This window comes from Vicia villosa, unplaced genomic scaffold, assembly GCF_029867415.1.
Source record: "Vicia villosa cultivar HV-30 ecotype Madison, WI unplaced genomic scaffold, Vvil1.0 ctg.000470F_1_1, whole genome shotgun sequence".
Lineage (NCBI taxonomy): Eukaryota > Viridiplantae > Streptophyta > Magnoliopsida > Fabales > Fabaceae > Vicia > Vicia villosa.
In genome coordinates, this window is record NW_026705227.1 from 713,976 (window position 1) to 779,017 (window position 65,042).

General features: G+C 33.5%; 3 protein-coding genes across 4 annotated transcripts; 2 read left to right on the forward strand and 1 right to left on the reverse strand.

The window, feature by feature from the left end:
* Window positions 1–17,372: 17,372 nt before the first annotated feature.
* LOC131628703 (polygalacturonase QRT3-like) lies at window positions 17,373–25,066 on the forward strand. The gene is made up of 4 exons (XM_058899531.1): window positions 17,373–17,681; window positions 17,856–18,092; window positions 18,559–19,045; window positions 24,502–25,066. Exons 1-4 carry the CDS (start codon window positions 17,439–17,441, stop codon window positions 25,020–25,022), a joined length of 1,488 nt encoding a protein of 495 aa, XP_058755514.1. The 5' UTR covers window positions 17,373–17,438; the 3' UTR covers window positions 25,023–25,066.
* A 16,173-nt stretch (window positions 25,067–41,239) lies between these two features.
* On the forward strand, window positions 41,240–44,238 carry LOC131628704 (receptor-like protein kinase FERONIA). The gene is made up of 2 exons (XM_058899532.1): window positions 41,240–42,056; window positions 42,317–44,238. Exons 1-2 carry the CDS (start codon window positions 41,369–41,371, stop codon window positions 44,158–44,160), a joined length of 2,532 nt encoding a protein of 843 aa, XP_058755515.1. The 5' UTR covers window positions 41,240–41,368; the 3' UTR covers window positions 44,161–44,238.
* A 1,304-nt stretch (window positions 44,239–45,542) lies between these two features.
* On the reverse strand, window positions 45,543–49,953 carry LOC131628710 (disease resistance protein RPV1-like). Of its 2 annotated transcripts, none has more exons than XM_058899543.1 (5): window positions 49,705–49,953; window positions 49,105–49,609; window positions 47,886–48,975; window positions 47,326–47,595; window positions 45,543–46,535 (listed from the first exon to the last, which is right to left on the reverse strand). In XM_058899543.1, the coding sequence occupies exons 1-5, from the start codon at window positions 49,766–49,768 to the stop codon at window positions 46,074–46,076; spliced, it is 2,391 nt and encodes a 796-aa protein (XP_058755526.1). In that variant the 5' UTR covers window positions 49,769–49,953; the 3' UTR covers window positions 45,543–46,073. The 2 variants fall into 2 exon arrangements, with proteins under 2 accessions (XP_058755526.1, XP_058755525.1); XM_058899542.1 differs by having other exon boundaries at window positions 45,547–46,535; window positions 47,868–48,975.
* Between the last annotated feature and the right edge of the window lie 15,089 nt (window positions 49,954–65,042).

The window sequence follows — 65,042 nt, forward strand, 5'->3', positions numbered from 1 at the left end:
AGTCAACCATCACATGCTCATGTTACCTCTAGTCCGATTGAAAAGCGTCAACTTATGGGACACATGTATCTCCTACTTCTTCTTCCTCTTCCTGTAGGAGACGAGTGTCTCCTCCTCATGCATCCTTGCCTCCATCTTCCCGTAGGCGACATAGTTCACTTATTCATGCACCCGAGGCAGCAGAGGTACCCAAGTCACCGGAGATACCTCAGACACAAGAGGCACCTAGTCCTAGGAGGCAGCCGAGACAGCAGAGGCACTCCAAGCCCAAGAGGCACCGCATGGGTTTGAAGGAGGCCTATCAGACTTGTCACTGTTGCCTCTTTACCCGAACGATACCAGACATGTCTGGGACATAGAGGTAAAATTTAGTTGGATTCATTTTTTTAAATTATATTTGTTATAGCATTAAAAGTTTCTCACAATGATTTATTTTTTGCAGGGCCGTGATCTGCTAAAATTCACCAACCATGGGCGGAAGATTACTGGTCAACATCAGCCTAATGAGTAGTGATTTTAGGATGTTTTGCTGCTATCTGGGATGCGAGACTTATGTAAGACCAGTTAAGATGTATGCTTAATGGGTTTGTAGAGAGATGACACATAGAGACGTCATCATTTCTCCTACCATGGCGAGATGTCTATCACACTGGATAATGTCTCGTGTTTGATGCATCTTTTAATTAGGGGAAAATTTTAGATCATAGGAAGATTGACAGATATGAGGCACTGGAGTTGATGGTAGACTATCTGGGAGTTGACCCATAGGCTTCCATTGTAGAGTTTGAAGCCACTTAAGGGTCTCATGCTAGGTTTCGATTTTTGTATAAAGTGTATATACATGAGATACTTAGAGCACAACAAGTTATTGGTGATGACGAGCAAGAAAAGCAGCATAAAGCGTATTCTATGAGAGCATACCTGTTGTATTTGATTGGCACTGCCATTTTTGTGAACAAGAGTGCCAATTATGTGGATGTCATCTATCGACGGTACTTCGATGACTTTGAGAGGATCTATGAGTACAACTAGGGGTTTTCTTGTTTGGTCTACTTGTACTTAAAGTTATATGAAAGTTGTATGTGAAAGACGAAACATGTGACAGGTATCATCACACTATTGACGATAATATTTCTAGGTCTTTTAATTAGCCTTTGTTTACGAGTTTGGAGGGAAGGGGAAGGTTCTAAAAACGAATTTTTTAAAAATATAGAAAGGTATTTGACATTTAAATTTTTTTTTATAGAATGATAAAAGAGTGCTTAATATTACTCTATTTTTAATTTTGCAGAATACTATAACAACATAAAAGATATTTGGAGATTTTATGTAAGCCCTCCAAAACCCTCTTTCAATACAAATTTTGAGTTCTCTCAAATTAGGGGTTTTTTGGTGTTATGAATAAAAGCAAACCCTCTAAAACCCTTCCAACAAAAATCCTTCAATTCTTTCCACTCAATCATTCCCTTTTTCAAAGCCCTCTCTTCCCCTTTCCCTCCAAACTCCTAAGCACACCCTTAGTGTTTGTTGTCATTTTCATTACACCATTGCAACGCCATTACTAACAAATGATCTATGTGTTCCATAACTTTTCAGGCTTGGATCCTCTAGCACTTCCCATGCATCCCGACTAGTGACTTCTATTTAGGATATGCCACGTGCTTTTGAATTCTCCCAACTCAAAGCGAATCACGAACCATGTAACATAGTTGTTTAGAGTGTATCTTGACCGCTTGGTAGTAGAGGATATACACTTCCATTCTTACATTGATCACTGTGAGACTCGTCCCTTTGACAACATAGTATTATGCTCGGGATGGTTGGCATGGGATTCACATCTGATGTTTCCTCATCTTCCTGAGTACGTCATGTGTTAGTTCGACTACACATAGTACATTTCCAAAGACCCTTTTGTGCCATCTCATCCCACTATGACACGCAGAGATATGGATGTTACATTTGATGATCATCTTAATCATCTGGTACCGAATGTGGCACGAATTACCAATGCGGAAAGCGACTAGAGTTACATACACGGTTACATCTGGGGGTTATTTAGGGTGTCACATCCTTATATGGCACAAGATGCTCCGGGGGATCCATCGAGGCCAACTCATTAGGAAATTCTAGAGGAGGAGCAGGCTAGGGAAAATCATGTTGTTGATGTTTTGCCAAGATGTCGTTGTATCATGGATATTGGATAAACATGTATTGACAGAGGACTCTTTCTGGATGGCTCTCAGGTGAGGAACATTGTAGATGCCATGATGGGAGAGGAACGAGAGGCACTGCAGTACATGAGCCCCCCGAGTTCGAGTACACCATACACAGTAGTTTATAGTATACGTACTCTAGATTTTTCTCAATTGTATTTTGTTTTAACTTCAACTCCTTTGTGTAGTATTGATTTATTACTTTATACATATCATTTTCTGCATATCGTTTGTATTTATAATTTATCATAGTATACATTCAATATATTGTCAATTTCATTTGAGCATCACTAATATGGAGTGAATATGGAGATGCATCTGCAGATCAATCTATGGTAAAAGGGGGCATTTTAGAGAGTGATGAATGGGGTATATATTGAATCATTTCAGAGATGCGTCTCCAAAATAAATTTTAAAAAATCTATTGGTGTGTCTCATTTTCATGTTTTGGGTGAAGAAAAAGATGAGTCCATAAATGTATCTCTAGAATTTGAGAGCCAATTTTTTATTTTCCTAGGGTGCTTTTCAATTAGATAGGGTGTATTAAGAAACTCCTAAGAAAAATCTAAAATAATTTTCAGAGCTCCAAGTAAATAACTTTGTATTTGTTGAGTATAACTAAATTGAAAATTGATTGTTAACTCAGTTCAGTTAATTGAAAAGAAGCAGTAGAAAAACAATGTAATGATATATTTGTAAAGACCCCCACTCACCTATTCAAAGTAGTAGGCTTCCCAAAATGGGCCATTAGGTTGCCTTAACATTCGTAAAAGGCCGCCTTATTTGATTTTATCCATCTAAACTAACTCCCTAGAATCCAATCACCTAGAGGATGTTGGAGATGACGTGTCCTCACCATAAATTACTAGAACAGGTGGTAACCACCATTTCCATGATTTAAGGAGGGATAACTCCTTTCTCTCTATGTTTCTAATAATGGAAATGAGGAAAACTATCTTAGGCCCAAGCTTAAGAGACATATATATATATATAAATAGCTTAACCGTAGTGCTGAAATAAGGATCAATCTCATATTCATAGAGAAACACTTGAAAAGTAGAGCTTCTCATCCTCGTGAGCTTGCTCAAACCCACAGAGATACTAAAGCATACGATTACCTTTACCAGGTAAGTATCCCTATGCATATTTCACTTCTTAAGGTGATATATGAATATTGGAATTCCCATGAAGATCGCTTCCACCTTTTAAGGAAATAAAAGTATGCTGAAATTCAATTAGAAAGATCCTTCCCGCCTTTTAAGGCAATACAAATATGTTGGACTTCCATAGAAAAATCCTTTCCGACTCTTATAGTAATACAATATGTCAGACTTTCACAAAAAATCCTTGTCGCCTAGTAAGGCAATACATAAGTACACTTGACTTCCACAGGAAGATCCTTGTTGCCACTCAAGGTAATATATGACGGGTGAGCTTTCACAGGAATTTCTTTTCCGCCTTCCTGGGCAATATGAATAGGCTATATGTAGAGGATTACCTTATATAGACACCTCTTCTAAGGGACTCGACTAAGGGTCTCATCAAACAAGCTCATCTAAATTCTTTACCTGAAGGACTCAATTAAGAGTCTCATCAAACATACTCATATAAATGCCTCGCATGAGAGACTAAAAATATCATCAGGAAGTCTCATCTAAATGCCTCGCCTGATGGTCTCAACTAAGTGTCTCATCAGACAAGCTCATCTTAATACCTCGCTTAATGGACTCAATTAATTGTATCATTATACAGGATCATCTAAGCGCTTCGTTTGAGGGACTCGACTAAGAGTATCACAATTTAGACTCATCTAAACACTTCACTTGGGGGATTAAAAGTCTCAACAGACAGGCTCAACTAAACACTTTGATTAAGGGTTCCGACTAAGAGTATCTTTAAATAGGCTCATATAAACGACTTGTCTGGAAGACTAAGAGTCTCATCATATAAGCTCATCAAAAGTCTTGCTTGAGGGACTTAATTATGAGTCTCATCAGACAGGCTCATTTAGAAGCCTCACCAGAGGGACTCATCTCAGAGCCTTATTATACAAGCTCACCTAGACGCCTAACCTAGGGGTATAAGAATCTCATTAGGAAGGCTCAACAAAATGCCTCATCTAAGGGACTTGACAGAGAGTCTCACCAAAAAGTATCATCTAAATGCCTCGCTTGAGGGACTAATAGTCTCACAAGACAAATTCATCTAAATGGCTCGCCCGAGGGAATCAAACGAGAGTCTCATAAGATAATATCATCTAAATGCCTCCCATAAGAGACTCGATTAAGAATCTCATTAGATGAACTCATCTAATCGCCTCGCTAGACAAACTAAGAGTCTCATCAAATGGGCTCATCTAAACGCCTCACTTGAGAGACTCAATTAAAAGTATCATCTAAGAGTCTCACCTGGAAGACTACCAAAATTCTTCGCCTGAGGGACTCGAATAAAATTCTCATTAGACAGACCCGTCTAAACACCTCACTTGAGGGGCTAAAAGTCTCACTAGACAGGCTCGTCGAAATGCATCTCCTAAAAGACTCGCATGCGAGTCTCGTTAGACATACTCATCTAAACGCCTCTCCTGAAGGACACGATTTTTGGTAGACAAATTCTTCTGACTGCATTGCATATAAGCCTAAGCGCCACTGATGCAAAGTAACTTAAAAACTTATCCCTTCACTAAGTTCTCATGTTTGAGATATTGTTAATGGTATATTTGTAAAGACATGCTTGAGGGACTGATCTAAATTTATTGGGCCTTGAGAAGGGATAATCCCTGAAGAAGGAATGAAGGCTAGGAATACTACGAGGGGCGAGGTACCCCATGATGCGAGAAGCCGCCCAAAAGAGCCATAAGATCGTTTACATCCTAGTAATAAACTACAAGTTTTTACTATCTTATTTTTTAGGAGCATTACAAAAGAAAAAATAAAAAATGTAAGTCACCTCAGTTGGTAGCTGAACAAGGACTTTTGACATAAAGTCGCAGGTTCAAATCCTATTGTTTTTCGTTTTATAAATATGCATTACTTTAATTATGGTTTTTTATTGTTTATCCATTTTTTATCTTAAAATAATAAAACATTACAAAAATAAGCTCTACGTTTCTTCTCTCCCTAGATTCTTTGTTTCGATTGGTTTGATTCGTCGTTTTGATTCATGTTTTAATTTTTCGTTTTGATTCGATTCTTCTCAAGGTTTGTTTTTTGGGTTAACACCACTTTACCCCCAAAAGTTTGGATTTTCCCCTTGAAATGTGAAAGTTCTATGTCTTTTACCCCCCTTAAGGGCACAATTTACCCAATGTAATTTTTTAAAATTAATTTATCCCCCAAATTTAGTGTAAAAATTATACGCTTAGGATGGAATTAAAAAAAAATTACAGGGGAGAAATCAACAATTAATTTTTTATAGGTGATATAATTTATTTTTTTAAATAATACGCTTAGGATGGAATTAAAAAAATTAAATTACAGGGGAGAAATAAAAAATTAATTTTTTATAGGGGGAATTAAAATTAATTTTTTTAAATAATACATTTCATTTAATTTATGTTATGCTTTATTTTTTCAAACAAATTACAAGTTGCTCTTAATTCATATGAAACTGTGAAATTATTCTCATTCCATTATAAATTAAGTTCACTATCAAATTCAAAAGTTAAAACTTGATATCAGAATGTTGGAAATGAGTTTAAAAGCTTAACAAATAGAACACAATAAAAAACATATCAATTAACATGTTTCACACCTAATCCCCAAGGTTTGGCCTAGTGGTAGAGACTTGGGTCTTGAGATTGTGTTCCTCTCAAGGTTCTGAGTTCAAATCCAGGTAGGTGCTAATAACTCTTGTTGGACCAGTCTAGTCAGAGCTTTGCGTATTAGCGTAAACCAAAGTGTAACACCCTTCTAAACCCCGCGGAAATTTTAACAAAAACAGAGTAAAACATGAAGAAGGGTATTACAACTCCAACAAAATAAACAAAGATTCATGTCATGCCATAAAGGAACGATAAACCAAAAATTATTCAGATATCATGTTAACACAGCGAAATATTCTTAACAACTGAATAATTAAACATCCAGAGTCGGAGACTCATGATCCAACCATAAACCATAAACAAAACAAGGATTTATCAACCAATCCTAAAATAACGTTCCCAGTGTTACACGACCAGAGCATGACACAGACCCAACTGACTCTAACGAATAACTTAACGAGCTAATCCTCACCAAGTACACAAGCTACTCCTCAATCTGAAAAAAATAATAACAGTAAGGGTGAGTTTCATTCGCATTAACAAATGTTATAGGAATATAAACAATACAACTTCATTCATACATTATTCACCCAAATTCAATTATATTCAGATAGTGTAGCAACATTCATCAGATACAATCATCCATACCAAATACACACAAATTATAACATTGGACTACTTCTATTCATGTTACAATCATACACAACAACCTAATGCAATGCAACTAAATGCATGTGGTACCAACATGGGATAACCCATCTCACCGATCCACCACCATAAAGATTCGGCTACTTCTCTCACCAATTCCACACAATGGGAATTAGCTACCGCTGTCCCACCACCATAAGGGATACAACCCACAACATGATTATGAAATGCATGCATCACATACTGCATGCTAATCATCAATACCAAACAACTGAACAATCATAATCATCAACCGATGCAATAACAATATCCACACAATAGTTATGCTATTTTTTTCCAACCATCTCAAATATACATTTTACATCAGCAACACATGTATATTAATCATCAATCACAACTAAGACGAGTTAATAGTCAAAACATTCATCAGTGCATTTGTACGCATAAACCACCACAGCCAATTAAATCAAGTGTTTTAAAATAAAATCGAGTCACAACTCAAACACTATTTTATTGCATAAATCGCTTAATTAGCTTCATTGTGCTCAAAACGGCACATCAAACGGACTAACAGTTAAAAAGTTATGCATCGTTAAACTTTTAAAAAAGTCCCAAACATTAACAGCACGCGGCGCCAACTTGGTTCGCGGCGCCAACTGAGCGTTCCAAAAATCCGAGGCTCTCTGCCAAGCTATTCGCGGCGCAAACACCTGTAAGCGACGCGAAACGAGAAAAAGTTACGCCTTCGCGGCGCCAACACAGGTACGCGGCACGACCTGTGCGTATCACAACATCCTGGCATTCTGCCCACCTGTTCGCGGCGCCAACCCTGTGCACGCGGCGCGATCCGGCGATTTCAGAAACCCCAACCTGCAGAAAACAGCATTCTATACATCCAAAATTCCCTCAAAATCATACCAGTACGAATTTCAGAAAATAAACCACACATACAACATAATTTGCACATTTACACATACTTCTAATCAAGCTTAACATCATTATTCAACACCAATCATCATTAACAACATAAATTGAACCAAAGTTCTATAAACCCCAATACCCCAAACCCGACATACAATCCAATTCAGAATCCTAACATACAAACTCTATTGAATCATTCATACAACCCATAATAGAGATTAATGAGAAGAATCCCCCCTTACCTCAATGTCGAATTCTTGGATGCCCTTGCTCTTCACTCTTGCTCTTCCCCCAATTTCATGTTCAGCTCTTTTCTTCTCCCTTTTGGTTCTCTTTTCACAAATCCTCCTCTTTTCTATTTTATGAAAATATAACCTTATTTTAGTAAAAGGCTTTGCAACTGACACACCCCCCAATTGCTACTTGCGACACTGGCCCATTAGCTTCATCAATCCATATTTCTCAAATAATTCAATTAATTCTAATATTTAATTAAAAAATTAATTAAATTAAATAAAGAAATTTATGGGGTGTTACAACCCTCCTCCACTAGAAAAGTTTTCGTCCCCGAAAACATACCTTAGGCAAAGAGTTCCGGGTAGGAGTCCTTCATCTGGCTCCCCAATTCCCATGTAACATTTCCACCGGCTGGTCCTCCCCAAGCTACTCTGACCAATGCTATCTCCTTGCCACGCAATTGTTTCCACTTCCGATCTTCAATCCTCATAGGCAAAGCTTCAACTGTCAGATTATCCTTTACCTGTACATCATCCACTTGGATCACATGCGACGGATCAGCAATGTATTTCCTCAACTGCGACACATGGAATACATCATGCAGATTTGCAAGCGTCGGTGGCAACGCAATGCGATACGCCACATCTCCTACTCTTTCTGAAATCTGAAACGGACCAATAAAACGCGGAGTCAACTTCCTTGACTTTAGAGCTCGCCCGATACCAGTCATAGGAGTAACTCTCATAAACACGTGATCTCCTTCTTGAAATTCAAGTGTTCTCCGCCTCTTGTCATGATAACTCTTCTGACGACTTTGAGAAGCCTTCATCTTCTCCTGAATCATCTTAATCTTTTCCGTCGTTTCTTGAACAATCTCTGGCCCAATCACCGCACTTTCGCCAGATTCATACCAACATAAAGACGTCCTACACCTCCGACCATACAAAGCTTCAAACGGAGCCATACCAATACTCGAGTGAAAGCTATTATTGTAGGTAAATTCGATCAAGGGTAGATAACTATCCCAAGTACCACCTTTTTCTAACACACAAGCACGCAACAAATCTTCTAGCGATTGAATAGTTCTTTCTGTCTGTCCATCCGTCTGCGGATGATAAGCAGAACTCAATCTCAGCTTAGTACCCAAAGCCTTCTGCAAACCTTCCCAAAATTTGGATGTAAACCTTGGATCTCTATCTGACACGATACTCGAAGGAATACCATGTAAACTCACTATCTTCTCAATATACAATTGAGCCAGCTTCTCCATCGGGTAATCCATTCTCATTGGTATAAAATGAGCAGACTTTGTCAACCTATCCACAATAACCCAAATGGCTTCATAGTTCTTCACCGTCTTCGGCAAACCAGAAACAAAATCCATAGATATACTATCCCACTTCCATTCTGGAATAAATAACGGTTGCATAGCTCCATACGGTTTCTGATGCTCAATCTTCGACTTCTGGCAAGTCAAACAAGCATAGACAAACTCAGCTATTTCCTTTTTCATTCCAGGCCACCAAAACAGCTTCTTTAAATCATGATACATCTTGGTAGCACCAGGATGAATACTCAATCCACTACGATGTCCTTCTTCGAGAATACTCTTCCTCGATTCGGAAACATTAGGAACACAAACACGATTACCAAACCTTATAATACCATTCTCGTCGATTCTGAATTCACCTCCCTTGCCTTGGTTAATCAGAGTCAACTTATCCACCAACTCTACATCAGCTTTCTGACCCTCTCGAATCTCTTCCAGAATACCACTAGTCAGTTTAAGTATACTCAACTTAATACTGACAGGAGTGTCTTCGCATACTAAACTCAAATCTCTGAATTGTTCAATTAAATCCAATTCTCTTACCATCAGCATAGACATATGCAAGGACTTCCTACTCAAAGCATCGGTAACCACGTTTGCTTTACCCGGATGGTAATTCAGTCCAAAATCATAATCCTTGAGGAACTCTAACCACCTTCTTTGCCTCATATTCAGCTCTTTTTGATCAAAGAGATACTTCAGGCTCTTGTGATCACTAAACACTTCAAACCTCGAACCATACAGATAATGTCTCCACAATTTCAACACAAATACCACTGCTGCCAACTCTAAGTCATGAGTCGGATAGTTTCTCTCATGCACTTTGAGTTGTCTCGACGCATAAGCGACTACCTGTTGATTCTGCATTAGTACACCTCCTAATCCCAACAACGAAGCATCACAATATACAACAAAAGATTCCGCCGGATTCGGCAAAATTAAGATCGACGCACTAGTCAACTTCTTCTTCAACTCTTGGAATCCTTCTTCACATTTCGAATCCCAGATGAATGCTTGACCCTTCCTAGTAAACTTAGTTAACGGCAACACTAACTTTGAAAAACCTTTAATGAACTTTCTATAGTAACCCGCAAGACCAAGGAAACTACGGATTTCGGAAACTGACTTCGGAGCTTCCCATTGAGACACTGATTCTACTTTCATTGGGTCAACGGCAATACCATCTTTAGAAATTACATGCCCAAGAAAGCTTACTTCACTTAGCCAAAACTCACACTTTGACAGTTTCGCATAAAGTTTCTTTTCCTTCAGTAGTTCTAATACCACCCTTAGATGCTCTGCATGTTCTTCTTCACTCTTAGAATATATTAGAATATCATCGATAAATACCACCACGAACCGATCCAGGTAAGGATGAAAAATCCTATTCATATACTCCATGAAAACACCTGGCGCATTAGTTACTCCAAATGGCATCACTGTATACTCGTAATGACCATACCTTGTTCTAAATGCCGTTTTCTGAATATCGTCCGTCTTCACCCGAATCTGATGATATCCCGACCTCAAGTCAATTTTGCTGAACACACTCGCACCAACCAATTGATCCATCAAATCATCAATCCTCCGTAATGGATACCGATTCTTGATAGTAACTTTATTCAGCTGTCTATAATCCACACACAATCTCATAGAGCCTTCTTTCTTCTTTACTAACAACACCGGCGCACCCCACGGCGACACACTAGGACGAATGAATTCTTTTTCCAGTAATTCTTCTAGCTGATTCTTCAGCTCTGCTAACTCAGATGCCGACATACGATACGGCGCCATCGACACAGGACTAGTTCCAGGAACTAACTCAATAGCAAATTATACCTCCCTCTCTGGCGGTAACTCTCTTACATCTTCTGGAAAGACTTCTGGAAATTCACATACTACCGGTAAGTCACTACTCACCACTTTCTTCTTCACTTCCATGGATGCAATCAACATAAACACGGCAGCCCCGTCCTTCATGGCTTCTCCCACTTGTCTAGCCGTCATTGCTAGGCTCTCAACACCGACATCTTCAGGAAAAATAACTGTCTTCGTGAAACAGTTGATATGAACCCGATTAAATTGCAACCAATTCATACCCAGGATGACATCAAGTTGTTCCAACAGAAGGCACACTAAGTCCATTCTGAACTCTCTACCAAAAATATCAATTGGACAGTTCAAACAGGCAAACGAAGTAGTCACTGAACCCGACGCAGGAGTGTCAATGATCATACTTCCATGAATATCAGATATTTCCAAGTTCAGACGTTTAGCACAATCCAACAAAATAAACGAGTGATTTGCTCCAGTATCTATTATTGCGATTAAAGGAGTGCCATGGATGAAACACGTACCTTTAATCAATCGATCCTCTAGAGTAGTCTCTGAACCTGATAAAGCGAAAATTTTATCCCCAGCTTGATTCTTCTTTGGCTTAGGACACTGTGGACTAATATGGCCCTCTTCACCACAGTTATAACAAGTCACAGTCCTTCCCTTGCAGTCAACAGCAATGTGGCCTGCTTTACCACACCTGTAGCACTTCTTCTCTTTGCTTTTGCACTCGTGAACATGATGTTCCGGTTCCCCACACTTCAAGCACTTAACAGGAGCACTAGAGTCTCCCCCACTAGGCTTCTTCCAATTTCCAGGTTTTTAATTACCTCTACCATATGGTTTACCACGGTCCATAGGCTTCTTCCCTTTCTTGTCAACTAACTCGCGGGAGTGAGATGACTTCAGATTGAGGTTATCCTCTTCATAGATTCTACTACAATCTACTAAATCAGTAAACCGACGAATCCTTTGATACCTGATTCCCTGCTTAATTTCATCACGGAGACCATTCTCGAACTTAACACATTTCGAAAATTCGCCCGCTTCATCATTGTTATAGTGGACATAGTACTTGGCCAGCTCAACAAACTTTGAAGCATATTCCGGTACCGTCATGTTACCTTGTGTCAGCTCCAAAAACTCAACTTCTTTCTTGCCCCGAATATCCTCAAGAAAGTACCTCCTCAGGAATTCTCGCCTGAATACAGCCCAAGTAATCGCTACACCTGCAGATTCAAGCTCATCCCTACTAGCCATCCACCAATCATCAGCTTCTTCAGACAGCATGTGAGTTCCATACCTCACTTTCAGGTTTTCAGCTCAATCGATCACTCTGAAGATCCTTTCAATTTCCTTCAGCCACCTCTGGGCGCCTTCGGGATCGTGCGTGCCTTTGAACAACGGAGGATTGTTCCTTTGAAAACTGTTCAGCTGCCTGTCAGCACCAATACCAGCTCCATTGGCATTCCCTCATAATACACCAACAATCATGCCCAGAGCCTCAGCAATCGCGTCGTCATTTCTTCCTCCTCTTCCGGCCATTGTTCTGTTAATATCAGACAATATTCATTAGAACAAGAAGTATCGACAGTGTCAACCTTACACTAATCATATACGAAGGATTAGCCGACACTAAGACTCTGACTCAAACGACCGACTATGCTCTGATACCACTATTGTAACACCCTTCTAAACCCCGCGGAAAATTTAACAAAAATCAGAGTAAAACATGAAGAAGGGTATTACAACTCCAACAAAATAAACAAAGATTCATGTCATGCCATAAAGGAACGATAAACCAAAAATTATTCAGATATCATGTTAACACAGCGGAATATTCTTAACAACTGAATAATTAAACATCCAGAGTCGGAGACTCATGATCCAACCATAAACCATAAACAAAACAAGGATTTATCAACCAATCCTAAAATAACGTTCCCAGTGTTACACGACCAGAGCATGACACAGACCCAACTGACTCTAACGAATTACTTGACGAGCTAATCCTCACCAAGTACACAAGCTACTCCTCAATCTGAAAAAAATAACAACAGTAAGGGTGAATTTCATCCGCATTAACAAATTTTATAGGAATATAAACAATACAACTTCATTCATACATTATTCACCCAAATTCAATTATATTCAGATAGTATAGCAACATTCATCAGATACAATCATCCATACCAAATACATACACACAAATTATAACATTGGACTACTTCCATTCATGTTACAATCATACACAACAACCTAATGCAATGCAATTAAATACATGTGGTACCAACATGGGATAACCCATCTCACCGATCCACCACCATAAAGATTCGGCTACTTCTCTCACCAATTCCACACAATGGGAATTAGCTACTGTAACGACCGTTTTTCTTTAATTATTTATTTATGTGAATTAATTGTGCATTATGTGTTAATTATATGTTTAATGGATTTTATGTTGTTTTATTTGGGAATTGTTAGTGAATAATATAAGTTAATAAATTAGGAGAGTTATTGGGCTTAAGGTAGTATTAGTAAGTGAGGGGTGTTAGTTAGAGCCCATTAGTAATTTAAGATAGTAAGGGTTTAACTAAAACAAGGGTTTTAGAGGAAATAGAAATTAGAAGTTCATTTTGGGGTTTTTGGTGAAAGAAGAAGAGAGTAGAGTGAAGAGAAAGAGGGGAATCTCAAGGTTGAAGCTAGAGTTGTCTTCAATCCAAACCTAAGGTAAGGGTGGGATTCTTTCATGCTAAAGGGATGTATGATGATGATTTGGGTGGGATTTAATTGTATGTTGCATCCATGGAAGTTGTGTAGAAATTGAATAGAGATTGTTAGGGTTTATGAACAATTGCTTGATTTGATGATTTGAAATGTGTTTAAATTGATGTTATGATGTTATAAGACCCATAATATGTGTTGTATTGGTGTTTATACCATGTATTCTGTGATTGTTCGTGATGTTTGATGTTTTACAACTTGATTGGGTTGAGTTTAGGGGTTTTGGGATGGGTTTCGTATGTTGTTTTCTGTGTTTGGGGTTTTCTGAAAATCGCCAGTTCGCGCCGCGAACCCTTGTGCGCGCCGCGAACCCTTGGCAGAAACATTAGAAATTCTGGATCTGCTCAGTTCGCGCCGAGACCCCTTGTTGGCGCCGCGAACTGCTTCGCAGAAAGTTGGGAATTTTTGGATTCGCTCAGTTCGCGCCGCGAACCCTGTTGGCGCCGCGAACCCTGTTTTGCAGAATTTTTCCTAAACTTTGAAATGATGTATCTTTTGAACCGTAACTCCTTTTTAAGTGCCGTTTGAACCTACGTGAAGCCCTAATTGATGTCTTTCCATTGAATATGCTTAGTGTAACTTTGAATACTCTTGGAATCTTCTTGCATTGGATTTTGTTGACATTGGATATCCGGAATTGATTATGTCGTTTAAGTTGATCATGTCGTTTACGTGGATTGTGTTGTTCGAGTCGATTATGTCATTAAGTGTGATTGTGAATGTGCATCATTGAGTCACATTCATTGCATTATTTGAGACGGCCCTAGTGGCAAATGTTTGAGACGGCCCTTGTGGCGAATGTTTGAGACGGCCCCATGGCAATTGTTTGAGACGGGAGTTTTACTCCAATGGTACCACATGCATTTGCATTGTTCGAGTTGCATAAGTGAAGTCGTGTGATGAGTCGTATTTGAATATTTGTGTGTGCATAACATGAATGTTATCTTGTGTCGATTTGATGGTTGTTTCGTTGAGCATATGTGATAAATGCCTATGTATGCCTTAATTGAGATTGATATTATTGTTGTTGGTAAGATGTTGAATGATGTGAATAGTAGTAAGTGATATATGTTGAGAAGTGGTGACCGATGTATGATTATTTCTCCGCTTTGAATATTATCATACGCTTCTTTATAATGAATGATATCTCACCCCTTCTGTTTGAATGTTGCCATCCGTTGGTAACGTGCAGGTAATGACCCGGAGTAGTCGTGTACCTATAGCTCGAGTCGGTGTGTGTCAATGCTCTGATACGTAGCACTCGGGGAACGTTGGATTACTTGTTTACGTCTTGTTTCTTGTGTTTATCCTTGTTGAACTTTGTCCTTATGTTATGCTAAGACTTGTTAGATGTATTGAGCCGTGTTTGGCCTTGACATTATGAGTTGTATTGTTGTTGACTTATGATTTTCCGCTGCGACGCAAGTACTTGATTGGCTGACAATGATTAATGATTCCGATATTGTTCTCCTACATGTGTGTTATGTATCTAAGTGATTGAGCATGATATACGTATGCGATGTTTGTTGTTTAAATGTGACGCTCCGAATCGTTATGTTCTAATTGTTTGGAATTTTGTACTCTGATATTCCTCTTTAATTGCGGGGTAGATTTGGGGTGTTATAGCTACCGCTGTCCCACCACCATAAGGGATACAGCCCACAACATGATTATGAAATGCATGCATCACATACCGCATGCTAATCATCAATACCAAACAACTGAACAATCATAATCATCAACCGATGCAATAACAATAGCCACACAATAGTTATGCTATTTTTTTCCAACCATCTCAAATATACATTTTACATCAGCAACACATGTATATTAATCATCAATCACAACCAAGACGAGTTAATAGTCAAAACATTCACCAGTGCATTTGTACGCATAAACCACCACAGCCAATTAAATCAAGTGTTTTAAAATAAAATCGAGTCACAACTCAAACACTATTTTATTGCATAAATCGCTTAATTAGCTTCACCGTGCTCGAAACGGCACATCAAACGGACTAACAGTTAAAAAGTTATGCATCGTTAAACTTTTAAAAAAGTCCCAAACATCAACAGCACGCGGCGCCAACTTGGTTCGCGGCGCCAACTGAGCGTTCCAAAAATCCTTGGCTCTCTGCCAAGCTATTCGCGACGTAATCACCTGTACGCGACGCGAAACGAGAAAAAGTTACGCCTTCGCGGCGCCAACACAGGTATGCGGCGCGACCTGTGCGTATCACAACATCCTGGCATTCTGCCCACCTGTTCGCGGCGCCAACCCTGTGCACGCGGCGCGAACCGGCGATTTCAGAAACCCCAACCTGCAGAAAACAGCATTCTATACATCCCAAATGCCCTCAAAATCATACCAGTACGAATTTCAGAAAATAAACCACACATACAACATAATTTGCACATTTACACATACTTCTAATCAAGCTTAACATCATTATTCAACACCAATCATCATTCACAACATAAATTGAACCAAAGTTCTATAAACCCCAAAACCCCAAACCCGACATACAATCCAATTCAGAATCCTAACATACAAACTCTATTGAATCATTCATACAACCCATAATAGAGGTTAATGAGAAGAATCCCCCCTTACCTCGATGTCGAATTCTTGGATGCCCTTGCTCTTCTCCCAATTTCACGTTCAGCTCTTTTCTTCTCCCTTTTGGTTCTCTTTTCACAAAATCCTCCTCTTTTCTATTTTATGAAAATATAACCTTATTTTAGTAAAAGGCTTTGCAACTGACACACCCCCCAATTGCTACTTGCGACACTGGCCCATTAGCTTCATCAATCCATATTTCTCAAATAATTCAATTAATTCTAATATTTAATTAAAAAAATTAATTAAATTAAATAAAGAAATTTATGAGGTGTTACACAAAGGGCCATGGTTTAGTGTCGCTTTAAAGTTTTTAAATTCGACGCTACCCATAACGTCGGTTGTACGCTACTGTTAACTTCTAGCTTTAGAGAGTCAGCCCCGACAACGACACTAAGCCAACGCTAAATCCTATTAGCATCGATTTTGTATCTATTAGCGAGGATTTTAGACCGACGCTAAATCAATGTTTTCTTATAGTGTAACTTATCAACCAACTTCTATTTTTACCTAACAGAGCCTTACAATAATAACTCATAAGTTCTAAGGTGAGAATGTCCCTCATTATCAATAATGAATCTGAAATCACTTGAAAAAAAGGAAATAAATAATGAATGTGAAATATTAACCCCTAAAAATTTTCTAATTTTCTTCTACCAAACAACCAAACCAATTGTCTTATAGTCTAGTATGACATAAATGGTGGACCCCTGTTCAATTAATTCCATCATAGATTTATAGTTCAACAAAAGTGCCGGTTTCCAAAACTTCTTTTCCACCGCGTCAAACTTGTACACATCACATGCTTACATTTCTACCAGGTGAAGGGGCAATTTTTTTACATAAATCAAAAGAGAAACCATCAAAATAATCACTAGAATCATAGTCCAAATGATGTTAGTGTGTATATGAATCAATAATAAAATATCACAAATATTTTTCAAATCAAATCTTAGTTAACTTTTTTCTATATATGTTCCATTCCATCTTCTCTTTCATTTTTAACTTTTTTTCATATGCTCTCACAACAAAAGTCCTTTTCAAAACTGATTATTGTATACTCTGATTTTCTCAAACAGATTCACCAATGAAAACCACAATGGCTAGAGTAAGTCCATTGTGGTTCATGCTTCTGATCATGCCTTGTTTCTTTGCAACTCATGCTTATAAGGGTAAATTACCTTTGTGGACTATTTCTAGTGGCACTCATCATAATGAAGCAATGCTTCAATTGAATGCATTCAAAGCCTCTTTCACTAAACATGATTCCATTGCTTCACAACCATCTTCCTTTTCACCTTCTCCTAGCCCTTCTCCTACACAATCACAGGTAATAATTTATCAATCATGCATGTTTTTACCTTTTAATTCAATTCATCTATGCCATTAGTTAAGCATGGTTTTAAATTGCGGCCGCAGTTTCTGTTAGGACACAATTTATGATCGGGTTTTAAATTACGGGGACGGTCAAAATTCTGGTTTTAGAATTTTATTGTTATTACAGGATCTCAAGAAACCACATGAGTACCTTGTAACATCTTATGGTGCTGATCCAACAGGAAACTCAGATAGCACCAAGGCTCTTCTTGCAGCCATGGCAGATGCTGCAAAAGGTCCAAGTAAAGGGTTTTTGATGAATGGCATAATTGACCTTGGAGGTGCTCAGATTAATCTTCAAGGTGGAGATTACTTGATCAGCAAGCCTTTGCAGTTTCCAATGGCTGGTGTTGGAAATCTCATGGTATATTTCTAAAAAATCATTTTGATAATTTTAAATTTTTTTTCATTCAATAAGTATTTTCACTTTTTAAATAAAACTAATAATATACTCTCTAAGTAAATTATTACTCAAATGATTAGAAAATCAAATGAAAAAATCTTTATTTAAAGTTTGCACATAATATGGAATATGCGCGTACGCAGATAGTCACATTTAGATTCTTTAGTAAAATTAGAATATTCTGATTTCAAGTTTGATATTTTAAATATACAAAATCTCGGAATTTTTGTTAAAATTTAGACTATCCAATCAAAGATCAATCAATTTAAACGTGGTTGATCATAGTGACTTAATCGAAATCATAGCATGTCAAAGCAAAATACATCTTTTTTTGTCTTTTTCTTTTTTCTTTCTTTAGTCCAACATATAAGTCTTCCAAAAGACATCAAATTTGACATCTAACTTTGATTTTATTTGATGTTAACAGATACATGGAGGAACAATAAAAGCCTCCAACAATTTTCCATCAAACAAAAATCTAATTGATTTATCAAACATTGGTTCCACTTCATCCTCCTACAACTATGAATACATAACTCTCAGAGATCTCTTTCTAGACTCGAATTTCAGAGGTGGAGGAATTTCAATCACAAACTCACTTAGAATCAACATAGACAATTGTTACATCACTCATTTCACTACAAATGGAATTTTAGTCAAAAGTGGCCATGAAACATATATTAGAAACTCTTTTATTGGACAACATATAACTGCAGGAGGTGACAAAAATGAAAGAATATTTTCAGGAATTGGAATTAACCTTCAAGGGAATGATAATGCAATCACTGATGTTGTGATTTTCTCTGCTGCTATTGGAATTATGATTAGTGGTCAAGCTAACACAATTTCTGGTGTACATTGTTATAATAAAGCTAGTGCATTTGGTGGTACAGGAATTTATTTGAAACTACCAGGTATGGTTATACTTTTATTAATTATTCTGAAGTTATTGTTTAAACCAAGAAACACACCAAGTTTTCCGGATAGTCGGTGGTCCTATCACCGTATATCGAACTTCCATAAAAAAAATTATGAAACACCGATATAGACACATATAACGGTTGGGTAACTTGTATTTTAAGTTATTTGTAAATCGAGGAATTTTAGAGAAAATTAAAGAGAATTGTTAGAGAGATGTTATTAGAATGAGAGGAGGCCTTTTTAAATGGTTGGTAAAGGCTAAAATCAACTACAAACTTAAGTGTGAAGTTGTGACAGTTTGCTTTTGTTCCAAGTTACAAGTGCAACACTTTCAAACTATCACTAATATCCTTCCTAATTCAGATTCTCTAAGCTCTTCCTTCTCATTAACCCTTTAAGGCCTTCAAATGTTCTCTTTCTATTATCTTGATCACTGCTCCAGTCTAAATCAGATAGCCATAAACCTTGGATTTCATTCTTGTGTTTTGATGATTTGGCAAAAGAATTCCATGGTATTTTATACATCTAATGATATTAGAATCCTCTTTTCTGCAAGTAGTCATGGTTCCTCCATAAATATGCTAACCAATCTCACACTATGACAAATGTCTGGTCTTGTGTTTGCAGGGTTGCAATGATTTGTTTGTATAATGTGCTATCCTCCAGTTCATCTTCAATCTCCTTCTTTAATTTGATTTTTGTATCTATAGGTGTGATTGCATAGTTGCAATTGCTCATCTTGAACTTCTTCAAGATGTCTTCTGCATATTTATTCTGATGCAAGAAAACTCCATGTTTTGTGTTCATAATTTTTATTTCTATGAAGTATTCCAAATTTCCTAAGTCTGACATTTCAAAATCATTCTCCATGCTTCCCTTGAACTTTTCCAATTCATCATCATTAGTACTATGACTTATAAATAATCTACATAGAGACATATGATGACTTGGTCTTACTCACTTGAGTCTTTCACACATAGTCCATGTTTTGATATGCATTTGTTGAAACCTATCTTGATCAAGAAGCTATCAATTCTCGTGTTCCATGCTCTAGGTGTTTGCTTCAATCCATAAAATGCTTTGATCGCCTTGTACACCATCTCTTTGACCTTTTACCTCAAAACCTAGTGGCTGATTCACATAAACATCTTCATCTAGTGGCTGATTCACATAAACATCTTCATCTAGAGGTTCAATAAGGAAGGTTGGTTTCACCCCAAGGCAGCGCATATTTCAACCTCTATACGTTACAATGGATACAACTAATCTTATAGTTTCAAGTATAGTCACAGGTGCATAGACTTCATTAAAATCAATTCCAGACTTTTTAGAAAACCTTTGCCACCAATCTTACTTTATACTTGGAAATTTCACCATTTCGATTCAACTTTAGCTTATAAACCCACAAGAAATCCATTTATTTTTAACCTGAGTAATTGTTTAGTTTCCAGGTTTTGTTATTTTCAATAGACTTGAGCTCTTCATTTATTACATATTGTTAGTTCTCATCTTTCTTGGCTTGAACATGATCAATTGGTTATGATTTAGCCATCATGCCTTTTTTAATTAGGTAATCGTTTTCTATGATAGCTTGATCATGAACCCTCTCATAATCATTCAATCTTATTGATTTAGTTTTAGATCTTGTTGATATCCTCACTTCCCGAGCTTTTCCATACTCAACCTCTACTTCTTGGTCATCATCTTAAAGAGTGGTTTATAGGTGGATTGAGCCTTCATCTTCTTGCATTGGATTACTTCGAATTGTAAGCCAATTTCACCCTTTATTATCCTAAAATTCCACATATCTACTAATCACCTCCTTGTTCTCATTTGGCGAGAAAAACTTGTAGGAACGTGTGGAATTGTACCCAACCAAGATCATGAATAGACCTCTATCGTCAAGCTTCTTTCAGTGTTTCCAAGGTACATGTATGTAACATAATGAACCAAAAATATTGAAGTGTCCAACACTTGGTTTTATGCTTGAACAAGTTTCATAAGATGTCATTTTGTTAATCTTATTTTTTAGATATCTATTGATGAGGTTGACAGCAATGGAAGTAGCCTCACCTCAAAAATGATTTGGAATTTTCTTTTTCTTAAGTATGTTTCTTGCCATGTTCAAAATGCTTTTTTTTATTTATCTCACAAATTCTATTATGATGAAGTGTTTAAGGTGCTATGATTTCCCGCTCAATTCCTTCTTATTCAAAAAATGGGAAAATCCAGTTGAGGTGTACTCACTACCACCCTCAATTATTAACCTTTTAATGACACATTTAGCCTGATTTTCAACTAGGAGCTTGAACCCTTTGAAGTTAGTGAACACTTCACTTTTCTTCTCCAACAAGTAAATCTACATGTATCTAGAGAATTCATCTATGATGGTTAAGAAGTATAAATTACCTCCTAGTGACTTCACTTCAAAAGGGCTACACACATTTAAGTACAGAATCCCCACCATCTACGATGATTTCATTGGCAAGTAATGTTTGAATGATTATTATGCCTACTTGGCAATGAAGCACTATTCACATAACTGTTTTGGCATTGTGATTTTGTAAAGTCCATATACCATATTTTTTATGTGCATTAGGCCGAGACTCCTAAAATTGAGATTGTCATTCCTCTGATGCCATATCCAATTTTGATCTCTAATTATGGTTGATGTAAAACATTAGTGGTCTAGAATATTGATCATAATCTTGAATGTCATGTTGGTTTATAAGGGTGCTTTCAAGATTAGCTAAGAACTTACATCAAACACCTTGAGAACTTTATCTTCTAGCCTCATTGTGTTGTTTTTGTCAAGCAATTGACCCAAGATGATCAAATTATTTACCATATAAGGAACATACATATGATTACTTATTGTACATCGTTTTTCTTCACAAGAATGTTTCTTATTCCTTCTTGTGTGACCATGTTATTATTTTAAAATTTAGTGGATTTCCTCATTGATTCATCAAGCTTAATGAACTTAATTTTATTGTCAATCATGTGATTGCTGCACCATGTGTCAAGGTACCAAACATCAGTTTTGTTTGAGCCAAATGTATACCAGCCATCAAAATGACTTATTATGAGTCAATATTTTCAACATTAGAAAATTGTGCCACATCCTTGTTGTTTCCATTCGATTATTTGTTGAAGTAACATTAGTATCCAAACTTTTGGCAACAATATCATTGGACTTCCTTCATTTCCACCTTCCTTTAAAAAAAAATTATTGTGAGGAGCACCACTCTTACTTGTCCCGCCCTAACTTCTTGAGTTCTTGTCTGCATTATCACTTTCATTCCACATCTTCTTCCATCTTTCGTTGACTTCATCGTTCTTTGAGGAATCTTCTTTTATTTTCTTGAAGAATTTGGCGAGCAAGGCTTGTTCAAACATGTTCTCTAAATTTCTATGCTTCAGCCTCAACTTATGAGCTTCAAGAGATACTTGTTATTCTTCAAGCTTCATTTTATATAAATCTTTAGACTCTTCAATGGCCACAACAATGTGATTAAACTTGGAAGATAGAGCTCTTAGAAATTTTTCCTCTTTATGTGATTCAGATATCTTCTCTCCACACGATTTCATTTAATTGGTCAAAACATTCAATCTTGAGAAGAACTAAAAAATAACTTCACCATCATTCATCTGCATATTCTCATACTATTTCCTCAAGGATTTCAATTTGATTTTCTTTAATTTATCATGTATTCCATACAACTTTTTGAGAGTATCACACGCATCCGTAGTCGTTTCTTACTCAATTATCTTCTTAAAGAAATTCAAATCCACACACCAATGGTCAATAACAAGCCTTTTCATTTTTCTTGCTCATTTCAAGATGAGTAGTTCTTTGTGCCTCAATAGCATTTGCGTCGAATGTCAATAAGCCATTGTTCTCGGTTTCTTGCTCAAATATATTTTCAAAGACATCAAATCCACACACTAATGGATCAATAACAAGGCGTTTCCATTTTTCTTGCTCATTTCATGAGGAGTAGTTCTTTCTGCCTCAGTAGCATTTACCTCTAATATCAAGAAACGAATGTTCCCGATTTCAAGCACATCTTCAAATTTGAATATGACTTTCATCTATGCAAACATCTATCATAATGTTCTCCCTTGAACACTGGTAGATTGACAGAGAATTTATTGGAGGTTGTACTTCCATTTTCCATAGATCGAGGTTGAGGATCGAATTCAAACCAGTGCTCTAAATACATATTTGTTGGATAAATTGTGTGTTTCGAGTTAGTTTCAAATTGAAGAATTTTAGAGACAATGAAAGACAATTGAGAGAGATATGTTATTATAATGAAATTGAATACAAGTACAATGAGAAGAGACCATATTAAATGGTTGTTAAAGTCTAAAATCAACTAACAAACTTAATTGTCAACTTGTGACAGTTTACTTGTATTGCAAGTTACAAGTGTAACACATTCAAACTATCACCGATAGTCATATTTAGAAATTAAATAATATTCTAATAATAACCAACACAACTCTTACATATCAACTTTGATCATAATTTCAGAAAAGTAATTTATTGAATATAATGTTGATAATCAAACACGTTTGATATCAGAAATTTCAATAATTCAAAAAATTTAAATATATTTTTGTTCTATATTAATATATTATTTTATTTTTAGTTCCTACAAATTTATTTATTTGTTTTTATTCCTTACAATACTTCTATTTATTTGGTCTACAAAATATTCATTTTTAAAACTTGAATATAATTACTTTATATTGGAAGAAATATTAATAAAATATTTTAAAAATATTTAATTTTAATCTATCAAAATAAAAAATAAAGACTAAAATAGGTATTATAAAATCCAAATTCAAAGTGATCAACCTTTATAGTGACTAAAACAAAACATTAAGATCGGGCTTCGGCCCTCTTTGTTACCAAAAAAAAACAAAACATTAAGAACAGATAAAAAAATATTAAGAACAAAAAGAATCTAAAAGTAAAATTAAAAAAATTATGGATACTGAAGAGTAAAACATTGTATATATACCTGTACTAAAAAATATTTGAATTTAAATTATTTTTTAAAACTTTTTCTATTATTTAAAGGATTGAGTGCGTGTGTGGTCTAGCGGTGAAACATTTAGGTTCTGAGAGTGTGCTCCTCTCAAGGTCTCAGATTTGAAACCAAATTATAGTCTGTTACTAAAGGTTCGAGATTCGAGAGTGTTTTCCTCTCAAATCGTATGTTCGAATTACTTTAAATGCAAACAATTTTAGTATTAGTTCAGTCCTTACAAGATCTTGTACTGACTTTAAATAAGCACCCGCTAATAGACAATAGAATTAGTACCTTTGGATAAGTCAATCTCATAGTTGAATAAGGAGATTTTTTTTTAGGAACGAGGATTATTATTTAATATTAATTGAAACTATTACATGAATTTATTCCATGTCTTCCAACAGGTTTAACACAAACAAGGATTGTAAATTCTTACATGGATTACACAAACATTATAGCTGAAGATCCTGTTCAACTTCACATCTCAAGTACTTTCTTCTTAGGTGATGCAAACATTGTACTAAAATCAATCAAAGGTATTGTTAATGGTGTCAACATTGTTGACAACATGTTCTCTGGAAAAAATCATGGTGTTGAAATTGTGAAGTTAGACACATCAATTACTCCTTTTAATCAAATTAAACAAGTCTTTGTTGAAAGAAATGTTGTGAATGGTATGAATTTAAAAGCTACTTCAGCAATGATATCTTTGCATGGAAATGGAACTTCATGGATTGCTGATTTTAACAAAGTTTTGATTTTTCCTAACCTTATTAGAAATGTTCAATACTCTTTAAGTGCTAGTGGTAACATGTTTCCAAATCATGTTATTAGAAATGTGTCTAAGAATTGTGTTTTTATTGAAACAAATGAGGTTGTCACTGCAAATGTTTTTGTCAAGGTGGATCAATGTGTTACAATTTGAAGAAATTTTGATGGTTATGACAAGAAAATTGGATCATCAAGTTTTGACAGAAGAAAGAATTTTGCATATCTTGGTTGGGAATTTTCCCCCCTTTTTAGATAATATTACATATTACATATTATGATACTAAAGATATTTTTGGATTTTATGATTCAATGTTGTTACATTCCAATTAAGTGTGACAACACTAATATAATTAGTCTTAGTCTTACGAAAATCCATTATTACATTCTCTCACAAAGAAAATTAAGATTCGACATCATTTTTTACGAGATTATGTGAAAAATGTGATGTTGTTTTCGAATGTATGAACACTAAAAATTAACTGGCCAATATTTTTACAACATCGTTGTTTACTAAACCGTACCATAAGATTCATGGAGAATTGAGTACCCTAGGGCCTTTTTCTTTGAATAAGTGCAACAATAGAATAGTAATTAATTAAAGGAGAATGGAAACAAATTTTAAATATCATGATAACAATAAAAATGACAAAAAATAGTATAATTAAAAAATTACAAATTTAATAATGTAAATAATTTATAAAAATAACATATTATCTAAAGGAATATTTATTTATTATGTCAAATTAATTCAATTGATAAATATTCGGCTCAAATTTCACATGAATTTGAGTTTAAATCTTGTAGTTTTTTATATAATAACTTTTTTTTTATAACTGTCAAAATGGACTAGTCATGATTTGAAAAGTTCGGAAAAATAATTTTTTTTAATCAGGTAAAATATAAGATTTGGTTCTTAAAACTAGACCACCGATTTTATTAGAGGTTTTTTTAGTTAGATATTAAAAAGTCGGTTGTCCATTAGGAATGATATGTATCGATCATGATTAACCCGTTTGGTTCTATAATTATAAAGTCTAAAAATTTAACTAATATTTATATTTTTATTCAAAAATCACAAATTTGAATTGACACATTTAACTAAATTTTATCTCTTATGTTATATATATATTTTCTATTTTCAATATTATATATTAATATAATCAAATTAATATTTAATTATTTAATGTTCCTTATCCTTTTTAAATCGTTCTCAAATGCTATTAATTTGTACTATGTACTAATTATTGATGTACTTTATTTAAACAATTTTAAATTTATATTATATTTTAAAAAATGTCAGATTATTTTTAGAAAATAATATAGTACATAAAAATAATTATATTTAAATTAATATATTTTATATAATAAATATTATAAATTAATAAATAAATAATCTTTTTATAATCACATTATCAAAATTCAAACGTATTTAAAACAATATTATAATAAAACTTTTTGACACGTTATAAAAAGTGTGTGGGTCGCGTGACCCGTTTAAAATTAAGTAGCCATTTTATTTCTTTGTATATTGATAAATATACTTGTCATTATTGTCTATTATTGTCTAACCCAACTCGCTTAAAATTTTAACCACATATACAAAAAATATTCATATATTATTTTATTATAAATACAATATATGTTGGGGTTATTCAAGTGAACTAACTACACAAGTCTTTTTTTCTTAGTGCGTGAAGAAAAAATTGCGTTATAAAGAAGAAAAGAAGAAAGAAAATGAACAAGTGTACTCTTTCGCTATTGTTCCTTATCTTATTAACCCAATTACATGTACACAAAACAACTTCATTGAAGGTAAATGGTTGTTCATCAGAGGAATATTGTCTCATTAACAATAATTTGGAATCAGAATTCTCTATGAATTCTCATGCAGCAAGAGTGCTTTTGGATTTGGGTCAACCTCAAACTGGCGGAGCAGCAGGTCATGCTGCTGTTAATTGTCCAATTGTTCAAGGCTATCGTACTTGCTTGCCCTCTCAAAATGGTGGTGGACCTAACAATAGATGCGGTACTTATAATAGAGTTTGTTAAGAATATTCAATCTTGATTTTTCTTTTCATGATATTTTGTTAAATTGTAATAATCTTGACAATCTCTCATCTCATTTTGTGGGATTTTTTACGCACCATGTATATTTCCAAAAATATTTCATATTTTTATGGGTGTATGAAAACATTTTTTTTATTTGACGTTGATTTGTTCCGTAGGTGTATTTACGAAATCTTTATTTAAACGGTTTCGTAAATGTACCTATAGAACAATTCAAATTTAAATAAAAAAAATGTTTCCGTAAATACATCGCCGAAAATGAGGGCGAAAATAAAATTTCGCTGTGGAGTGAATTAAGATATTGTGATAATCTTTGACAGTTTGAGTTTATGATCTACATTATGTGATTGTGTTGGGATTTTAATGTGAAGATGTAATAGTTATTATATTTATATCATTATGTGAACGTGTGTTGTCGATAAATAGATTGTTCTTGAGCAATTGGATGTCAGAGCATAGTTCATACCTGTTTTATTTGTTTTTTATTTATTTTTACTTTCACTGTTACAAGATAAATTTTAGATTGGATACAACTTCACATTGTTAGAAATTGTTTCTAGTTAAATGGATAAGACTATAATCATACATATGACTTATTTTCTAATAGGAAAAAAAATGTTAATATAGTTATATCTTTTGATTTTAACTGAGTAAAGAGAACACAAAATCTAATAAAAAATTTATATAGCAAAGCTTTAAACATGTTATTTCTTGTGATTGGATCGGTGTTACTTTAAACACATTATTTAATGGTTCTTCACCAACATTTTAAGCTGTTAAAATGAGTTAACACATATGGATCAGACTACTAGGCACGAAAAATCATAGGGCTTAGGCTTTAAAATTATAAACTATATTTTTCAAGATTTTTTTAATCCCATCCTAAAAAGCTCACAACCCATTAGGGCTAGTCTATATGGGTTGTGGGCAACCATTTAGGTCTGCATAGTTATATATCTTAAAAAAACATTAATATTTATATTGTCTTACTCTAAAATAATACATTAATTTTTCTCACCTCATTAAATTTTATCTCTATTCTATTCAATCTTTCTCTTTTAAATATTATAATTTAATATAATCAACATTCTTTCAATATATTCTATTAGTTTTTCTCTATGTCAAATATCCAAGTATCATTTTATTAAATTTAGACATTTATTGTATTTAAAAAGATATTATAGTATTTATAAAATATAATATAGTACTAAAAATCGTATTATATTTAAAATAATATATTTTTTAATTTTATTTATAATAAATATAATGGAGTTTTTATTTTAATTTTTTCAAATAAAAAAGCTCGTTTTTGGCCGGGTAGTCCGAAGCCCATATAGGGTCGGGCTCGGATAGTAATTCTCGAGCCCATATTACAACATGATTTTTTGCCCCAACCCTAAAAAGCCAGACCCGTTAGATCCAACCCGTTTAGGACCGGATAGCCCATTTTGACAGCTATACATCTCTCGCCTATCACTATTTATGTCCATGTGCTTTTCCTGTCTCGTAAATTTATCGTGAGACAAACTCTAACTCTCACATTGAGACAACTCCATATCGAAATTCACATAGGTGAAGTTCATATTATATCTACTTTACTTTAGATACATATTCTCAACTTTGAACATCATTAGGAGCTTGAAAAAAGTACCCTCCAAATGGAATAGTCAATATTATTACATAATGTTGCACAGACATCCAAATCAATGGTTTGATGTTACCCATTGAATCTAAGGTTAATGTTTTCTCAACATTAGATTTGATTGCTACCATTATTAGAACTCTTACTTAAGGAGTTTCAATCTCATTTCTCTTGAGACAGTCTTTACTATATATATGGCCAGTGAAATGGATCAGCTAAATTATATATAGCTTGAACATATATATGTAAGGGAAATGATTTCATCCTTAATCAAATTTTTCACGAGAGAGTGTCTAAGAACTATGTGCCTAGATTTTCCAGTATACACTTCACGGTATGCTCTAGTTAAAGTGGCTTGACTATCGCAATGTATCATCACCTTTGAAACATTGGCTTTAGCCAATGGAACTTCCAATAGAAGGTCCCTCAACCTTTAAGATTTTTGACAAGATAAAGCAAAAGACACAAACTCTAATTACATGATTGAGGGAGTGATACACGTTTGTTTGTTTCTCTTCTAAAAAATCACACCCTAACTAGTGTCAATATCCACCTTGTTGTAGGTTTATGATCTCCAATACCCGATATCCAACTCGCATCGGTATATCCTTCTAATATGACAGGAACCCTGTTGTAATGAAGGCCAAGAATTTGGTTTTCAAAAGATAATCGAAAATCTTTGTGATGGCCTTCCAATGCTCACCACTTGGATTGCTAATAAATCTACTCATTTTATTAACTGCAAATGTTATGTTGGACCTAGTAAATTGCATCAAATACATTATACAACCAATTGCACTTGCATATTTCAATTGATCCACAACTCTTTCATCATTCCTTTGAAGCCGGATGCTAGGATCAAATGAAGTATTCACTTCTTTGAAAGGTATGTGTTTGAACTTATCAAACACTTTCTTAACATAGTGTGTTTGACCAAGTTCATAATCCCCACTGTTTCGCTTTACTTTAATCCCTAAAATAGTGTCAATTAATCCAAGATATTTTATCTTGAATGTGGAAGTTAAAAACCTCTTTATTTCTCAAATTATATTCATCTCGTTACTAATGAATAGCATGTCATCTAGATAGAGACAAAGGAATATCACAGTATTCTCAACCACCTTTGTGTACAAACACTTGTTACAAATTAGGAACAAATCCATTTCAAACTATGATTGTCAAACTTTTGATTCCATTATTTTGGTGCTTATTTTAACCCATACAAGGATTTGATAAGCTTGCACACTTTTTGTTCATTACTAAGAACCACATAACCTTCTATTTGCTCCATATAAATCTCCTCATCGAGATCTCCATTTAGGAATGCCGTATTGAAATCCTTTTGATGAACTATAAATTCATGCAAAGAAGCTAATGCAAACAATACTCTAATTGTCTTCGTCTTTCCTAGTGGTGCATATCTGTCAAAATAATCAACACCTTCCTTTTGTCTAAAACTCTTAGTTACTAATCTAGCCTTGTAGGTGTTTAACATACCATCACTATGATGCTTCCTTCTAAACACCCACGTGCATCCAATGAATTTTAATCCTTTAGGTAGATTGACAAGTTCTCAAGTGTGGTTTGAAATTATTGAGTCCATTTCTTCTTGGATAGCATCCTTCAAAAATGAGGAGTCCATTGAAGCTATTATGTCCTTATAAGTCTTAGGATCATCTTCCACTTAAAGAATAATATGAATCTTACGGAATTTTTTCCCACTATTTCTTTGTATTAGATAAAAAAGTTTAAAATCGATTTTGTTCGGTCCTATATCCTTAGCCTTTCGAACTCTCTTACTTATCCTAAGCTCAGGTTTTGTTTCAACAATCCACAGAGAACCTTCCTCATGAGGTTCTTCATATGCAAGAATCTCACATTCCTTATCCTTCGTGATAAGGTTCTCAAAGAATTCAATATATCGGGATTCAATCATTACATTAGACTTAAAATTGAAAAGTCTATATGTTTTACTGTTATGTGCATAGCCTATAAAAACAAATATGATCCCTCAAGGATCCATGTTCTTATAATAAGATACACACCCCCACATTTTAAAATAACCGACATTTAGTACTTTGTCTTTCCATACCTCATATGGAGAAATACTAATTTTATTCGAAGAAATTCTATTCATTATATGACAAGTAGATAGAAAAGTTTCACCCTATAAATGTATTAACATGACATTTATTTTTTTCTTGATATATCTTATTCTTTCTTTTGGATAGATCGTTTTGTTGTAGTGTACAAAGTGTGGATCTTTCATGTATACTACCATATTCTCCACAATATGCATTAAATTAAGTAGAAAAATATTCACCTCCCCTATCACTTCCAAGGACTTTAATACTTCTACTTAATTGATTTTTACTTATGCTTTAAAAAATTCTAATGCATTAAAACTATAATATTTATGTTTTAAAAGATATACATATGTCAATCTATAGAAATCATCAATAAACCTAATGAAATACTTATTTCTCCATGAGTTAAAATGCCATTAAATTCTCATAAATCTAAATGTTCAAGATCAAGCAAGCTGGTATTTCTCTCTAAAATATGGAAAGATTTCTTAATCATTTTCGATTTAACACATATTTCATATTTTTCGAAATTATTAATGTTACATGAAATTAAACTAGATATAATTAATTTTTTCATTGTGCTAATACCAATATGAGATAATCTAATACGCCATAAACAAACGGATTCCATCATATAAGCAAAAATAGAGACTTTATTAATAATGTTGATAGTAGTACAAAGCTTAACCATTTCCTTAGCAGAATAACCCTTTCCCACAAATAAACCATTATGGGTCAAGATTAACTTGTCAGAGTCATGCACAAATTTAATACCTGGTTTTCCCAAAAGATCCCCACTAACAAGGTTCATATTCATGCCAGGAACATGAAGTACATGAGTAAGCGTAACTTTATTTCCATAATTGAAGTAGAGTTCCATGATTCTCATTCCAACGACCCCCAAACGTCCTTCATTTTCCGTCTCAAACACTTGTCCATTAGGGACTTTAGAATAGTTTTTAATGTTTTTTACCATAGGAAACATGTACAGTAGCACAAGTATCATATCATTATCCTTGTACCTAACCTTTGATCGCCATTTTTTGCTCACAATAGCAATTATCTTATCATCGGTTTGAACAACATTTTCCTCGTTTTGGGACTTCTTGTACTTACAATCTCGAGCATAATGGTTGTGTTTCCCACACACACAATAATTTTTATTAGGGCCCTTTGATCCTTTAAAATTATTTAACTTATTTTCATCCTTATTAAGACCAAGATGGTTCTTTTTCCATCTTGTTTCTTCTTGCCTTTTGTGCACATCGCACTAGCCTTAGAATATCCAGCAGCCTTGGATTTCTTTCTATCTATTTTTTCCTCCTAGATTCAAAGATGTTTCTCAATTTACTCCAATGAGAAGTTTGTGGAACATTTTTTTTGAAGGGATATGCTTTTAACAAGGATATTAACTTTTGATGATGTCAACTAATGTCTTATGACAAGTCAAGCATAAACGGTTAAGCACATAAGGATGTAAACTTAAGTATTAGGGTTTGATGAACTATACTATCCAAAGATGGCAATCAAATAGAATATAATTAAAGCCTCATCTCAAGCTACTCAAGAAAGTATTAAGGACCCTCCTAAACTAGTAGTGAGTGAACTAGTTGTAAAACATAAGGGCTTTATCATGAAAGTGCATGGCTAAAGCATACACAGACACTAAAATATTTTTTCAGACTGTTTTTACCAAAGAAAATATCTTCAAAAACATCTTGAAATTGTGCTAGATTAATTGGGAGATGTTAAAATAGCTATGGGAATATTTATGACTTATCTAATTGATTAGAACTTTTGTCTAATCGATTGCCTCAGTTCAAAATTGAGTCTCAAATGATGTGCAATAGATAGATATCTTTTCCTTTCTTTTTGAACTTACAATCGATTATATTTCAAACCTCTAATCAATCAGGAACACATGTCAATTGATTAGATTGTCATAAAATTCATTTATTTGAAATTCCTTTTGAGCCAACCTCTAGCCTATAAATAGAGCTCTCTTCCCTCTTTATAACCTTTAACATGAAGGTCACTAGTCCTGAATCTCTCTGAACTTTTGACTTTTGAGATCTAGGTTCTGATATCTTCTGAATCCTTGATTGCTTATTTATGACAACTGACTTCTCCAGAGCCCTTAACCTTGAAGTTTCAGGTCTAGATTCATTTAGATATTTTAACTCATTAATTTTAGGTTCTGATTAGGTCAAATCATTACCCTTATCAACAACAGACATAAAATAAGATTTTAGCACTATTTGAGCATTGCTAGAAGAAGAAGGATCTGTGGGTTTCTTCAGAAGCTGGATATTGAAGCATTCTCCATTATAACCCAAAACTCCTCCTTTGCTCTTACTTACTCCATAGATGATGGAAATTAGTTATTTCAAGACATGTTGTGATAAATCTTAGAAGAGCTACCTAATGCTTATATAGAGTTTTATCAAAAGCTTTATCTAAGAGATTCTTATGATCTTTTTTAAGAGATTCAAATTTGTCATGTGACATTTTTAATTCTTCTTTAAAAAGATCATGATCTCTCTTTAATGTTTTCATGTGCCTTGATCTGTCTTTGCAACGAATCATGAGGTCTTGAATGAAGGAAATAAGATCAAAACGAGATACATTAGAAAATACCTCATTTTCTTTGTCTGACTCTGAACCAGAGAAAGATTCAAATTATGCATCAGATGATGTAAGATCCATCAACACCGAATTTACTTCTCTTTCATCTTTGTTAGAACTTCCTTCATTATCAAGTTCATCCCATGTTTCCATAAGACTCTTGAATTTGTTTCTGAAATTTTCATTCTGGAAGCTTCCATTCTTTGACTTGTAGATCAAGACAATCAGTTGTGAAGTGACCAGGTTTGTTGCATTTTTAGGAGATTCTTGATCATTTTGTTTGTCTCTGGAACTCGAGCGTCTGAAGCCAATGCTTCTACCAGAGAATCTCTTGTTCCTTTTGGCCAGATGTTGAAATCTTTTAATGATAAATTCCATTTCCTTATCAATTGAGTTATCATTAGAAACTTCTTCATCAAAAGCTTCTTCTGATTTTTTGACTCTTGAGGATCTTGAAACTTTACCACTAGATTTATCAGCAGTAGATTTTTGAGTCATTTTAGACAACCTTACAGGCTCGTCTCCATTCAATTCCCGAATAACTCTAACTCTAGGTCTGAATCTTACAGGAAAACACCTCAGAATCTTCTTACACATGATCTGCAAAAGTATAAATCTTGTTCAAAATCTGAAGGTTTGATACAAGAACTTGAAATCTAGAGAACATGGTTTCAATGTCTTCATCATCCTTCATTTTGAAGAGTTCATATTGAACCAGAAGATTAGCGTTAACTTCTTTCACCTACTGATTACCTTTATAGGTATCACATAATGATTCAACGATAGTCTGGGCAGTTAACTTATCTATGATCTTTGTATATTCAGAGTGAGGTAGAGTATCAACAATAATACCTCTTACTCTATGGTGTTTTTTGTACACTTTCTTTTGAGTTGGTGTGAGAACTTTTCTATCAGCAACCATTTTCATACCATTTACTTGAGTATCAATGCCAACCTTAAGGATGTCTCATAATTCATCATCAAGCCCAATGATATGTGTATATTTTACTCTTCCACCATTCAAAGTGAGTTGAATCACCACCGAATGCAGGTGGTTTAGCATAATAGTGACTTTTTTCATAAGCACTATAATCATGTGGAATACTAATGCTAGTAACATGAATATCACCAATATCTTCCATCTAGTATAAATTTTCTCTTCATGATCTTTTTCTGTACCACTGTTAAGTGTTAAGCACATATCTGTTAGAATAAGATTTGGTTCTGCAATATGTCTCTGAGTTTTGATGATAAAAATGAGTATGTTTGTATGAACAATTTTGTTATACTAACGTTTGTTCTATTGAGTACTTAACAAATAGGTTTTGATTCTGATGAGAAGGCATCGCCAAAACATCAGAAGCCACTAAGTTATGTTTCCGCGCTACACAAGTTCTGATAAACAGTAGCAAAGCTTCAGAAACATCTAGAGTAATTACTCTGATATGAATTCTGAAGAAATCATTCTGAATACCAAGTGGTGAAGACTCTGAAGAGTTGAAGCTCTAAAGATCCAAAGCTTATTTTCTTTTCTTCTAACTCATGCTGTGAGCCTTTGAAGTTCAAGAAGAATAGAAGATAACATTATGTAGTACAAGGTACAAGATACAAACAAATGTTTCGTTCCACTACCAAGAAAGGATGGACTTTACGTACTATCTTGTCTTCCACTATGATCATGCCGTTGGAAATCAAAAGGACCTTCCTGCCCTCCAACGTATATTTTTAGAAGCTATAAAAAGAAGATTAGTTCATCCAACAAAGTTGACGACAACTGAATAAGCTGTTGTTGCAAGTATTTTGATGTTAACTTTCGCACTATCATAATGGTTGTTGTCATTGCAGTTGTTAGTTGTTGCTTGGCTTGAAGGAAATTCAACCAACAAAGATGGAGATAGAAGAATCAATGTATACAAAAAAAGAATATAAATTCAGAAGCCGCTGATTAAGAAGTATCGAAAGAAAATCTGGAGCTCACGCCAATTAGAAATGCTACTGGGTTAATTAGTTGATGATAATTCCTACGTTGATATGCAGAAGTTAATCTCAACAAGAAGATGAAGAATGAAGATCCTACAAGATGCTACTCAACTTGTATCACATATATCTTGAAGGAGATCAAAAGAAGCAAGGAGTTGTTGCTCATAACTTACTCAATCAAGAAGATGAAGAATGAAGAACACTACAAGATGTTATCCAACATATTATTATATACATCCTTGTAGAACAAAGTAATGAACATAAGAGTCGTTGCTCATATTGTGTTTTATTTATAGCTTTTAAATTTATATGACTATTTAAACCTGTTTAGTAACTGTCTTTTCATCACGAACTTATAGTTTACTTTGCTACCTAATAATTTATTTTCTAGACGCTATTTTAAATAGCATTTTAGCTTATAGTTTATAGTTTGTCATTTTTCTTTCTTTTTTTATTTTTATTATTTTAACAAAAGCTCAATTTTATCTTTTATAATTTATTTTAATTTAAAATGAAATAATTATGTATTAAATATCTTTTATGTCATTTTACATTTATAAATTAGTCGAACTGCTAATTTCTTCAAACACTTCAATTAACTTAACAGCTATCAATGTCAACCAACAACTATAAATTATTAGTTATCAATCATTAGTCATCCGTCATAAACTATAAACTATCGGCTAGCATATTAATCAATATTATCGAACAGTACCCTAATAGTTAGGAAATTAAGTAACAATATTTTGAATCTCTTTGGTATAGGCGTCCCTCCATCATGAAATAGGAACAAGCTCGTCAATAGTTTTTAGCAAAATGCTGTGGAGAATAAAATACATTGCTAATATAAAATTATTTTCCTACACACAACTACTAGCATCCATGACTATTGGATCTTAAATTGATCTTAATTATTTTGAAATATTAGTTTGCGTAAGTAAATTATTTTCATCTTATTTATCTAAAAAAAATTGATCTTATTAAAAAATAATCTTCATCTGATTATCATCTTATTTTTGTAAACATTTCAATATTTTAGAATTCAATTAAAAAATATTTATTATTCAGTTATTTTAGATTAGGTCATCGTTTTTATATTTAATTAATTTTAAATTATTTAAATTTTAAATAATTTTATTTAGAATATCTATGCTAACCATCCATAGGAATAAATTTTACCCAAAACAATATACTACACTTGAAGACACAAAAACAAATGCAAAAAGTAGAAAATCCAAAACTTCCCAAAAAGTAAAAGGAAAGATCCCTTGAAAATTCCACACTAACAAATCTATTGGCTGTCAAGAAGACAACCTTATCCCTTCGATGAGAGAAACTCATAATCAAGTCCCTACCAATGCCAATTGAATATACAACCACCATACAATAATAATAAAGAAACAACAAATATAATATCCCACTAACTAACACCATTTCATTTTCATTAATTATTATTTTCACAATCTTTGAAATAAGTAAATTAAATTATGAGGTTAAGACTATCTCAGAAGACTAATCATAATATACAATACAAGTCAATGCATATGCATATGCTTTCCTCACAATAATTTTACAAAAACAAAACTATAATGTTGACAGCGTAACGTACACTCCTGATTGATTCTTCCATTTATTATATCATATACATTTTTAATATTATTTATTTAATTAAATTAACTAAATTTTGTTAATTGACCACACAAGAACTTCATGTTAATTCATATAATTGTGTTAAATATCTTAGAAAAAATTGTATCGCTCACTATAATTTCAGAGGACATAATTGATTAATTTTTAAGTTTGTTTTATTTTTAAATAAATACATTTTTTAATTTTTTTAAAATAAAAATCTTTGTTAAAATAGTGAAAGTATTCTAAACTCGTTTTTTATAATTAAAAGACAAAGTTCATCGATCAATAATATAAATTTACATTATTAAAGATTAAAACGTAATAAAAATTATATAATTTTAAAAAAAATATTTTAAAAATGTCTATTAAAAATAATTTTAAATTTGAGTGATTTTTAAAATTTAATATAAAAGAATGAAACATTTAAAATAAAATTTTATTTAAATTTATGAAAAAAATAATTATGTATAATTCATTTTAACAAAAAATTTAATATTATGAAAATCAAAATATATAAAAAATTGAAATAGACAATTTTTTGGTTGCATGCAGGAATATATATATATATATATATATATATATATATATATATATATATATATATATATATATATATATATATATATATATATATATATATATATATATATATAATTTATGAGAATGTGAGAATGAATTTGAACCATTAAATTTTAAAATAAATGGTGAAGATTATGAGTGAATCTTTTTCTCTCTCTCCTACATTTTGAGAATAAATGATGTAAGAGAGAAAAAAAAAATTTACCCATAATCTCCACCATTTATTTTAAAATTCAATAGTTCAGATTCATTCTCACATTCTCATATAAAAATGACATTCTCATATGATATGCCATATATATATATATATATATATATATATATATATATAAACAAAATTCAAGTCATCTAAACTTTTAATCTACTATACAAACAATTAATAAAAGATTGACCAATCTGACTATTATGCCCTTAGTTAAAAATTTCTTTACAAATAAAAAAGGGCAATTTCGTAACTAACAAAATCACATATCACTTTTTCAACCTTTCAATAACCAAGTGCCAATTGTCGGCCTCTCATTGGTCCAACTTTTCAATAACCAACTTTTTCTCCCCAACACACTTATTCTCTCTCTTACTTAAATTTTCAAATTTCTTTCACATTTCATTTTCCCACACTTTCTTACTTTCATTTTAATTTTTTTTTCATTTAATCACAAAAAATTATTAATAATCTATTTTTTAACTTTAATAAAATTAAATATTTATTTATCTCACGGGTCCCTAATAATACAATATTTAATTTATTTTAATCGATCATTACACACTTTCTCTTTCTTAATTAAAATTTCAAATTTCTCTCAAATTTTCTTCGCACACTTTCTTACTTTCATTTTAATTTTTTTCTCTATTTATGTATCAACTCTAAAAAATAATTTATTTTTTAATTTTAATAAAATTAAAAATATTGTAATATCACGGGTCACTATCAACATAATACTTATTTTATTTTAATCAATCATTGTTTTTATTAGAGAGATAATATCCTTATTTTTATTTTTTTTTCTTTTCTTCATTTCAAGATTTTTTTTAAAGATTATTTAATACAAATTCATATGATTATTGTTCATTTTACATTTGTATTTAAATATATTTTATATCGGATCAAATAAATTTTTTATTTCACGGGTCATTATCAACAAAGTATCTATTTTATTTTAATCAAAAATTACTATAAATTGAGAGATAATTTTTATTTTTAAATGTTAAAATTTCATTTTTTTTATCTTCATCTTCTAGATTCTTTTTTTATATAATTATTTAATATAATTAAATTTATATAATATTTTTCATTTGTAATTAAATCATTTATTAAAAATTTATATGTATCTAATTAATTTCATACAATATTAAATAAATTTACCCGTGCGGAAGCACGGGTATCTTACTAGTTATATATACAAAAAGAAAAGATTCCTTTGTTATTTTATTATTATTTAATTACAAATAGCAAGTTGTTGGGGGCTATTCAATGAACTAGCAAAAGTCATTTTTCTTGGTGTGAAGAGAAAACTGAGTTCCAAAAAAGACAGAAAATGAGCAAGGGTACTCTTTCACTATTGCTCCTTATCTTATTGATCCAACTACATCTAAACAAAACAACTTCATTGAAGATTGGAGGTTGTAACTCGGAGGATTGTCTGATCAACGATGATTTGGAATCGGAGTTCTTGATGAGTTCTCATGTAGCAAGGATGCTTTTGGATCAGAGTCAAACTCAAACAGGTAGAACAGCTAACAACAATGGTGCTGCTGTTAAGTGTCCGATTATTAAAGGCTATCGTACTTGCTTGCCCTCTCAAAACGGTGGTGGACCTAACAATAGATGTGGTACTTATAATAGAGTCTGTTAAGAAAATTGAATCTTGGTTTATCTTTTCATGATATTTTGTAAAATTGTAATGATCTTGGATATGTTTCTGTTTATGTTTTATATTATTGTGTGATTATGTTGGAATTTTAATGTGAAGATGTAAAAGCTATATATTAATTATATTTATGTGGATTTGTGTTGTTGTCAATAATTTTATGTCAGATGGAAAAGTTTTCTCTGCTTTGAAGGAGTATCTATATCTTAATTATGTTTATTTTTCATAGATATTGGATTAATTTTTGCATATTATGGATTTTGTTCAAAATTAAATTATATGGATCCATCTAGTATTTCTGAATTCTGATAGATATAATTCTGGATAAATTCAGAAGAAGCAATGGATTGTTGTTGAACAACTGGATTTCAGATGAGCATCTGAAATGGTTTCATAGTTCATACCTTATTTTATTTACTTTTATGTTGCTGTCTTAAGATATAAATTTTAGACTGGCTTCAACTTCAGGTCTCTGGTTTGATTTGATCTCTTAAATCTTAATAATGTTTTTCTTAGAAATTAAATAGTAGCAACAAAAGAGACACCAGCAACCAGCAGCTTAAGAACATATTGTAGATAAGCCAAACACTAATGGTGATGAAATTAACAACATCGCGAGAGGCGAGCGAGTTGCAAAAACCGTTCAAAAACATATTTTATGAGACTCTATTTAGTTAAATTACGATTTAACCGAGACAATTTTTGAATTTGTGCAGTAGCCCGTGTTACACATTCTAAAAGACGACACTGGATACAACCATCAAAGGAGGGTAGCTTCCTAGGAAAATAGGACTCTAATTGAGCCATATAGCAGCACTATAACTTTTTCACAAGCAAAACATCATAGAAAATCCTAAACAGAGTCTTAAAAACTGTGTTAAGATATAAAAAGTTTGATCTTCGCCCTCAACATGATACTAACCTTTAACCTTTGATATTTAAAGAGTAGTTCTCCTATTTATGCACTGCCAAATGACATAACTAGCTCGGTTCATACTCCAAACAGTACCTATCTAAATAAGTGGCGGCTAGATTGGCGTGTATGTGATAACTCATAGGCAGACCGGCTTAGTAACAGGAAGGTCATAGTAATATTGTGTTACGAAAGATCTGTTTTGTAATAGTGCCACCAACCGACGCCTCCTCTAAAAACACTACCATTGGTCAAGAAGAAAACATAGATGACACTCATAAAGGATCACATTATAATCAGAAAGATTACAGACGACATGTAGGAACCATATAAGATCATAAGGCAATCATGCTTGGCCACCCATCTCAAACTAGACCCCCTAAAATGTGAGTGTGCATTATAGAAGATACACAAAAGAATAGAAGGATACAGCCTCAAGCGAAAACCTTGTCCAATAAGACACATAAACATACTATGATTCTTCAAAATAAAGGTTCTAGCAAGATTCAAAATCCCTAAGATGGTCATAACGAACAACAATACCCAATTTATGTCGATAGAACACCTCCAGAAAAACGACCACGAAAATGTCGTAAAGTGCATAATCTTAAGATGACTAAAAAGAATGTTGAAAAAAGCAAAAGAAAATCAGACTAATAAACTATAGACATTAATGGATCTATGTGCTTATAGGTATGAAGTTTAGAGTTACATGTGGATTTGATTTTAATGATGAGAACACTCATAAGAAAAGTTACACTCATAAGAAGAGTTTCCATTAGTCTTCTTATTCAAGACTTTTTGACTCAAGTGATGGTGCTTGAAGATTTATCAAGTATGCTTGAAATATTTTTTTTTTCAAATTTGAACAAGTCAAAAAAAAAATTTTTTTTTCCAAATTTGAACAAGTCAAAAAAATATGTATCTTCAATTTTTTTATTAAGACCCAAGATTTTTCCCCATTTTCTACGTACTCGGCTCCACCAATGAACACAGCCCAAAATATGTTTCCTCCATCACAAACATACTCTTCGGTATTCACAATTCTATAAACCCGCATTCTTCAATTCGACAGCACAGACACACTCACATTCAACTCTAAAAAACATGAAACCGTTGATTAACTTCAGAACCTTGATCACCACTCTCCTATACTTTTCCATCTCCCTCTTTACTCTTCAAGCCTACGACCCAATTGACCGTTACACCCTCAATTGTGGCACAACAGGAAACTCTACCGACGGAGAAAGAACATGGACAGGAGACACAAACTCAAAACTTTTGTTATCATCACAAAACAACAACCCAACAACAATTTCTGTTCCAACAACAACACAAAAACCTTCCATCAACAAAATCCCTTATTCAACAGCTCGTTTATCACACTCAATATTCAACTACTCTTTCCCAGTCACTCAAGGTCCTAAGTTCCTCCGTCTTTTTTTCTACCCTTCTACCTATTCCAACGGTTTCAACCGTTACGATGCTTCCTTCACCATGGTATCTAACGGATTCACACTTCTTAAGGATTTTAATGCTTCGTTAAACGCTGATGTTGAAGGCGTTGATACTTTATTCAAGGAATATGCTATCAACGTTGGTGATGACCAAAGACTTGATTTGAGTTTTATTCCAAGTAGTAGAAATTCTAATAACTATGCTTTCATTAATGGAATTGAAGTCTTATCTATGCCTGATGATCTCTATTATAGATCATCCACTGATCCTAGTTTTTCACTTGTGGACTCCACTATCACTGCATATAGTATTTCAACCAACGTTGCACTTGAGACAGGTAAACAATTATTTTAACTTAGCATTTTTTTTTATCTCATATCATAACTTATGAATTACAGTCTACAGAGAATGAGTATATGTAAATTAATGAAATGTAATTTTAACACAAAAAACTTTTACTTATTAATTTGAATATTTAAGTTGTAGTCAATCACAACCAGATTCATTGTTAACGAAGTTCATTAATAGATGGTTAACGATTCAGAGCACATAATTAGCATGAGTTGCTGTTCTTAATTTATGGGAACTTCGTTGCAGATTACAGGATCAATGTTGGAGTGCAAGCAAACTCACCAAATGTTCAAGACACAGACATGCTCAGAAACTGGAATGAAACCGACATAGACTATTTAAGAACGCCAACATCACGAGATTTTTCCTTTGGAGACATAAGAGGCACAAATAACATCACTGTAAACCCTGATTACATGGCACCCAAAGACATCTACAGAACATCACGTGACTTGGGCACCAATGCCACTCTCAACAAACTCTTGAACCTAACTTGGGAGTTCCCAGTTGATTATGGTTTCTATTACTTGATCAGGCTCCATTTCTGTGAACTCGACCCCAGCATAACTATCGTAGGTGATAGAGTCTTCATCATCTATTTACAAGGAAACGTGGCGGAAGATCATGCTGATGTTATGAAATGGACCCAAGATCAAAAAGGTCTTGCTGTACAAAGAAACTACGCCGTATACATTCCAAAGAGTAATAATAACGGTAACAAGAAAGCTAGCCTCTCTCTTCAATTGCATCCATATGCTGATCGTAGAGACACCATATACAGCGACCCTTTTTTAAATGGACTTGAGATTTTCAAAATCAGTGATGTGCATTCAAAGAATCTGGCTGGACCTAACCCGGATCCGCTTCAAAATCCGAATAAACCGCAAAAGAAAAAAAACATAAGTGGAACGACAATAATCGGCGTCATTTTGGGAGTTGTTTTTGGCGTATTTTCACTCTCTGTTGTCGTTTATTTCGTTTTTAGGAAGAAAAGAGAAACTAAAGGGAAAACCAAAACTCAAAACTTACATCTACCTTCGGGACTCTGCCGCAATTTTTCCATTGCCGAGATGCGTGCCGCCACGAACAACTTCAACAAGCTCTTCATCATCGGCGTAGGAGGATTTGGTCATGTGTACAAAGGGTACATTGACAACGGTTCAACAACTGTTGCAATCAAAAGACTAAAACCGGGTTCACAGCAAGGAGAAAACGAGTTCATCAACGAGATCGATTTGCTCTCAAACCTCCGTCACATACACCTCGTTTCTTTAATTGGTTATTGCAACGACAACAACGAAATGATTATAGTATACGATTTCATGACACGTGGAACTTTACAAGAACATCTCTACAACACAGACAATCCAGAATTATCATGGAAACAGCGGTTGAAGATTTCAATAGGTGCGGCCCGTGGTTTACGTTACCTTCATTCAGGTACGAAACACCCGATCATTCACCGTGACGTCAAAACGACAAATATTCTGTTAGATGAGAGATGGACAGCGAAGGTTTGTGATTTTGGTCTTTCACGATTTGGGCCTACGGGTATATCAAAGACCCATGTTAGCACTGTTGTTAAAGGTAGCATTGGTTACTTAGATCCTGAGTATTACAGACGACATCGTTTAACAGAGAAATCTGACGTGTATTCTTTTGGAGTTGTTTTATTTGAGATACTCTGCGCTCGACCCCCTATTATTAGAAGCGTGGAGCTGAATCAGGAGTCACTCGCCGATTGGGGAAAGTATTGTTATAAAAGTGGGATCATCGAGAGTATCGTGGATCCTTCTATAAAGGGCAGTATAACGCCCGAGTGTTTGGAAAAATTCGGTGAAATCGCGGCTAGCTGTTTGTTGGATGATGGAACTATGAGACCGTCGATGAACGACGTCGTTTGGATGTTGGAATTTGCTTTGCAGTTACAAGAGAATGCGGAACAACCTGAGCATCTTGTTGTTGGAAATGATGACGTGGAAGATGGTGGAAGAACGGACGTTAATGATGTATTATTTAGTGGGATCAATTCAGGAAATGTTTCGGATTTTAATAAGAGTGTTGATGTGAATTTAGATGATAGATATTAGATAATGTTTGGTTCAAAGAGATGGGGACAAAGTTATCAAATTTGAAAGTTAGACAAGTGAATGTGTTTAATGCAAATATTTTACAGTATATTTTTAAAAAATTGCTCAGGATAACATATTTTCTGAAGTTGTTTGCCCATCCATTAGCAGTAGAGTATATTGATATTTTTTAATTCATGTGTTCCTCATCTATTGAGGGAGCACCTTCCTGAGCTTATTTGAGCAAAAAATATTAAAATATTAATATGCATATTCGGCCAATATATGGGCGAACATATAATGAAAAAAAAAATCAACATATGCTCAGTTAATGAATGGAAGGGTAACTTCAACAAATGTGGCTTCTTAAACAATTTGTGTCAAAGTGTAACATTTTAATATTCTAATTTTAAATGTGTGACAAAACAGTAAAAAATCCGTTTTCTGTGGCAGCTCGTTTATGTGCTTGCGTTTCAGGTTGTAATAATGTAACTTGTGCATAAATTAAATTGCTTCTCTCTTGCGAGTTATAAGTAACTGTCATGGTTTTATTTTGGTAAGCTATTCGTTAGTCTATTTGGTTGATTTAATGTTTAAACTTAATTTTTCAATATAACTTCAACAAGTGTTGGCTTTAGGTCGAATGCGCTGCCAAACACATACTTCACCTACTATGCTTAAACTTATTTATTTTTGTTTTTTTATGTTGATTAGTGGGAAATCATTTGGACAGTTGTTAGTGTTTTCGATTAGGCTGTCTCTATAATCCTTTTAAGTACTAGATTTTATGGCAAAGAATCAATTTTAAAAGCCAGTATGATCTTGTCTTAGGTACGAAGATTTGACCCTTTTTAAGATTATTGTTTTCTGGAATATTATTTTAAGATAAGGTTCTCGTAGAGAGGAGAATTTCTTGTTATCTGTAGAATCCGTAGCAGTAGCCCCCTTGATTACATCCGCGAAAGTTCTTGAAGGCCCTGAACCTCCCGTCTTGTTGGTTGTGGAATTCTTGAGGTAACTGCTCTCGAACTTGAGTTTAGCACTTGTATGTCTATCCCTTCCATTATTGGTTCCAAGGTTCTGTTTGTTGTCTACTCTGTGAATGAAATTTACTTCCTTCCTTTTGATCTTGGAAATGTTTGCTTTTAGTTTTGATCCTTCTAACCAAATGTTGTCCATCTTGATCTCCAGGTTCTTCTCATCCTTCACATTGATGAATCTGACAAATCCAAATCTGCTACCTCTCCAGTCTCTCTTTGGAGGTATTACAATCTCCTCCACCAATCCTAAATCCTTGAATTCCATGAACAGATCTCTAGCATTCCATGTGTCCCCAAAATCAGTTATGAAAATGGTTGTCACCCTGTTTCTATCCACACCATTTTCTTTCTTCAAAATGTCCCATTTGGCTCCTCCTGTTATCCTATTGTTTTTCTCCTTCACTGCAATCCATCCCCCTTCCATTGCTTGGCTGTAAGTTGAAACTCTGTGAAAAACGTATCTCTTGGTTCTCACTCTCTCTCTTGTTTCTCACTCACCCTCTCTCTTGCATTTTTGAGTCATGATCATGACTAGTTGTTAACACATATGTCGTTTCAATGTTTTTTTTTAAATGTACTCTCCAATCTATGCAAGTATTTCATGTATAAATGCTCTTTCTACTCTTCGAAGGTGGTTAGAAAGTGATGAAATTTCAAGGGAACTACTAACTGGTACATCCAAAGCAACAAGAGATGACATGAGAGAAGATGTTTGAAATCGGAATGGAAGGTTATTTGTAGGCGACAATGACTTCTCTTGAAAATAAAGTTTTGTTATTGAATAACTTGAGAGATTAACTCTCAACTTGATCTTACTTATATCGAATATTGTACAACAAGTATCCCTTGATTAGGAGGGTAAACAATGCACAATTAATCCTAATGAATACATAATTATATACAAATCAATGCATATCTCAGCATCCAAAGCCAAATGATAAATAGAAACACATAACGTGAAAAACCCTCACAGCCGCACAGAGAAATATATCCAATGCTTTTTGACCTTATTACTGAAAAGGATATTCTTGTTATTGGAGTTATATTTTCATGGAGAGTGGTTGAAGATTCTATTTGTTCTTCTTCCAACTCGTCAATATGTACACAACCTGAAAGAATGAGAGTTTTCAAAGATTTCAACTTATAGATGCTTCTTGGGAGGCTACGTAGGCCACTACAATCTTCCAAATTTATTAGAAGAATTTTATTGAGATGTCCAATGCTTGGAGAAATCTTAGACAACAATGGACAATCTTTAAGTACTAGCTTTTCAAGATTAGGCATGTTTGAAAAGTCGGGGCTTCGTGTGAGAAAGTGAGAATGACTAAGATTGAGAATTTTCAGCTTCTCCATCCTCTGCAAGAACACAAATATTATTGAGCAACTTAGGTAAGAGGCTTCAAAAAGTAAATGGAAAGGATTACAATGCATCACTATCTATGAGAATGGAAAGTAAAACATGTACGTTAGTGCAGAGTTAATTTTTTGAAAATTCGAATATCAGTGGAAATTAAAATCTTTGAAAAAAAGAGGCAAATTTCTGCATATAATGTTGCATAAGTTATTAACTTGTGTCTTAGAATTTTACTGAGAGTTCATAAATTTAAACTGTAAATTTAAAGTTTCTTTAATCAAACAGTAAAAAATGCAACCATTTTTGCTCCTTTAAGCTATATCAACGTTTTTACACACATTTAGGTGGTAAATTTGTAATGATGTGTTTAACCTGCAGTAGTTGTGGACTGTAGAAGCTCTCATGGTGTACACTAAATATATTGATAAACCCATTTTGATTCATGCTTAGCAGTTAGCACAAAATTTCATTCCAATATTATATTGTTAAATGCTTACAAAAGTTACATTATCACAACAAGAACTAAAAGTATATCAAATTTATGAATTTAATTGGAATGCACTTTTACACTTTCAGTTGGAAGAAGTTTGACTTTTATTTTAACCACATATACAGACATGCAAACGGATGATGGTGATGAATTGATACTGTAAAACTTTTTACATTGACAGTGCATAAATTTATTTAATGATTTAACTTTAAAGGTCGTATTTTAAAATTTAAGTTTCAACCATAAATATGAGAAGTGATAATAACTCATGTAGTGTGAAAAACTAAAATCAAAAGTAATACCAGAGTTTTCTTCCATAGATGTTTGACTTGACTGTACTCCAATTCGATAGAAACTAAATTTTCTCTAAAAAAGTTTCTAGGAATTTGTTTTAATCCATTCCATGACAGCCATCTCAGGTCTCTAGAAACATATTCAAAATCTCCAACAAGTAATACCCCATCAAGTTTAAGGAATCTGAGTCTCTCCATCTTCTCAAATGCTTTAGTGCTAAAATATTTTGCATTAGCTATAGGCAGCTCTAAAGCCAAACCCAAAACACCTTCTTTTCCCTGTGAAGTGTAATGAACCAGAAAGCAAAAACATGCACAAATTAAAGCAACAAGGTGGATGTAAAACTTGCCACGAAACCAATCCTATTGTTACTAACTATAAGTCAGGATGCACAAAAAGATTCACCACCAAACTAATTTTTCGATGATCTCTTGATAATCAACAAAACAAATGGATGTTAACAACTGAATCATAAATGTTTATTTTAACTTCTTAAGCTTTAGATATTTAGAATCCATAGTTTTAAGGAAAAAGTGTATGACATTCTTACATTTTGTTCTGATAATACCTCAATCACATCCTGATAAAACCACAACCTGCTACGTTCCTCGGGCCTCCTTGGTGATTCCTCGCGAATGATTTCTCTTCCCATATCTCGCATCAAACCATGCATTCCAAGAATGTTCTTATTATCAACAGTCACAAGACTTCGCTCAACAAGGACACGTATTCCAATTTCAGCAGAAAGTCCACGGTCTTTCAATATAAGTATAACATCATTTCGATCCATCCCAATAAAGAAACAAGCTATGTCAAGGAATATTTCTTGCTCATCATCATCATTTAAACCATCATAACTTATTCTTAACTTATTCTGCACATGGTTATTAGGAATTTTTTGAAGTTTCTCCAATACAAGTTCCCATTCCGATTCCGTCTTATGATACAAATACGACCCAAGGACTTCAAGGGCTAGCGGCAATCCCTCAGAATATTTAACTACATTTCTGGAAATTCTATCAAAATCTCCCATTGGACTCGCTTGCTTGAATGCATTCCAACTAAAAAGCTCTAGTGATTCACTTTCAGTCATTATTGACATATTGTATATTTTGTCAACTCTCCCCTTAAGTAAACGCTTATCTCTGGTTGTGATAATTATTATACTCCTTGGACCAAACCATTCTGGATATCTAAAACTTCCACAAAAAGCATGCAGTTGTTCTAACGTATTTATATCATCAAGTACAATGAGTACTTTTTTTAAGCTGAGTCTAGACCGTAACATTGTTATTCCTGACTGAATGTTTGGTATCTTGATTGCCGTTTCTTTGCAGATATCAAATAGAAGTTGCTCTTGTAAACTCACTAGTCCATTAATTTTCTCCCCATTTTCCCTAATATTAGCAATGAAGCTCCTACCTTCAAAATTGCAGCCAATTTTATTGTAAATGGCTTTTGCGATGGTTGTTTTGCCAATTCCCCCCATGCCCCACATCCCTAGTAGTAAAACATCATTTGATTGAATGGGTAGAAGTTGAATGACATCTTGCACTCGAGATTCAATTCCCACGGGATTATGTGCAATAAACAAGTCTGACTTATTTAGCAAATGTGAAACTTTGTCAACGATTGTTTTGATATCCTCACTTTCATTCCTACCCAAATAGAATGTAAATATGTACTGTAAGCATACATGCTCATATATAACAAAAGTATATCTATATGATGAAGTAAACTGAATATAGGAAAAAAAAATAGTTACTGAAAAAGTTGAATGAAATTACCTGGAGTTTAGTATTACGAACCCTGCGGTGTTAGCTGCCAGACGAAGCATCACTCTCCATCTCTTTTCACACAGTAAATCCAAATCTACCTCCTTTTCCATTTTGTTCAAAAGACGTTGAAAAGATACTCCAAAATCGCCCCTCTGATAACGCACTTCAGAGGGATCTACATGGTAAAACACTGGCACAACTACATGCTTTGTGGTTCTGCAACACTCAATTATTTTTCCCAATTCATCGAGACACCATCGTGAATCCGGATAATTTATTGAGAAAACAACTATAGAAATCTGAGACTGCTCGATTGCTAGGTGTAATGATGGTGAAATATGATCTCCTTTTTGAAGGTCATTATCGTCAATAAAAACCTTAATTCCGGCATTTTGAAGAGCAGTACAGAGATGTGAAGTGAAGGAAGCGCGAGTATCTTCTCCTCTGAAACTCAAGAACACGTCATGTATCTTTATTTCTGGTTCTGGTTCTGGCCTATTACGCCGCCCAAACACTAAGAAGAAAAAAGAGAGGTAGAGAATGAATAAATGTATGGATTCAAACAAAATTCATGTATTGTAGAGTTAAATAAAATTATCAATTCATCACCTTGGTCGTTTGGTGAAAATCCTAACTTTGATGAGGAGGATGAGGGAGGCTTTTCATTCTCCATTTGGTTGGATCAGAAAATGGCGGAAAAGGAAAGGTGAAGGTGAAACCTTTCTAACAACAAGTTTAAAACCCCAAATTTCAGAACAATTGAAAAAGGATGGAAAGGAAGAAGATAAGAAATTGTGTGAAGTTCATAAACTTCCGGTTAGTGTCACCTGTCAACATTGGCGGCAGAGATTATAAATATGTACTTCTACAGTAATTGGTTCCCTCTTTTTGCTTATTTAATTTAAAATTTAAAATATAGACATGACAGGGTCACTACTCGCTACCACATCTAGAATAATTATATTGTCACATCTAAAAAAAGTAAATACATGTCAATTTTTATTATTTTTTCTTAGTTGACTTATGATTAATTTTTATTTTAATAATAGTATAAATTATTATTCACATTTGGATAGACACAACCATAACACTTACATTTACACAAAATTAAAATAATTTTTTTATTAATTAATAAATAAAATTGCTCCTCTCCTCCATTATCACAACCACCCCATAATTTCAATTAAAAATTAAATTAAATTTTAAGTAAATTTGAATTATTTCTCTCATGATTGTTTCTAAAAATATAGATTTAATGTTCGTATCCATTCAAATATTTCTGACTAATTTCCTTTTTTTAATTTAATTTAAAATTTAAAATTTAGAGACATGACGGTGTGCTTACCACATCTTAAAAAAAATTATATTGTCACATCTAAAAAAATTAATTACATGTCAATTTTTATTATTTTTTCTTTCTTGACTTATGATTGGCGTTGGATTTGGTAAGGAATAATACAATTCGATCTCCCACAACTGCAATCGGAGGAAGGGATACTATCCTTCAAATCAGATTAGACGGTCCAATAGGTCGGATATTGGTGGTGAAAACCAAAAAATAGGACGGAACAAGATAAATTGTTCATTTCCGCTCAAATCGGAGGGGAAAGAATATGGTGGTAAGTGATTGAATAGAATGGAATTTATACCACTCTATTTTTCTTTGTTCCATCCCTTTTTAAATTATCCAAACAATATAATATCATTTTATTTTATCCCATTCCGCTCTGCTTCATCCAATTTCATCCATTCAATCAAAGCCTAAAACATTGAAGAATTAGGGTAGAGAAATTTTGCAATGATAAGCAAGGGAAGAAAGTGCTTGAAGCTAAGAGGAATAAGGAACTAACATGTGGATAGTAATACAAATCTGAATGAAAAGGGGTTCTTATTATTCCATGATGTTCTTTTTTATAATAGTTTTCAATCTGAACATTTTTCTCTCCTTGACGCTAGCCTCTCTTCTCTCTCCACACCCTTTCAATTCCCAACAGCTCTGTGAGCCTCGTGATGATGAATCTGAGGATTATAATTTTCTTAAATTTGTGTTTTGACAAAAAAAAAGTAATTGGGTTGTGGGTACTGGGTAATCTAAATCAACAACTCAAAACAACAGAGCTTTAGTCACTTGTGTGATTCTGTCAGGGAAACCAACAAGAATCACAAAATGAATGTTGCTTATACAAGGCTTCTTTCTGAGTTGTTTCATCAAGGTAGGTTGATTTAAACTTTGAAGACTCATGGTGCTAAAGAAGATTTGGAAGAAAATATTGGAAATGGTCTTTCTACTACTGTACTAGCTAATATGAAGTTAATTACACATAATGAGTTGGTGCAACCTGCAAATCCTCTAAGGATCAGAAGTGTCAAAACTATCTTCATTGATAATTTCCCCTACATCTCAAAGTTGGACAATTGTGAAGTTATTCAGGAATTCATTAAAAATACTAAAGAGAGATATTAGAATCACTTTGACTATGAATGACATTCATGATGACCCAGAAGGTAGTGTGTACAAGCCAAGAAGAAAAAGGAAGTAAATGGGTTCTAAATCATAGGAGGTTATTCAGAAGCCCTTCAAGCAGAAAGTTGGACACCAGAAGAAAGTTCAAAAAGAGGTTCAAGAAGTGGCATCCACAATTCTCTTGATTCATACCAAGACAAGAAGTGGCATCCACAATTCTCTTGATTCATACCAAGACAAGAAGTGGAGACACTCCTTAGAAAACAACCTCTTCTAACTTGTCTATGTCTGTTAAGAAGAAAAGAATGAGGAAGTTGGTTATACCTCAAGAAGAAGAAGTATATGAACTACCCCTACTCAAGAAGACCAGGGGTGTTGTAAAAGATGTTCAGAATCTCTCGTCAGAGGTTATTCAAAGGGGAGTTAGTCTGATTGCAAAAACCCTATAAGTCAGGCTATGAAACAACCTTCATTTCCTGTAGAAGCAGCTAGAAGATGAAGCTGAAGCTAAAGATATTTTGAAGAAGGTTAAGGGTACTTCTGATGTTGGAACTTCTCATGCTCTTGAGACCATTGTGGAAGAAGAGCAAGCTTCACCATATGCTCCAGAAACTTGTGACACATGTATTCCTCTGAATTTTGTTATTGATAATGTATTAAATTCTTCCAATTCACCTTTTATGACCAAATCTCCAACCCCCTCACCAAAACTTGAACATAACTTATCTATGGGTCTTATTATATCCTATCCTAAACCAACCTCAAAATCAAAATATGATGCATCTGATTCACATAACCTTGGTTAGATGTTTGAGAGCTTTACTAATTAGGAAAATGTTCCTAGAGGAATTGTTAAGTTATATAGTTGGTGAGTTGCCTGTTGAACAAAACCAACTAGCATATATTTATAACTCCGAACATCCAAATCCCTTGAACACCATCTTGAACCCCCTATAGAGGTTTCTAGTGTGAAATCTAGCTCTAGCTCTGAGTTTAATAGTTCTGATTTTAGACCTTTAAGTGTTAAATATCTTCAAGTTATTCCTCCTAGAAACTTACCCACTAACGACAAACAAAATTCCCAAACCAGTGCAGTTGAACGAGAACAAACAAATCTTATTCACACTGAAATTCTAGCTCAATCATTACTACGAAAAACACATATAACAATAGTTGCGAAAGACATATATTAATGGTTGTTAGGTAGGGTGTGGTTGTAAGTGAGTTATTTACAATCAGGATCTATTTCCCGTGGTGGGAAACTAGATAGTGCGCTACATACAACTACTGTTGTATTAAACAATTGTTGTTGTATGTCATTTAATAATAAAAAATGCAGCAGTAAAACAACAACAACAACAACAACAAAAACAAGAAGAAGAAGAAGAAGAACAATAATAACAACAACAATAACAACAACAACAACAACAATGACAAGAACAACAACAACAACAACAATAACAACAATAAAAACAACAAGAATAACAATAATAACAACAATAATAACCACATGAACAACAATAACAAAAAAAGAATAGCAAGAACAACAACAGATAACATTTCTAACTTGAATCTGTAATTTCCTTGTTTCATTCAAGTTGGAGAAAAGATGATGGAGTTCTAAAATTTGTTAATGAAAGATATGATATTTTCGAGTTTTGTTTATGGAAGAAATGATATTTTCAAGCTTGGTTTATTGAGAAATAGTGTTTCGTAAATGAAAAATGACATTTGGAGGTAAAAGATGAAGTTCTTCTAAGTTAGAAATTCGTCTAAGTTTTAGGTTTCATGTGGATCACTAATGGTAGTGTCTTGAGCGTTGAAAATCACTAAATGGACGACCAAGATTTGTTTAAGGACGATGAAGAAACTCAATAAACACACTACATACAACAACAGTTGTATTAAACAAATGTTGTTGCATGTATTTTAATAAATATAAAACATACAGCAGTAGAACAACAATAACAACAATATTCAAACTCGTGATCATGTGCTACATACAATAGCGGTTGTATTAAACATCTGTTATTGTATGTATTTTAATAAAATATAAAAAATGCAGTAGTAGAACAACAACAAGAAGAAGATTCAAACTCATGACCATGTGCTACATACAACAATGGTTGTTGTAATACGGTGAACTGACTTTTATAATCGAAATGTGCGGTTGAGCAAGAGTCGCCACCGACTTTTATTTTATCCAAATTAAATAGAAAGGCTAAAAGAACAGAAAAACACCTTTTAAAAAAACTGAGTTCGGGGGGTAATTATGCAAAGGGAAGGTGTAAGGCACCCTTTGCATCCATGGTTTTCCATGGGCTCTTAATTGCTTTGCTCTTTTTTGTTTCAGAAATGTAGAAGAAAAAGAATAGGGACTTTAGCTCGTAAATGAGCGTAGCCCTTTTGAAGGTTTATGAGAAAGAATATGAAAAAATAGTTTTAGCCAGAGCAAGGCAATTAAGAGCAATTACCTTAAACTTAGATGATAGGTCTCTTTTAGCCTTTCAGGGTGAAAGGGTCTATCCTTGCCATAAGGGGGTAGGAAGCCTTTCATTTGGAGATTGAAGGGTCATCGCGTTGTCGTTCGCCACAAGACTGACCCATGCCATAGTGAGGCAAGTAGTCTAAGGGAAGGACCAGAATAGCCTTTATTCGTAGGCAACCAGAAGATACCTCAGCCTTTTTCGTAGGCAACTTCCGAGGGTTGAGGTCATGTTAGTGTATCGAAGGCAGCATCATCAGGGTCGCATGACCTTTTATCGAGGCAACATGGCTGAGGTATCCTCAAATTCGAGGGACATGGCTATTCTGCAAAAATACACAAAGGCAACAGGCAACAAGGCAACAGGCAACATGGCAACAGAGAGGTTACCCAAAAGAGTGCGTGTGTGCAACAATCATGTGGTTCAATTCAGTTATTTATCTTGTAATTAGTGACTCTAATCCAGTTTAAATTTGCACTTACTAACCACGCAGTATATAAAGCAATAAAGGGGAGGGGGAAAGTGAAACCAGCGGATCCCCAACATGGTTTGGCACAAGTAATAATAAAAGACATAAAATAAAATAGGGTTTAGGGTTACCAACGACGTAGTTTTGGCATTTGACAAACCCTGAAAAGGAAAAAGAAGAGACAGAAAACAGAGAGTGAGTGCATTATCGGTTTGAAGGCGAACTTTATTAACCATAAAAGTAAAAAAGAATAATGAAATTAATAAAATAATAATAAAAGGCACTTAACTTCGAATTTGATCTGATATGGTTGGCGAAAAGCCTCGGGGATAACCCTGAAAATGGCAAAGGCGGAGGAAAGATGAAGGCAAAACAAACCCTAATTTTAAAAGGAAACAAAATAGATTTTAAAAAAGTAGGGTACTTAGCTTTGAATCTTAATCGGGCGCGTTGTCGGAAGAAACCCTGTTGATAACCCTGAAAAGGTATAAAAGATAAAATGTATTCCGCGTAGGGCATGATCTTCGTAAACCCTGATTAGGGCACAAGTTAACCCTGGTTAACAGAATAAATGAAAAGCCAAATTAATTATTGGTTTTCAACCTAATTAATTAGGTAGGCGAAAAAAGTTCTCGATTAAATTATCTAACCCAAAGAGAAATTTGCATAATCAAATTAATAGAAAAAACAAATAATTATTAAGTAATAATAAAAAACATTATTAATAGTTAAATCGAATTAATTGTAAAATAAGTATATTTGGAAAAAATAAATAATTATGGTTTTATTAAAAACTATTTTTTGAATAAGTAAAAACATAAGAATTAGAAATTATAACAATATAATAAAAACATAGGAAATAAAAAGAGTTTACATAATTAAAAGAAAAATTAAAGGAAATACTTAGCTGGTAATCCTATGTGTCATGGCGCTGAGGGTTCACGGTGCGCCAGCAGCTTCAAGGAACGTTGGATCTGCAGTTAGCTTGATCTAATGGTTGATAGGATGAGGGTACGTCACGGGCATGCTTTAGTGGCGCTTACTGGATCTGTAAGTGAACAATATAACAAAAATATATGTCGCTGGCCAGAATCGAACCAACGACATGATGATAGCGCCCTTCTGGAGTTACCACTAGGCCATCTTCACGTTGCTGTTTAACAAACACCTGAATAACATGATATAATAAACAAAACGTCAAAGAATTTAAACCAGAGTTGCGCGCCTTGGCCTCCTTCTTCTTCCTTCAAACCAACAGATTTTTGCTACGAATCATCCATGGCTTGGCTACGACCTGCGATTTCATCATCACCGAAATAACAACAATAAATTAACAAGAAAGTATCCATTCAACTCGGTTTTTCCTTCTGGACACGATGGCAGTCCTGGTTTTACCCAATTCTCGCTAAATCGTAAAGCCCCGTTTCAAAGCTTCGTAACCTAGCAATGGCGGATTCATGTACCTATGCCTAAAACGAAATTAAATAACCCAGAACGCTTCCAAACATAGCCATGATCACAAATATATCATTAAAACGTGGTAAAGATGTGTAGATATGCGGAATCAAAAGTAACAAAAAAACTATGAAAACGGGAACGAATTTTACCACTCAGGGAGCTTCGTCTGCTTCTGAATGGCTGGGACGGATCAGAGTGAGTCAAGGAACGAGTTGGAATGCTTTAGAGACCTCGAATTGCTCTGCAATCTGAAATTTGATTTTGGAAATTCTTCAATCTTTAGGACTCGGATTAGGGTTCTAATAGCCAGCCAAAAAACCTCCCCCAAGGTCTGTAATTGCTCCCTTTATATAATAGACAGATTAGGTTAACAAAATAACAATAAATCTTGGTGAATCAAGGAGATTGGCATTTGATTGATCATGGCTTCAAATCTTTCTAATTTTGAACAATTTCAATCTTTCTCACTCCAATCTTCTTAGCACGAATTTCATGTGATTATAGGATATTATTGATGATTGGATTGATTGAAAAATATAATTAAACCAAATCTTTTCAAATTTTATTGATTTAAACTATATATTTTTTTATGAATAGAAATTCAATAAAAATCAAATAATTGTTAGAAATTCGTGGCATTTGGACTAGAAGCTCTTGGATACTTGGGAAACAAGTTTGGGCCAAAAAGAGTTGGACTCCTTTGTAAAAAAAAAATTAATTTGAACCCTTTTTCTTCATATTTTTCCCTCCAAAATAGTCCAACTTTAGCAAGGCCCATCTCCCTCAATTTTTGAGGTATGGAAGTGTTCTAGGACTTTTTAGAAACCTTAAAGAGTCCTCTAACCAGTGTCTTTGGTCTCATATCAAAATGATTTTCCATGCTCCTTGTGTGTCCTTTTGAAAAAAGTATCTTTTTGTTGACTTTTGAAAAGGACCTATAATGATTTAGTCCATATCTCTCAAATGAAGCATTTTTAGACTTGGCATGTGAGACACAATTTTGTAGAGAATAAAATTTCCTTCAAAATGAGCTTTGTATGGAAAATTTCTGATGTTCCATGAGAGAGTTATGGCTGGTCAAAGTTCAGTTGACTTTTCCTATACAAAACCCTAATTTAGAAACTTTCTGAATTGTTGATTTTTGATCTTTCCTTGATGAACCATGATCAATTCTTGATCAAATGGTGAATGATAATTCAATATGAGGATCAGGAGTTTTAACTTTGCTTTGACCACAGTTGACTTTTTAGGTCAACCAGTCGACTGTTGACTTTTTGAACCTTTGAATGACCAGAGCTTTGAGATAGGCCTTGATACTTGTCATGGAGGTAATGTGGGATATATTGAGCCATGTGAGATGTCTTGGAACCATTGATTTACTGATTTTCCTTTGAATGAACCAAACCCTAGTTCATAGCCTTTGTATAGGAGAAAGTGTCTATGAAGCTTTGAACTTTGATTTGCATTTGTACAAGAGAAATAGTATGGGCAAATTTTGGGGTATGACAGTTGTATTAAACAAATGTTGTTGTATGTATTTTAATAAGATATTAAAAATACAGCAATAGAACAACAACAACAACAACAAAAGCAAGATTCGAACTCATGACCATGCACCACTCTTCATCGCTGTTAGAAGTTCCAACCAAGGTGAAAAGTGGGCTTAAAATTAAAAATAAAGGAAAAGTGTCTAATTGAATAGATTCTACCACGGTGAATCCTTTGGCCGTGGTGAAATAAAATTCAGTGGCATTATGAAAGGTACTTTTTAAAGTAGTGAACCTGTAATTGAAAAGTAATCCAAGATCAATCCATTCCTAAACCATAAAACCTACATGAACCTGGACGTCAACCAAATCTTGTTCAGTCTCAATATGAAGTTCAAACTGCATATGAACTTTAGACTGGAACTGAGCATGAAACTTTTGACAAAATCTTCCATGACAACCACCTTCTCAACACCAACCAAAAACTGCAACCCAAATTGACCCTAAACAAGTCACTTAGGAGCAACCTCCAACAAAAACTACATTAGAAAAAACTGTACTAGAAATTATTCAACAACCTGCACTATCTGACCAACCTCCACTTAGAGAAGCTAATGCTCTTTCAGAAACTGACACAATAATTGTATCTTTTTCATCTACACCAAATCTCCCTCTCCAGCTAAACCTCCCAACTTATATTAAATACCAATTGGAAGAGTTTAGGATTATTATCCTTGACAAGGTTCAGAACATTGTCTAAGATGCTATTGCTTCTGATCCAATAGCTCATGTAGTTGAATGGATACTATCAGAGTTTTTGTAGATTCAGTTTTGGAATATCTCAAGGCTTTTTCATATGAGTATGTAGCTTCTTCAAGTCATAAGAATGAGAACTTGGAAGAGAAACTGACTTCTATTGGTTCCAGTTAAGAAGTCATGGCTTCTAAGCAGGAAGAGTTGGATGTTCAAATGAAGACTGTGATTGCAAGACAAGATGAAATTGGTTCAGATCTCAAAGTTGTCCTAGAGCTCTTGAAGCATAAAGCCTAGGCTTTAGAATTTAGCAAACCTTTTTCATTTTTTTCTTTCATCTTGAACATGGTTTGACAATCTGACTCTCTTATGTTGTTAATGAAAGTTTGTCTTCAGAAACTTTTCTCATTCCCTTCTTTATATACTTTTTGTTGATGACAAAAGGGGGAGTAGGGATAAGTATTTAACCATCTCAATATGATGGGTTGAGAATTTTTATTACTTAATATCTAAATATTTGCTTTTGTGCTTTAAAGATAAATTTAATTAACCTGGATAGGACTTAGGGGGAGCTTATAAGCCTCAACCTTAAGACTATCAGACTCAAGGGGAGCTTACAAACCTCAGACTCTAAAGACAACTAGTTAATTGAATCATCAGCCATTGTTCTTAAATACTTTTATTTGTCATCATCAAAAAGTGGGAGATTATTGGAACAAAATTGTTTTGTATCGTATCCCTTAGGTTTTAATGATAACAAAGTTTTAGAGAATAATTGGTATATTAATATATTTCAAGTGTGCATGAACATAGACTAAAATTTTGATTCAAAGTCAGTTTTGAAACTACATTGAACATTAAAAAAGAATCTTAAAGTTGCAGATTCTGAAGATCGGACTTTGAAGAATCAACCTATGAAGAAGGTCAGCTTCTGATCAAGTCATCATCTAAAGATCAGAACCTGGAGATCTCAGACTTTGATCAGGTCAACATCTGAAGATCAAGTCAACCTCTGAAAACTTAGAGTGTGAAGGATCAGAAGTTGAGATCTATCTTCTGAAGGATCAAAACAAAGCTTAAAGATCAAGAAATTTCGACCATTTACTGTTAGACTCTAAGGTCATTTGTTTTCTTTTGATCACGTGAAGACTTAGCAGAATTCTGCAGAAGCCTGAAGGATTGCAACTTATAATTCCTTTTGTAGAAAATGAATTTCAAATGGCATTGCAACGACATTTACCATATTAGGAAGCTTTGCGATAGATTTGATGATGCTTCTCTCAAAGACTCTTTTGTGCAATCTCTCCAACGACTTTTTTCCTTCTCTATATAAGGAGCTGAAGACTTGAAGATATTTACAACACAACACTACACCTTGACAAAATAAAGAGTTGTTACTCTATCAAAAAATTGCACAAGCTTAACTCAGGGTTTCTTAACTCCTGTATATTCTAGAAATCTCTAAGTCTTAGAGTCTTTTTGTGTTGTATTCTGTCTACACCTCTAATTGTATATCAAGTGTAGTTTATCATAATCTCTTAACTTTTTGTTATAGATTCATAAGTCTCTTGCTTGTGTGCTTGAGCATTGTAGTCTCTTTCTTAAGTGCTTGGGCATTGAAGTCTCTTGCTTGTGTGCTTGAGCATTGAAGTCTCTTATTTGTGTGTTGGAGCAACTGGAAGTTTTACTTGTGTGCTTGAGTAATTTGTAATCAAATTTAGTTATAATAGAAATCCCTTGGAAGTGCAAGCAAACTGGACTACTCCTGATTTGTGGGAGAAACCAGGATAATAGCTTGTGTTCTATCTTTCTCTATTCTCTAACTCTTAACTATTTTATCCGCTGCCACTCATCAGACTCTGACTCTGATTTCGATCCTGAATTCAAAATCTGATAAGAGAATTTAAAGAGAAAAAAGAGAAAAAGTTAACACAATTCAACCCACATTCTTGTGTTTTTCTCACCTTCAGTTGGTATCAGAGTATGGTTTGTGCATCAACACTTAACAATGGTACATAAAAAGATCGTGAGAGAAAAACATGCCTAAATTACCAAAAACATTTCCATCACCTTCAAATATTGTGCCCTTTGATTATAGTGCTTCTAAAAGAAACAATTATACTTATAAACCTCCAACATTCAACGGAGATTCTACTAAGTTTGAATGGTGGAAAAATAAAATGTATACTCACATCATATGTGTTGATGATGAGTTATGGGATATTCTTGAAGATGGCATTGACATTGAAGTAGATGGAGTGGGCATGGTGGCTGACGAAAAGCTTCTCACATGGGCTCAGAAAAAGATTTACAAAAAACATCATAGAGTAAGAGGAATTTTGGTAGTTGATCTACCTCATTATGAGTATCTCGAGATTCTCAACAAGTCTACTGCAAAAACCATCTATAAATCCCTTTGTGCTACTTATGAAGGGAATCAACAAGTTAAAGAGGCCAAGGCAAAGCTCTTGGTTCAATAATATGAGATGTTCAAAATGAAGGAAGGTGAAGACATTGAAACCATAAGCTTCCTTGGATTTCCGTTTCTATCTTCTTTTCTTCTTTGGGGATTTCAAAATAACAAGTTGGAAGTTAGCCAGATCAGACATTGAGTAATCTTCATAAGAAATATCTTCATTGTCCATGTGATCAACCATGTTTTCCCAAGAGTCCTTCATGAAAGCTTAATTTCTATCTTAAACATCCTCTATTGTATCATCAGTTGCATTGAATTGAGTAGCATCCACAAACTCTAAGTCATTAGAGCTTACATACTCAAAGTTAACTAGTTCATGTCTAACTTGATTTCAAACATTGGTTTTGCCTTCAACAACATATTTGTGTCAACAAGATCTTTGTCCTCTGATGCATTTAAAACTTCAAGAGATATAACAATTATAGCATATGGGTTTACTTTCCCTACACCCCTATTTTCCTTGTTCACTCAAGTTGTCTCCCCTCTAATGATTGTATGTTTGTCACCATCACTCCTGTCAGTACTCTTTGCTTCATTAATTTTTGTTTTTTGTTTGTATTTTGGGATTTCATTTGATTTGTTGTGCTCTGCGTATCTAGTGTCATCTTTCTCTTCTTTTACAATTTAGATTGGAGTGACCTAGAGCTTTGCAGAAGTGACAAAGGTCTGGAATTTTTTTATATTCTATCTCCACAAAAGCATATCCCATTCTTTCAATTAGAATTTTGTTCCGTACTTCTTTTAACATATCAATGTCAACTAAGACCATGACAAAATACCTAAAGGCTCTATTAAATGGTGATATATTAAAGGTTGAATGTATAAAAATTAGTGCCTAGGCTACTAGCTATGGTAAATATAATCTTGGGTCTCTAATATTCCTATGAGAGCCCTTGGATCTAACTCATACTCGTGCGGATGTGTAATTCATATTTTTAGGAACAAAATCCGTAGTCTATGAGAACAATTTCAGAACTTCAGGGTTAAGATTTCATGAAGACATAGACTTAACCTTTATAACATCTTCTAAATTAGAAAAAAGAGAATTCATAGAAACCATTTTCTAGAGAGGTGATTCCTCATTTTGCAATATAGCTATATAAATTTGTCAACTTATTGTAAAGTTGTAGAACCATGAGTGAGGATGATCCTTTCGGCCATAGAATCCTTTAATGGAGATTGTGCTTGCATCACTCAAGTTCAAGTAAATATTCTTTTTCTCATATCGAGATGGATATTATGTCTCCTTTGACACAAAAGACCAATAGCCGATTTGTTGGGATGTTACAAACATTATATAAGAATTTTGCAAATGATTTATTTGGCTTGTTCAAATGAGGTTTTGGTTTGACAATTTGGGGGTGAAGAGGTTTCTTGGATGAGTATGCGTGTTTGGGAGGTTTCCATTGTTAGAAATGAAGATTTTGGTTTTACGTTAACAATGCTTCAGAGTTTACCATTGCCATTCTCTAAACAAGCCTAAAATGATAATTTAAAGAATATCATATCATATTTCAACTCTAATTTAAAATTATTCTAGTATGGAACCAGAATTAATCGAAGAACTGAGGTTGTGGTGAGCAACGATGGACTTGAGCTCCTCTTGTGGTGGAGGATGAGCTGACCTACAAGGTTAGCACTCTAACGCTCAAGTTATCACGTGAGAAAGATAAATAAAAGAAATTTGAATTTCAAATTGTGTACCTGAAATTAGCGCGTGTACCCTTTATATAATGGAGTTGTTATACCAATCCACTATTCCCTAGGCGTATGATGCGTGAAATCGTTGGATGTATCCTAATCCTGAATCTCATATACACTTTTGTAGGTAGGGTAACTCCTTATGCTATGAGCAATTTGGGTGAATCCTTGCTTTCTTCGGGTCGTCAGCCGATGGCCATTTAGATTGGCCTGGAATAATAATAATACTTTTAAATATGAAAAAATGAATATATACTAATTTGTATAATTAATGAAAAATTTAACAAAAACTCAAAATTTAATACAATAATTATAATATTCTTGCTAGAATTATTGGTTTATTTATAATTTTTTTACAATGACTAATTATTTTTATTTTCCAATACTATACTCCTTCCGTTCTTTTTTAATTGTGACTTTTGAAAGGAAAATTTGTTTCTTTTTAAGTGTCATTTTAAATTTTAAAATATTGATTGTTATTATGTCAAAATTACTCCTAGTCATTTATTATAGAGAGAAAAAATCAAATAAAATAATAAAAAGTTAAGACTATTATAGGAAAAAAATAATTATTTAAAAAGTAACAACAATGATTAATTTTTTTGGTATGTGTAAAAAGTAAAAAAATGACACTTAAAAAGAAACGTAGGGAGTAGTTTTTTTAACTCTACAATTTAATTAACACTATTTTTATTACTTTCAGTTTAATTATTTTACTCCATAATTCATGATAAATATAAAAAAAAAGATAAAATATTTTATTCTTTCTTATTCCTATTTTCGATTTATACACTTTTTAAATCAACACTTAATTTAATCATTTATTCTATTTTTGGGTTTAATATATTTTTGTTCCTATAAATATTTTAATTTTTAGTCCCTATAAAAAAATATCAATTTTTAGTCCCTCTAAAATTATTTTTTACAATTTTAATCCTTATAAAAGGGACATAACTGCATGCAAAAATAATTTTATAGGAACTAAAAATCAATATTTTTTTATAGGATTAAAAATCATTTTTTGATAATTTTATAGGAATTACAAATATATTTAACCTTTTATTTTTTTCACTATTAACTAGTCAGAGACTCGTGCTGTCGCCCGGGTGCATTATTTGTAGTGTAAAATTTTTTGAACGATACGAAAAATGTGAAATGAAGTTTGACCAAATTGTATATATAAAATGGAAATTAACCATTTAAAAAAAGTTTTACTAATTAGATATTAGTATTATGAAAATTAGGTTCTAAGTTAAAATAATGATCCGCAAAAAAATTTGATAAGGCTTGATCGCTTCAAAATGACAAGTATTATGGTGATAGTGACCCATGCAGCAACACAGATAAATTCGTTCATATCTTTCATTTAATAAGGCTTGATCACTTCAAAAAAAAAACTAAGTATTATGGTGCTAGTGACCCGGACGGATAAATTTATTTAATATTGTATAAAATATTTTTAAAAATATTTTTAAATTTGAAATGAGATAGTAATTAATTATAAAAGAAACTATTAACATAAAAATTCAATTATATTAAATAAACATACAAAATAAAAACAAAAAGGGAGCAGTGGAGAAAGAAAAAAGAAGGGAAAATTTTAAATTCAAAATAAAGATTTTGCTTTTTAATTAAAGGTCATTGTTGATTAAAATAAAATAGACATTGTATTGATAGTGACCCGTAAGATTAAACATTTTATTATCATAAAAATTATAATTAAATAAACATAAAAAGGGACCAATGAGATAGAAAGAAAAAGAAAAATTTTAAATTTAAAATAAGAATTTCTGGTAAAAACCGCAGGAAAGCGGATATATAGCTCAAATCCGTAGGAACAGAGTATTTCTAATAGTGTTTTGGTTTATTTTTATTAGTTGAGAATTAATAAAAATAAAAATATATTTTGAATATCATCGTTTATTTTTCACGAATTTGAATAATTAATATATATAGTTTTCGTATTTATATCAATAACACATTTAATAAATCATTAGTATGAATTAATCATCTAATATATATTTTACATATATGATCAATTTTTATTGTATTATCTTTGATTCACCAAAACTTTTAGAAAAAAATCAGATTCATGTATAGATGTAATATTTTTATTTAATTTATAGTTGAAAAAGAATTATTGAATACTTACTTTAAGATAGATTGATCGAGAAAAATAATGCTTGTCTTTCATATAACCAAATATAATGAGGGGGAAGTGTTAAAGAATAAAATAAAATTGTGCAAATAATGATGTAATATCATGCAAGTAAGAGAAGAATATCATGTAATTATTTGCATTTATTATGTCAAGTCTGTACGTCTCTCATATTCTCAATAAAAACAAATCAATGTACATTTATAGACCCACATAGCAGAACTTTTAATCTAATTGTAGTATCAACTTTGAAAGCTAAAAGTATATTTAATACCATTTAGAATACACATATAATACAGTGCTTTCAATTCACATGCTTGTAATAAGCTTAAGCAGATAGAACTTTCAGATTGTGAAATATATGCTTCTTGTGAATTAAGGTAAGTTAGAACTTAGAATTGCCTGCGTTTCCTATATTTCTCATTTGTATCAACCTTGTCCTGTTTTGAGCAAAACTTTTTACAATATTCTTCTTAAACAGAGATTGGTTTACGG

What these genes read in the sequence shown, in the direction of transcription:
- LOC131628703 (XM_058899531.1), top strand. Translation starts at nt 17,439, where the DNA reads ATGAAAACCACAATGGCTAGAGTAAGTCCATTGTGGTTCATGCTTCTG. An exon ending in CTGGTGTTGGAAATCTCATG is followed by an intron (nt 18,093 to 18,558) that starts GTATATTTCTAA and finishes TGATGTTAACAG; the next exon opens with ATACATGGAGGAACAATAAA. An exon ending in AATTTATTTGAAACTACCAG is followed by an intron (nt 19,046 to 24,501) that starts GTATGGTTATAC and finishes GTCTTCCAACAG; the next exon opens with GTTTAACACAAACAAGGATT.
- LOC131628704 (XM_058899532.1), top strand. Translation starts at nt 41,369, where the DNA reads ATGAAACCGTTGATTAACTTCAGAACCTTGATCACCACTCTCCTATAC. An exon ending in CAACGTTGCACTTGAGACAG is followed by an intron (nt 42,057 to 42,316) that starts GTAAACAATTAT and finishes ACTTCGTTGCAG; the next exon opens with ATTACAGGATCAATGTTGGA.
- LOC131628710 (XM_058899542.1), bottom strand. Translation starts at nt 49,768, where the DNA reads ATGGAGAATGAAAAGCCTCCCTCATCCTCCTCATCAAAGTTAGGATTT. An exon ending in ATTTTCACCAAACGACCAAG is followed by an intron (nt 49,610 to 49,704) that starts GTGATGAATTGA and finishes TTTTCTTCTTAG; the next exon opens with TGTTTGGGCGGCGTAATAGG. An exon ending in TTCGTAATACTAAACTCCAG is followed by an intron (nt 48,976 to 49,104) that starts GTAATTTCATTC and finishes CTATTTGGGTAG; the next exon opens with GAATGAAAGTGAGGATATCA.